General features: G+C 42.7%; 5 protein-coding genes across 7 annotated transcripts in view; all 5 read left to right on the forward strand.

Annotated features, from left to right (window-relative positions):
- The first annotated feature begins 543 nt into the window (after window positions 1–543).
- On the forward strand, window positions 544–5,897 carry bend7 (BEN domain containing 7). The gene is made up of 8 exons (XM_076272712.1): window positions 544–607; window positions 1,263–1,337; window positions 1,519–1,821; window positions 2,672–2,839; window positions 3,928–4,420; window positions 4,952–4,970; window positions 5,378–5,603; window positions 5,749–5,897. Exons 1-8 carry the CDS (start codon window positions 544–546, stop codon window positions 5,895–5,897), a joined length of 1,497 nt encoding a protein of 498 aa, XP_076128827.1.
- A 4,196-nt stretch (window positions 5,898–10,093) lies between these two features.
- On the forward strand, window positions 10,094–19,341 carry sephs1 (selenophosphate synthetase 1). Of its 2 annotated transcripts, none has more exons than XM_076262882.1 (9): window positions 10,094–10,169; window positions 11,636–11,885; window positions 11,994–12,097; window positions 12,452–12,559; window positions 13,036–13,190; window positions 13,751–13,841; window positions 17,111–17,210; window positions 17,448–17,660; window positions 17,870–19,341. In XM_076262882.1, exons 2-9 carry the CDS (start codon window positions 11,693–11,695, stop codon window positions 18,082–18,084), a joined length of 1,179 nt encoding a protein of 392 aa, XP_076118997.1. In that variant the 5' UTR covers window positions 10,094–10,169; window positions 11,636–11,692; the 3' UTR covers window positions 18,085–19,341. The 2 variants fall into 2 exon arrangements, with proteins under 2 accessions (XP_076118997.1, XP_076119007.1); XM_076262892.1 differs by having other exon boundaries at window positions 10,151–10,209.
- A 762-nt stretch (window positions 19,342–20,103) lies between these two features.
- trabd (TraB domain containing) lies at window positions 20,104–36,565 on the forward strand. 2 transcript variants are annotated; one of them, XM_076262905.1, is made up of 10 exons: window positions 20,104–20,161; window positions 21,143–21,211; window positions 21,985–22,045; window positions 26,508–26,674; window positions 26,944–27,084; window positions 27,910–28,020; window positions 29,461–29,600; window positions 32,707–32,879; window positions 33,072–33,168; window positions 33,432–36,565. In XM_076262905.1, exons 2-10 carry the CDS (start codon window positions 21,188–21,190, stop codon window positions 33,601–33,603), a joined length of 1,086 nt encoding a protein of 361 aa, XP_076119020.1. In that variant the 5' UTR covers window positions 20,104–20,161; window positions 21,143–21,187; the 3' UTR covers window positions 33,604–36,565. The 2 variants fall into 2 exon arrangements, with proteins under 2 accessions (XP_076119020.1, XP_076119030.1); XM_076262915.1 differs by lacking the exon at window positions 20,104–20,161 and adding an exon at window positions 20,181–20,834.
- A 514-nt stretch (window positions 36,566–37,079) lies between these two features.
- usp3 (ubiquitin specific peptidase 3) lies at window positions 37,080–58,653 on the forward strand. Its single transcript, XM_076262928.1, has 15 exons — window positions 37,080–37,675; window positions 38,977–39,037; window positions 39,576–39,713; window positions 40,237–40,320; window positions 41,138–41,210; window positions 43,213–43,295; window positions 45,252–45,365; window positions 46,478–46,591; window positions 52,606–52,746; window positions 54,718–54,824; window positions 55,369–55,449; window positions 55,744–55,862; window positions 56,318–56,431; window positions 56,568–56,635; window positions 57,579–58,653. Exons 1-15 carry the CDS (start codon window positions 37,585–37,587, stop codon window positions 57,910–57,912), a joined length of 1,722 nt encoding a protein of 573 aa, XP_076119043.1. The 5' UTR covers window positions 37,080–37,584; the 3' UTR covers window positions 57,913–58,653.
- Window positions 58,654–62,543: 3,890 nt separating this feature from the next.
- Window positions 62,544–63,882, forward strand: part of fbxl22 (F-box and leucine-rich repeat protein 22) — a 10,484-nt gene continuing 9,145 nt past the window's right edge. The window contains exon 1 of the mRNA XM_076300084.1: window positions 62,544–63,402. Coding sequence (XP_076156199.1) covers window positions 63,068–63,402 — 335 coding nt within the window. The 5' untranslated portion in view covers window positions 62,544–63,067. The remainder of the gene's footprint in view (window positions 63,403–63,882) is intronic.

Here is a 63,882-nt window from a genome sequence, read left to right on the forward strand (position 1 = left end):
ATAGCTGAAAAAGATGACACATAATTACATTTCAAAGCAGTTTATTCCCAAAATTGGATGTGGGCTTAATCTCAGTTCAGCAACATAACATAGGCTACTCATCGAAATCGTACTAAGTCTGAAAGTGAGTCTGACAACGCAAAAAACTTTCTTATGTTAACTGCAGTCCGTTCGACTCAGCCCTAATCTGGATGCTCATATTTGTGCCCAAAATATTAAGCTACCATCAGGTGGCGCAAAGGAATAGATGTGACGAATTTTTAACTATTAAATCGTTTATTTATTTACATCACAAACGAGCATCTCCCCAAAGGACACAGTCTGACAGCAACAAGCATTATATCTGGTAAGAGTGAGTTTAAAAGTCCGACGTGTGCGAGTAAGCAAGAGTTGTCCGAGGGAAATCGAATAACGTAAATAACGTAATGAAGCAGACTTTTGGTTGATTAAAGAGACGGACCCTCGTCCTGCTGAGGATTCGGAAACGTTGCGAGATCTTGGCATCCTCTGACACACCTTTTACGACGTTAATTTGGGAGAAGGATGGAGTTTGCTGAGAGAAGAAGGAGCAGAAAATCTCAGAGCTTTAAGCTCATAAATGATCAAGGTAAGTGAAAGCAGACGACACGCGTCTGCTCTAAAATATTGCACGGACGACGTTGTCAGAAAGCAGACGTTGCCGTCTGTAGACAATAGGGCAGCGAGGAATACGTCAGTCTTCAGGAATGCACCTGTTAGGCTATGTCTGGATAATTTGTATATGTATCCAAGCAGCATAAAACAAGCACAAATGGAAAACGTCGATTGTCCATGACTGAGAAATGTTTTCTGTCTTCTATGTGTTATTATTTGGCATATTAATGAACCTGATTGAGTCTGACCTCTATTTAACTGCCCATTCATTATTTAATAAAATGCACTGACATAATACGTGAGTTGCATGTTTAGCCACCCCACCCCCTGGTAAATTGTTATGCTCTAGGAATAACATTGATTGTAGTCTGGGTATACTTGTTCCTCCTGGTACCTACAGGTGGTAAGGGGGAGGGGGTGTTGAGCACGTCATGATGCACCCCCCCCCCCCCTTCTTTTCTTGTCCAGGATGCTATCTGCTAATGCATAATATGACTCCAGTATAGTTAACAAATAAATTAGTCTGGCAGCATTGTAGTCTATGTGTCAGTTTGATGAGAAAAATGGTAATGATTCAAAGTTCTGATTTTACACTTGGTTAATTAAGCAACCCAAATTTGACTCCACAGAATTTAAATCTGAGTGCTTTGACAGTGCAGTTAATTGTGCTGTCAATGGGGAATCAAAAGAATGTGTGACTGAAGGTAAGACAAACATGTCTTTAAAAGACTAACCCAGTAAATACATTTGAATTTCAGAGATTCTCATTGTCTTAGTATTTGTTGTTCTTTTGGTCACCTTGTCATGCTGCATGTCTGATAACCACACACGTTTGTACGACATTATAATTGTCAGTTATCTGTCACTCTCTTTGTATCTTGTCAGCTTGGTACGAGGATGAAGGAATGGAGATTAAAAGGCAGATTACTGGTATGATGCATGCGCTAAATGACAAAACAGGCCGGGTCTATCAGCGTGTGGGGAGAGAGGGGGAAAACCTTAAACAGGAGCCCCAAGATGAGCTTCTAAGCTGGGCCTCGCCGACTGGTCTAGACCCTGAGGAACCCCAGCACAGTGCCTGGACTTGCAGTCCCCAGCCAAACAACCACCTCACCTCTGGGCAATATGGCACCCGGTCCAAAACCCAGAAGATGCTCAACCTGACCAAAGATCTAAGTAACAGCAATGGTAGGATTGTGGTTTGTCTTGTGAAGAGAATAGCTGTATTGAGTATGGAGATGTGAGACACAGTGCTCGCCTTGGTTATTAATGTCAAAGAGAAATAGCAATATTGTGATTATAAGCCAAATCTTTTATAGTGATACTGCCGCATTTGTATGAGGTGTTGCTAAGTAACCAGGATCTGCTGCAAGAGCACTGTGTTGATTAGGGGTGTGTGTGTGTGTGTATGTATGTGTGTGTGTGTGTGTGTGTGGGGATGTATGGGTGCTTCTTTCGATCACATTTATTAGAAACAGAGCTCCTTAATCTAGACTAGACTTTAGTAATGAGATAGAGGAGGCAACACAATCTCTTTAATACGACCTCAGATGCTGAGTGAGTGGGGATGGGGGGGGGGGATGGGGGGGTCAGAGAAAGGCTAATGTCTAGCTTGGTTGTGAATAGGAGAATGTCTAGACAGTTCCTGACAGACAAAGTCTCACACTCAGAAGTGTCTGGAGGCTGTGTCACCAGACGGCTTGCGCACTCTTGTTCACTCACACACACACACACACACACACACACACACACACACACACACACACAGACTAAGAGTTGTCTTCTCTGCCAACATTTTGAACAAATGGATACAGAGTGGACACAGTGCACACGCTGTCCCTGTTCTTCTAACACACACACACACACACACACACACACACACACACACACACACGCACACACACACACACACACACACACACGCACACGCACACACACACACACACGCACACACAGAGGAGGAGGTGGAGGAGAAGGGCAGACGTTATTGCCTTCAATTATAATTTAAATCATGGTATGGCATATCACTATGTGAAATAATATGTGGTCATACTGTATGTCTCACCTGGTGCAGACATGGCACTCCCTCAAACTTCAGTGGCCAGCACAGAGAAGCCCAGCTGCTGTATGTGTAACTGCAAGAACACTTTACAGGCCATCCTGCTGGAACTCCGCTCCATGAGGAAACTGATGCAGACACAAAAAGGTCACTCCAAATTTCACACACACACACTTATACACACATGCACAAGCACATATTTCCATTCCATTCCATTCCACTCACACACTGTATACTCAATTATTTTCTTCTGGACACATGGTACATAAAAACCCTGTTAACACATTGTTTTAAAATGCATCTTCGGCGATCTAATCAAAAGTAAATCTATGGTGTCTATCTAAGTGTCTATCATGGTCAAAGTGTCTGTCGAGGTGTCCAGCTGACCTTGTGCTCTTTTTATGTGTATGTTGAGGATTTTATGCCTTGACAATGAAGAGTGACAGGAAGTGAGTTAGTGAGAGTGATAGGGTGGGGTTGGGAAGTGCTCCTGAACCAGGGTCCCCGTGGGCACCCATAACTGATCATGGTATGGATGCCAGGGATGCACCAGGATGCAGTCTACCTCTGACGCATTTTAAAGGGACACCAGGCAACGTTTTTGTGTTAATTAATCATCTTCGTAAGTTGGTATATGGTTAAATGACATTACAGGGCGAATGAAGACTCTCTCGCCCGCCCCTACTCCTTGTAGGAAGAATATCCCACTTGCAAGTTCGGTGTATCCTACCCGCCGACCTTCAGTCACACAAAGTCTCAGACATCGCGAGAAGCAGGTTTAGTTTACATCCTGCATCCCCAGCACAGATGCAAGCTAACGCTAGCAATTGTTGCAAACGTGTGTATAATGGCATAGCCGGCGAAGAAGCAGCGAAAACCCTTGACTGAAGATGCAAAGAAAAGGAAAAGAGCTTTAGACCGAGCGAGGGCTCGCACACGTATCAACACGTAGGGGGAGCTTCGTAGAGAAAAACCATCAGGCTTGCCTGGTATCCCTTTAAAAGCATGTCTAAACAGGGTTAAAGACAGGTCAAGTGATAAGATAACAAAGGCCCTCTTTATATCAGTATAATATTGTAAATATATACACCTATAACCACTGAGTCTGTGAAGTCTATTCCAGATAACTGATTGACTGAGGTATACGCTGAGTCATATTGACTATCTGAGAGTCGCTCTCACTGAGCCTTTAACATTACATGATTGACAACTACAGGACTCCCCCTGTCCCACAGGAACTCAGGAGAAGCAGGTTGCCCTGAGCAACTCTTGCTCTGCCCGCTGCCCTGTCACCAGGAAGAGAGCGCGCAAGAGGAGGCCTGTGCACAGGGTGGCACCGCTAAACAAACCCTCCAGCGGGGCTGCACCATCATCACAACCCCTTACAAACCCTCTGCCAGACTCGTCCGAACAAAGAGAGAGGACTGTGTTGGACCCGATGGCTCCAACTACGTCTAGCCCTGCCCCCTCTTTTGTGACCACTCCTGCTTCCCTCTACAGTCCAATCACAGGACCAAACTCAGCTGAGGTACAGCAGGCATGCCAGGCAACACAAATGCATGCCTTGAGATATCTTTATTACGATAATCTTAATCATTGTAAGTATGCATGTATTTTATTGTGGGACATAATCAGTATTATCACCTTTCCTTATCTTGCGAAGGATCTCTGGAATGGATCAAGCTGGCTCCATTTTAAATCTGTGGATACTGTCTGGAGATGGAGACTGTAACATTGCATTACTTGATCATTTATTTATATTAACTAGTGCAGTGAAAACACCTTTTTCCTGTAGAAAACCTGTAGCCCAATTACATGCCTGCAGGTAGGCATTCCTTTAAAAATAGGATGATAGGAAAAAACATCATTCCAGCTAAGCATTCAGCAATGCTTATAATAAACATGCTGTAGCTTAAGCGTAATGTAAGCGTCGTTGCACTGGACATTTTTTACAGACCAAAATGACATATAGGCCTAACAGTAACAACTGTTTTGCCTTAAGGCTATGTTTAGCCTAAGAACTTCATGATGGAGAAGACAAACACCCTTTTGTGGAGTGATTCATCATATGACATTTGCAATTGTGACTTTCCAAAAACAGTCTCTGGCATAAGTTACGTCACACTCTGCGCCTGTAGCTGAAGTGGGCAAAGCAACCTATCTCTAAATACTTACCATGAGTTTGCCATTCTGAAACTGTCCCTAAATTTGGGACCTAGCTGTTGAAAGTGTCGCTTGTTTCGACTCGGGACCACGCAGTTGTCAAGACACCTGCCAGGTTTGAAATCAGTTGGAGAGATCTGAGATCAGAGAGATGTGCAAATAACAGACAAACAAGCACACACAGACACACACAAAGGCAGCAATTAATTTGTCTCAATGGTTAATCACATTCAATCACAGTCACATCTATGATTTCATATTTACAGTATGTCATCCTCAGTGTTTGACAAACAGTGAAGCTCAACTAACAGGAGTGCTGTACTTCTCATGCTCACCAATCAGAAGGAACCCAACTAAAAACAAATTTGGAATAATTAACTGAAGCTTGACTTTCAAAAATTATATTGCAATATCAGAAAAATTGCACTTTTCCCCAAATCGTGCAGGCCTATCCCTTTACCCATATGTTAATTTCTCTCTCATTGTATACTGTAAATATCCATGTCTGTATGTCTCATCCAGCCCGAGGTCCAGCTGGCAGAGGACTATGATGTCTTCATTCCCAAGTCCCAGCTGGACTCCATCCTGGTCAACTACACTCGCTCCGGGAGCCTGCTCTTTAGGAAACTGGTGTGTGCCTTCTTCGATGACACCACGCTGGCCAACTCCTTACCCAATGGGAAGAGAAAGAGGGGCCTGAATGACCACAGAAAGGGACTGGACCAGAACATAGTGGGTGCCATCAAAGGTGGGCATTTGATGGGTACAAGACAGTGTCAAGATAACTTTATTATAGTGTTAAGATAACTTGTACAATATTCACAAGTGTGTGTGTGTGACTGAGTGAGTGTGTGTGTGTGTGTTTGTGTGTGTGTGTGTGTGCATGTTTACAGTTTTTACAGAGAAGTACTGCACAGCAAACAGAATTGAGAAGCTTCCAGGGGCCAGGGACTGGGTCCAGATCTTGCAGGACCAGATCAAACTGGCTCGCAGGAGATTAAAACGAGGTGTGTGCATATTATGTCTGTTGTGTTTATGCTAATAAACAGTAAGTGCATTTTTACTTAAATGGGCACATTTTCTAAGATGTAAGAGTTGTCAAAATACCAGGAAAATAATAAGTAAACAACTTACACACAACTTACAACTTAACACAACTGACTGGCTGTAGTCCTTTCCAGGATCATTTAGCTAACTGAACTGAAAACTACAGCCCCATTGGTGCGCATGACCCCCCTGGTTTTATGCTGTATTAAAAGATTTGTACTCTTCTGTTTAAATTCAGCAGAGACAGTTGCAGATGGTGATGAGACTCGCCTCAGGCAACCTTCTCACACCACAGGTGAACATATACACACATATACACTCATCCATAATAATGAAGAATAATCAACACTAAAAAACCTAAAGCTTTTCTAGATGATTAATCAGAAGGATATCATATAGGCCACCAATACTCCCTTGCATTTTAAGGAATTCCTTCAACACATACAGTGCCCTCCACATTTATTGGCACCCCTGGTACACCTGATTAAAAAGAGGTATAAATGATCTTTTGGCACAAACAATTAGGAAAAATCCAACCTTAAGGGGAAGCAAATATATTCTGAGAAACATACCTCATAAAGAAATAGTGCCATAATTATTGACACCCCATACTTTGTTAAGCCTCCATCATAAAACAGCTTGTAATCTTCTCCTATGACATCACATCCATAACGTTTCCTTGGTCCTTTGCATTCCCCTCTTTGACTGTTTTTCTATGGAGTTTACACCAGGGGACTGAGATGACGATGGCAGAAGCTCGCTTTTGTGTTCAGTAAACCATTTTCGTTTTAATCTGGACATGTGTTTTGGTTCATTGAATGATCCTATCATGACCCACTTTTAGTGTCTTGGCAGAGATTCACAGATTTTCTTTGAAAATGTTCAGGTTTTTCTTGGATTTCATAATACCAAGAAAAACCCAGGGCCTTTGGAATCAAAACAGCCCCACAATATCACAGGCCCTCCACTGTAATTATCATTAGGCATGGGGTTCTTTTCAGTATAGTCAATCTTCTATGTACACCAAACACAGAGTGTTTCTTCCCAAAGAGTGCAATAGACTTCAATTCAAGACCACTTGAAGATCACGATTCAAGTCACTGTGGCATTCAGTAACCCCAAGATAATACTTTGTTCTGTAACTCTCCAACAGTGATTCTTATGGAATTCATTGTCTCTATCTTCATCCTCCTCACTGTGTGTGGGGGTCCAAACAAGTTTGTTGCATTTTCAGTTGATTGGAACCTTTTAATTATTGTTTTAACTGTTAATATGTGCATTTTTTTTTTACCGAGCATCTACTTTTTATAGACTCACAAAGGTCAACACACTTTTTTTTATTTGCGTTTAGCATATTCTCTTGTCTTTCCCATGATTAAATATTTTATTTTCATACCTTAGTGGAAAAAGGCATGGATTACTGCTGAAAGTTCACAGACAATATGATTAACTTCTAGGGGTGTTAATTGTGGCATGTGTTTTTTTGTTAAATCTTCTTCATATATTCCTTTTTCTCAGAAAAATATGTTTCCCTCCAAGGTTTAATTTTTCTCGTTGTTTTCAAGTGATATTACCATAAAGTAAAGTTTTTAGTCAAATTTACCAGGTGTGCCAATATATGGGGAGGCCACTGTATTAGTTTCATTTTTGTATGAAATATAGAGAACAAAAACACAGGGACAATAAACACAATCCATTTTGGAATCTAGCTAATTTAATAATGTATCCTTTTTGTCAATAGAACCTCTTGAGGTCTCTACTCAACTGAAAAATGACGATCATGGACAGACAGGTAAGTGAGGCCATCCACATACAAACCACAAACATACCTGTATACTGTACCACTCTTGCATAACAAAGTGACAGTTTTCTAATCTGGTTTTAGGTGGTGACTGTGTAAAGTCAGACAGTGTCTTTACTATGGAAATGGTTTCCTGAATGTTCAGACTGAAATCACAAGTTCAGTCAAATGAGTTGGCCTGTGCAAAGGATATCAAGGGAGTCCTGCAGAAGGTCTTGCATCTGTTTATGGAATTGCACCAAGATCATGGTCTGTGGTCCTCTCACTCTTCTCTGATACACATTATGGGTGCATGAACGCAAAAATATTTTTTTGGTAGCTTTAAACTAACTTTGACAAGTTTTTGGACTTGGCCTATGTCCAATGTCTTGTAATTCGATCTATAGAAACCAAAGAGACCACATGAAGTACACAGACCAGCGTGGCCATTAAATGACTATTCCAGACACTGATGTTAGTTTTCTCAGTCATTCCCATACAAAATACCTAATCTGATATAAACAGACTGTAATACATTTATAAATTAAATGTATTAATAAATTATGAATGCCATCTAATCTAATCTAATCTGTCATTCTTTATACTACCTCTGTGTATCTGGTTGGAGTATAAAACAGCCTAACATGTTATTTTTTTAAACTCAGAAACTGTATTGTGACAAAATTGTAAACCTTGAGTGAAAAAAATCTTCTGTGGTGTGATGTTACTGAGCCTGTAAGATATTTAAGTATCAATGAACAAACAGCTAAAATAATATTGCAGATTCCTGTGGCCCATTTTGAGAACATTCTCTCTCAGAGACTGGCATCAACATGTTGACCCACTCAAGCTGATATTTTATGTCTTGATGTTGTCATCACAATGAGATTGATTTTTGTGAGAGGCACAGTGGTGTCAATGTGACTGTTTATTAAAGGTCCAGTCCTTGATACTGGGGAAAGGTTGTTGATATTTGAGCACAACAGCCAATCAAATGCACCCTTCTTTCCCCTGACTCAATGTTAAAGCGTGTCCCTTGTACTTGATTGGTTGTCATTGGTCTATGGCTCAGTCAGAGACACTTTCCTATTTACAGAGGGCTGTGTACATGAGGGGTTTTTTGTGGACATACTGAACCAACATCTATGAATGAACAATTTAGTAGAACACAGTGTACTGAATTATAATTTAAGACTGAGGCTTTATATGAATGAATAAATTAATTAATTAATTTAACTAATGAAATAATATGCACAAAATACACCTTTTGTGGTTTTACTTTGTATTTCCCATCTTTCTGAGCTCTTACATCATGTAAGACTTTTAATGATTTAAAGATTTGTACAGTATTTGTCCTGAAAAAATATTTTGCACTTCAATGATCTTAATGCCCTAGACTGGAGCCTAGGTTAAATATGTGTTAGACTGAGACATGCTAGATGGGGAGTTTTGAATTCCATCATAGGAAGGGAGCACAAAAATCAGTTTGTGTAATTGAAGTTTACGCAATGCTTATTTTGCCTATTTGGAAACAGCACAACAGCGCTTTTGAAGTTATATGTGAGCACTGAGCCCACTGTCTGACTGAGTTAATGTTGTGGTCTGTCACTAATGTTTTGTGAAGTGTAGCATATTTTGTAAACTAACCACTTTGTGCTACTATTTTCTCTGCCACGTGTCTGCCTGATGTTTAGCGCCTTACCTGGCTTTTATCCCTCTTTCCCAAGCCACCTCATGCCTTTGGGATTGTTGTAGCCTATTCCTGTGAAAAAAATATGTTAACATTTAGTTAAGAGTAAAATAAAATAATTTGACTGTCTGTGTTCAGGTGTTTGTTTCTTATGTAAGATTTACATATTAATATAGCCTACAAAAACATTGTTTTGGATTTTATCTGACAAGATTCATGAAAGCATGCCGACGGTATATCTAGCAGAAATAATAGAGAGAAATAGGAGAAACAGGCAGGGTAGACTATGTCTACAGTGTAGTCTACACTGACAAAAATGTAAAATTATTTGTGTGCATGTGTAGGCCTACTGTAAAACTGAAATGAGCCTTTCTGGGCAAAGGGTAATTTTAAAAGTAAACCCAGTGCAAAGTGAGCGTCTACAGTGGTAAATTAAAGGCGCCACCTATTGTTGACTTTTCTTGCCATTTCGCCATACTTTTCTGCCGTGATTTAAAGGGGAGGAAAAGGCGCCAGATCGCCATTGAAGGACCCATTGCGAGCTTATCCTTTTCTGTACTTTTTTCAGTCAGAAGCTGTAATTTTCCTCAACCACGTCTGGAAACTATGAAAAACATCTGTTATCCTTCGAATGATCTATAAATGATGGTATTAAATAATGTTTTTGTGTCGTAGAATGCTAGTTACTGTGTATTTAATTTCTATTCAGGCAGTTTTTAGGGTCGCCCTTTTAAGTCGCAGTGCACTCTGGGACTGTCCCTGCTCTTGTATCGGGAGGCGCTGCTGAAACGAAACCGGTAAGGAGAAACCGAGGAGCGCAATTAAAGGGGAAATGTGGTATGAATATAACTGTGCCTTATTCGTAAAATCACGAAGAGAGCTCATCAACATATTTCTTTTGCAGCATCACTACCAAATCGCTTTGCAAAATGCGTGATTTATGAGTTATTTACTGTTTGGAAGTGTGTAGAGGCATGTCTCGCATGGCGCGGGTCTTCAAAGGGTTAATTTTTTCCGCCGCCGACATTTTTATAAACAGCTCACCTAGTGTGTTTGATCTATTAAATACTGTTTTTACTCTGCTTTGAGTTTTGCATATCAAGTTTCCGCACATGTTAGAAAATATGCATTCGGGAGTGGCATTAAAAAATACAATTCAAACCTCACTGAAGTACGAAAACGTGCTACTTCAGCCAACTGTTCGCTAGCTCCCTCTTTTGTACTGGCAGTTATCGTTAGCTAGCCTGCAGCTGCAAAATGCGTCTATGATGGCCAATGATGTCAATAAACAGAACTCTATCAGAGGTTAACAGCATGCATAGACTTTAGAGGTTAACAGGATGTTTACACTTACTGGGGATCCTTAGAGGTTCACAGGATGTACACAACCTGCCGATTGTTTTAGTGATGTTTTGCTATAACATCGTTGTAGTAAACTTTACACTTATTCAGTTAATCTGTTCAGCGCACAGAAAAGTTCTGCTTGAGACCGATATGGCTGTGCTGCAGAACTTTTAAAAGTATAGCAACTCCACTAACTGTTAAGTGTTTCGATAAGAAAGTATTTAAAAAGTAATCCAATGCAAACTAACAACGACCAGTAAGAGGTCCATTTGCGGACATCATTTAGCAATTCGCACGGACCTATGACATGTGAAAGTAAAATTTATGTTCTTCACCAGGAGCAAAAATGAACGTGTTTGGCCTTTTCTGTTAATGCAGTTTACATTAATGCACCTGTTTTTGGTATGCGTACCATACATTTTGTTAAATCACTTTTTATCTCAAGACTAATTTGATTATTTATTGATCAATTATTTATTAAAAAATAAAAGATTAAGGGAACACTTAGGTTTTCCACAATTGTTAAAACACACTGTTTTGAAACCTTCCACCCTTTTTCTCCATTCTCAAACTACATTCACAGAATGTCTGACAGTTCTTGCAAATAAAACACTCACCTCAAAAGTTTTACTTGTGCTCAGAACCAAACAGTGTCAGAGAACCGATCCAGTGTATGATTGAAGTGTTCCCTTATTTTTTTTGAGCAGTATGAACTGGTTCATATATATATATATATATATATATATATATATATATATATTAATCAGTTGTTGATGTTCATATTTTATATATATCAGTATATATCAGTTGTTGATGTGGGAGGTCTTCTGTATGATGAATGTCATGAATGAATTGAATGTCAAGGTCAATGATGGTCTAAGAATCTAATAGGGATGGTTTCTCTTTCTCTCCTGGGCAGGACCTAGTAGACTGAAGTGGCCCATCTCTCGTGCTGGCTCCTGTTAATATCCCTAATATGTCTGCCCGGGAGTCATTCAACCCCGAGAGCTATGAACTGGACAAGAACTTCCGCCTAACGCGATTCACAGAACTCAAAGGCACTGGCTGCAAAGTTCCACAGGATGTGCTGCAGAAACTTCTAGAATCCTTACAAGAAAACCATTACCAGGAAGATGAACAATTCCTTGGTGCAGTCATGCCCAGACTGGGTAGGTATTTTCTATTCGCTTGTCGTTCACGGTTTCATCTCTTCTCTGTGATTTCTGTTACATTGAAGTACAATTTTTAACCAGTTTGTGTCTCTGTTTGTCTCAAAGGCATTGGCATGGATACCTGTGTAATTCCTCTCCGACATGGTGGCCTTTCACTAGTCCAGACAACAGATTACATCTACCCCATTGTAGATGACCCCTACATGATGGTAGGCCTTTGTGTGTATTTGTGTTACAAAGTCTGTGCATAGAAAAAGTTACATGCTGGGTCCTAATTGATGATGGGCAAGGTGCAAAGTTGTAAGTCTAACTAAAACTAATTTAATTAGCTGTATTTTATGCACGAGAACTTTGCTGGCTGACAGCCTTTGCAATTTAGCTCGCTAAATAAATTAGGACCAGAGGTCTTTTTAGCTAGTCATTGTATTTCCGAATAGATGTTATGTTTAAACAGTTATGTTTATTTTGCCCTGACTCAGTGTGATTGTGTCAATCTTTGAATCTCTCTTCTCTACATTTATGTTTTTTTTTTTTTTTTCTTTCCATTGTCATCTGGATCACAGGGGAGAATCGCATGTGCCAATGTTTTAAGTGATTTGTATGCTATGGGCGTGACAGAATGTGACAATATGCTGATGCTTCTGGGGATCAGCAACAAGCTATCAGACAAGGTGAGGCTTGTTCTGTTACTCTTTGCCCTATCTTACTTCCCCTTTTCTTGCTATTTCATGTCTCTGTCTTGTCTCCGTGATTCATTCTCAGTAGACGTGTTGAGTTTCACCCTTCCTTATTGTGTCGAGTTGTGACTCGGTGCTGAGCAGATAAAGCCAGCAGGCTCACCATCGTGTGAGTCCAGACCTTATTCACAGTCTCTCTTAATACTCACCACACGGTAGGAATGCAGGAATGGGTTGAGTTTTGCTTGTTTGCTTTAGAGAGAGAAAGGCATGGGACTGTCTATAAGGGGATGGATGTGGGCAAAATGAGGCAGTAAGAGTACCTCCCTGTATTTGTGTCTGCCAGGTGCTGTCGTTCTATAAGTATCAGTTCAAACACTAATGGCACTCTGGTTGTGGTACATGTAGTACATGGAGTATAATGCAAGTGCTGTATGAAGTGATAAAGTGTGGTGTATCTGTGTATGCAGGAGCGAGATAAGGTGATGCCGCTGATCATCCAGGGCTTTAAGGACGCATCGGAAGAGGCAGGCACCTCGGTGACAGGTGGGCAGACGGTCCTCAACCCCTGGATCGTCCTGGGCGGTGTTGCCACCACTGTGTGCCAGCCTAATGAGTTCATCATGTGAGGACACACCTGTTTGCATTTCGATATATGTCCCTCTATCAGACACATGCACAATACACACGCACATGCTAGATCTCTTTTCCACACACCTCGCTCACCTTCTATTGAATATATTTTCTGTCTCTTGTACTGTGTCTCCTTGGTTTTTGGTGACAATGCACAATATAGCAGTATTTAAATATCTGTTTTAATTTAGATAATATTTTCCTAGTGCTCTTGTGTATGGAGTTGTGGTAGTGCCAGAGGTGTTGGGTTAGGGTTCCGACATGAGTGCGGCACAGTCCACTTTCAACGTTCAATCACATTAGATTCTATTGTTTCCAGTACAACCCTGCACACCAACGAACTTTGTTGCTGCGTCGATTGCGATTCAGTTCTATCTTTGCTCAATAAAATCCATTCTTTATCAAATACTTGTCAGTTAAAAATGTTGGCCCTTATGTGCATGGCAAGTGACAGTGCACTCATGTCGGTGCCTCTATCTTCGGACCGCGTTAGGATGTGTCAGAATTTGTATGTCCTCCATGCGTCCTTACGCCATGTCTTGTGCATACCAGGCCAGATAATGCAGTGCCTGGAGATGTGTTGGTTCTCACCAAGCCTTTGGGGACCCAGGTCGCGGTTGCTGTTCACCAGTGGCTGGATATTGTAAGTCTGCAATTTCATGAATTTATCTTTATTGTCTCTTGACCAAAACTTTAGAACAGTTATCTCCCATAAACCAGAGACTATCTGGATATTGAACCATCTTTTTTTTCTAGGATTTATAGTGGATTAGAGAAAACCATATGAGCGATCTGGTCTTATTAGAGTATTTACCAGATACTTGTTTTTTGTTTCATTGTTTCACTCTGCCTCTGTCTATAGATCAGTGTATATGCCCCATTTTTTACCCAAGATGTAAAACCCTGTTTCCAAAGAAGTGGGGAGGCTGTGTAAAACAGTAAAAACAGAATGCTTATGAGTTGCAAAACCCTGTATTTATTTTAAAATAGTGCATTGCCATTGTTTTCCGAAAATATTCAAGGTCTTTACTGAAATGATGTTGTCTGGATGACTGCATGTATGTTACTAAAAAGCTATATCATTCAGCATCAATTATGCCTTTCCAGATGTGTAATCTGCCCATGCCATAGGCATTAATACAACCCTTTACCATCATAGATGCTGGCTATTGAGAACGGGGAGTTTTTAGATTTTGGAACATGTGGCCATTTTGGTTGGTACGCGGATTGGTTACCATGGTTACTTTCACAGAGTTACATAGGGAGACAGAGCTGACAGCGGTTTGGGATTTGTTTTATATGTGACCTGAGCTGTCTTGTGAAAAAAAATGGAAAAGGGGATAGCGAAAGAATAGGCATAGCATAGGCAGGGTGATGGGCAGTGTTGCCACAGTTACCTTGAAAAAGTAATCTGATTACTGATTACTCCTGTAAAAAGTAACTTAGTTACTTTACTGATTACTTGATTTTAAAAGTAACTAAGTTAGATCACAAGTTACTTTATTAGTTACTTTCAGCAGCTGCCGACAACACCCCCAACGCCTCAACATAAAAATAATCGGTTTTGCCAATACTCACTATACTGGAAGTGCATTATAACAGCAATGTATAGCAGACATCCCAACCTAACCTACTTAGATACTGAAATTCAGATGTTTGTTCAATAATGTCTAAGTACACCAAATAAGGAAGGCCTATTGATAGAAATTGTTATAGTAAAATATGTAGATTTTTTGTAGATTTTTTTTTCATGTAGCCTTGGCAGCTAGCCATCTTGTATAGGCCTGAGTAATATGCAAATGAAATTACACTTGTTAAACTCACCTCAACAAGTCTTTTGCAATCATTTAACCCGCCGTGAGCAATGCTAAAGTCGCTGTTACAAACAGTGCAGTGTGCAAGATTATCATTATGTTTTAATCTTTTGAGACAATTGGGTACACTTTTGTGTAGTCTGATGTGAAATGGGTGTTAAATCTTCCTTTTTGAGGGGCACTGACGCTGCCATGAGCTCCTGTTCCTAGATACACTGACTGAACTGATTAATTATGTTTGGGAGAAAAGAGATATAAGCACACTTACACTGAAAACTGATTGGTTGATTTAGCAAAACAGACCAGGATGCTCTCTGTCTTGGATGCGCTTCAGGCACAAACGCACCACTCCTCTCTCTCTCCCTCTCCGTTGTGTGCGCGTTAAGCTCATATGCACACGCGATTTGAAGATTTGAAGTCCGGTCTGGCTTGCGTGTTCTTGTTCGCTCTAGGTTCCGGGAGATTTTATGTAATTTGCGGGCGCCCAAAACTTCGTGAGACTTGGGATGTTTAGCTAGACAGCACTTTGTCGCCAGCACAGAATGTACAATGTACCTTAATGTTGTCGTTTAGCTGACACAAACTCAAAGTAATGACTGATGAAATGTGCATCTCTCTCACTCCCTCCATTGTTGTTTACATTTGTGTCGCTGCGTGGTTTTACACGTGAATTGTCCTCATGCTGAAAACGTGAGCATAGCCTACATGACATTAATCCCCAAGACAAGAAGAATGCAAAGAATATATCTTTTTATTAAGGAAAATGACAAAAATAGTAACTCACAGTAACTTAGATAAGTAACTTTAATCTGATTACTGGTTTGTAAATAGTAGCGCGTTAGATTACTCGTTACTGAAAAAAGTGGTCAAAATAGACTACTAAAATAGACTTACTAAGTAACGCGTTACTGGCATCACTGGATGGGAGCACAAATTGAGAGTTTCTAGTGCGCAAGTCAGGTGTGGTCAGTCTACTGTCGTTAATGGTGAGAATGCACTGTGAAAGGTTGCCCAATGTGATGCTAAAAATGTAGCCTGCCAAAAAATGGCAAGGTTGAAGACAAAGGGATGTTGAAATTTAGTAGCCTATGTAAGGCATGTCAGTTTGGCCCTTTATTTGCGGTTTCTGTAATGTACATTACCGGTCAAAAGTTTTTGGGGTCACTTCGAAATTTCCATTCCACTCCATTATCTCTGCTGTTGTAAAAAGAAATGTCTGATCTTTAATGCAATATCTACATTGCCCATTATTAGCAACCATTCATCCAATGTTCTAAAAGGCACATTCTGTTTATTAATCTGATATAATTTTAAAAGGATAACTGAGAAAACATTGGAGAAACCTTTTGTAATTATGTAAGCACATAATGTAATCTGCCCTGATTAAAAAAACAATGCATCTGATCTCAGCTGGTATTCTGTCTATAATGGAGTGGAATGTTAATTTCTAACTGAGCCCAAACTTTTGACCGGTAGTGTATTTATCAACAAGCTACAGTTCATACATTCACAGCGTCTCCGTGAGCCTCCTCTGACCTCCTAAGCGGGTCATCCTGCGGTTGGAAACGCAAGAAAAACTTTTACTTGTCTTTCCAGATCTACTGCAGTTCGTAATGCAGCAGTGTCATCCTGGCATAGCAATGTTGTTTTAACTTGTTTACTGGTTCAGATTGTGACTTGACCACCTGCCATGGCAGAAGGCTTTAAAACGAGGAGACTTGGCAAGACGTGACGTCAACTTCCCATTCTCAATTGAACTGTGCACTAATAACAAGTTGGATAGTACTTCTCCTCTTCAGCCATCTGAGGCCCCAAAGATCACAGCCATCTAGTATTGTTTTCCCCTTGTTTACGATTTCTCGGTATTCTCTGAATATTTTAATGATGTTATGATGAAATCCCACATTGATGACCATTATTCTTATTTTGCCTTATTTGCCCATACAGGTTTTCACAGAGTGATAATTGTGTCTTGAATGTAGAGGCTTTGAAAGAGCCAGTAGCTTTTCGAGGTGATGACTGTAGTGTCATTCAGCTTGTAGATTCAGCACTACACTGCAGCGACTAACATCAATTTGCTTCAATTGTTCTCTTTTAGCCAGAGAAGTGGAATAAGATCAAGCTTGTGGTAACGCAGGAGGACGTAGAGCTGGCCTACCAAGAGGCCATGGTCAATATGGCCAGACTCAACAGAACAGGTCTGCATTACTCACACACAATGAAATGTACACACACACACACACACAGACACACACACAGACACAAAACAACGTATCTAATGCTAGGGCTGGTGTTTATCTTTGCACACAGTTAAGTGATGTTTGTGAGTGAGAGTTTGTTTGTGTGTGACTGTTGAGTGGACGATTAGGAAGTTGCTGTCACTACACTTTCAAGGCACTGAAGATGAGCGTTGTTGTTTCTGTTTTTCCATGCAGCGGCAGGACTGATGCACACGTTTAATGCCCACGCTGCCACTGACATCACTGGCTTTGGCATCCTGGGCCACGCGCAGACTCTGGCACGGCAGCAGCGGAGCGAAGTGTCGTTCGTCATCCACAACCTACCTGTGCTTGCCAAGATGGCCGCCGTCAGCAAAGCCTGTGGAAACATGTTCGGACTCATGCACGGCACCTGTCCGGAGACCTCAGGTTAGCCACCATGGCAGAAAAGCAAAACAAGCAGTTGCCATATATACCACAGTGCTTCTCAACTGGTATAAATAGTCCTATAGATGCATGTGTTAGCTATTTAACATTTGTGCATTGATTCTCGCAGTCTTATATCTTTGTTTTCTCTGTGCTCTTTCCTCCTCTTTTCCCCTCCTCTCTGTTATCCTTCTGTTAATCTCGTCTGGTAGGAGGCCTCTTAATCTGCCTCCCGCGTGAACAAGCAGCTCGCTTCTGTGCCGAGATCAAGTCCCCAAAATATGGCGAGGGCCACCAGGCCTGGATCATCGGCATCGTGGAGAAGGGCAACCGCACGGCGCGCATCATCGACAAGCCACGGATCATCGAGGTGGCTCCCCAGGCGGCTACCCAGAACGTCAACACTACACCCGGCACAACGTCCTAATGTCCGCCCCTTTTCCCAGCCCTGCCCCAAGCCAAGCCAAAAACCTCACTACTGGTCTCAGCACAGGATTCCACATGGCATCACGTTCTAGAACCATTCTAAAGGGTGTGTATATATGGAGTTGTGTACACACAAGAAATGCAGAGAAACATTTCCTTGGTTTATATATATATATATATATATATAAATAGGAAAGAAAACCTCATCTGCTTAGGTACCAGGGCCTTAAGGGTAGACTGTACATGGACTTGTCAAGAAAAAGTAAAAAAAAAAAAAGAGAGAAGTATAATTCATTTAAAGAAAAGAAGAAAAACATCGGAAACAAAACTTCATTGCCTTTTTGTGTGTTTGTGTTGTTTTCTGTTACCTAACTGTCTGGCAGCTTAGGAGTTGAGCAAGCTTGTTTAATAGGTGATGCTGTTGATTCATCTTGAATCTGTAGAATACCTCTGATTTGTTGCCCCTGAGTCTCTGATTCAGAGGTGCTTTCACTAGCAACACGCTCTGCTAATCCAGACATAGGCAGGTAGACTTTACGTTTGTCCACTTCACTGAGTGTAATGCCTAGTTCTTTTTAGTATAAGCTCTATCGAGGCCTTTGGAAAGTTCAGAGAATGTAAAAGGATGGAAGTCATGTCGCTGATGTACAGGAGGATGAGCCAGGACGTGATCTTGAAGTGTTTTGCTTTCGTTATATTTTTTCAACTGTATGATATATTTTTTTTTGTACCCACCGCTTCCCTTCCATTGCTATTTGATTACATAAAAATGATTTCTCTCTCTCTCTCTGCCACCCCCATCTGTCTGCTGGAAGAACGAGACTGAATGAAGCAAAACCTACTGTATACCTCACTCTGCTCAAGCTCGACCCTCAGCCATCGAAAATAACTGTAGAAAGCCCTGCGCTCTCAGTAACCGCTGCATTGAGGGGCACGCCCACGGTTAAGCATCATTTTACAGCGAATGTAACTTCCGGTGAGATGCAGTTTCTCTCGCTTTGTATAAATACAAAGGTTGTCTTTTCAAAGTAATCGGCGATTATGTTCTGTGTTTGTCAGTTGTTGGTTTTATAATGTACAGTTATCTCTCCTGTTTGTCCCTCCCTCTCTGTCTGCTTTCCCTGTCTCTCCCTATCTATCTATCTATCTTTCATCTCCCTTTCAGCCTGTTAATGGCGCTATAAAAAATGCTTTCTATTAAACAAAATCAGACCCCCTCATCCCCTACCCATCAATAAAACAAATCTTTTTTAAAACATTTTGCGCATTGTAGCTGCTATTATCCATTTTTATTGTGGTGTTGTTATTTTATAGTGTCTGTATTGCAATGGGTAAATGAGTCAGTGTGTTGTTACATGTAACAAAAGAAAACAAACTCAATCAGCTTGGCCCATGCCACATGGATGGATGTGCATTGTGCCTGCATTATGTTTTGTTATTGGAAATCCTATTAATTTAACAGGGTTATTACCCCAGGGCAGACATTGGGAGAACACCAAAGATCTGTACCTTCCATTATCATCCATTAACTGTTTTAGAACCTTAGAATAAACCAAAGCAACCCCCTGTTAGCTATGTGCGCTTATCGCCTGTCAGTAGTGTGTCATTGGTCAGTGCAAATTGTCAAGGGGTGCTTGCATTATTCATGTTTTGTGTCTTTAAAATCTAATGGAGGATAATACTGTTTAAATCTGTGACTGAATACACTAAAATTAGCATGTGAAGCTCAGTGGCGGGATACATTTTTGTATACTTATGTTGTATGCATGACACATTTGTCTCTGACAGAAAAAAAACAAAACGTTTTTTCAGCAGAGGGCAGCATACTTTACATTCTTAAATAGTGCAACATTTAGCACAACCATGTCATAAAATATAACTCTTGTATCTGTAAGTTTCAGGTGATCTTGTGTATTGTTACTGGTTATGTTCTCTGTGGAGAGCTTTTACTAGCAGGTTTACAGCACACGTCATCCTTTTACTGCTTTTGAAACTACAGGTACCGCCATGCACTAGAGTAGCGCAACCGTAGTGACTGGAACAGGACATGTTGAAACAAGCTGCTTAGATTAGCTGTCGTAAGTTTGCTTTTCAATTGTATATTTTCTCTTTGACAGTCTGATACATGACGTGAGCTGCAGTGACAATTGCAAGTAATTCGGAAATGGTATAGCAATGATATTGCTTCCCTTGTAATACGTAGATAAGACAACTTCTGCTCAACTTGACAGCAGTTGTTTGCCAGCTGGTTGTCGGCTAATGTCAGCTAACAGCTAATTGTTAGAGTAATGTTTTTCTAAAGTTTAATGTGTTCTTGCGGGGAACGTTTGTTTTTTAGGTAGGAGAGATTTTATGGTGTTTCAAGTTGGTAGTTACGGTCGTCTGTTCGCCTTGGCTTTCAGTGGATTGTTAGCAAAGTAGCATTAAGGTGAGCAATCTTGGTTAGCCTGCGTGCGCTTGCGTGGTGGCCTGGATGCTTGTTAGCAACTTATCATAGCTACGTGAAGAAAAATCTACCTACAGCAGATTGCACTTTCAGTCTGTTTGTTAAGGTGACGGTGAACATATTAATAACGACTAAGACAAGATGTCTTTGTAAACTTGTTTTGTACATACAAAGTCGTTTTGACAGACCAGACGTTTTGACATCCGGATTTGTCAGACTTCTTTAAGAAACGTGGTCCAATCATTTCACATTCAGCTAAGTCATCCATCGAGTTCACGATATAGCTAAGGTTATGCTGTTTGACCGTAAGTAATATGCAATTTATTTGTAATTACCTGGACAGTTACATCTTTAAAAGTCTTCAAAATGTTTTGTGGTGCCTTTGTTGCCTCTTCTGCTTCTTCTGCTAGCATACACAGACAGCAACAGTGAGAAAAAGATTTGGTATCAGTGATAAACAGATTTGGCATTGTTAACTTTGTCAGCAACGCTAGTAGCAGTATGGGAACAAGTAGTATCGATATTATGGCAAAATATTTGTATTGCAAAAGTGCATTTAGAAATAATCTACCTCGTTGTATAATTTGGCGTCTGTCTTGTTCTGGATGACCAGTATCACAATTTAAGATCAAGACGAGCCCCTGAGGTTGGACGGACCATGGACCAGAGTAATACCTCCGAGGTAAATTGCCTATGAGGGATCAATGTTAATGGGATGAACTGAGATGTATATGTTTTTCTATCAGTGAAACCCGAGATGGACTATACTATATATATACTATACTATAGAAAGTATACTATACTATACTATACTATAAAGTATATACTATACTTTCTTAGAGCTATTTTCATTGTGAAGTTCTAACAAATGTATGTTTTCCCAAATGAATGCATTGATTTCTGCCAATCTATACAAAATGTATAGTATCCATGTTAAAATATCCTTTAAATGACCTCCTAGGCAGGGGTGTAGTGGTAAAATAAGGTGGGTTTTTAAAAAGGCATTCAGAACATGTTTGATGATGGTGGAGGTTATTGTTATAATGAAGGTTGTTGTTATAATAATGTTTATAACAATACCAGTGGTATTAAATGGTTCCTAGAGTGTTGATGAGTGTACATATTGTGAATGTTGATAATACTGTTTGAATTTTGAATGTTAAAAGTTGCAATTGGTGAATAAACTCTTTTGAGAGGTGGATACATTCTAATAAGAGGTGGATTAACTCTATTTCTGAAATCTCAGAGGTGGATAAACTGTGTGTACTTGCGTTTAGCCTCCACTACATCCCTGCTCCTAGGTTAATGGTTAATGTGAGGGCTGACATCTGAGTTTATTACAGTATGTTAGACAGGGAGGTTAGTCAGCACCTGAAATACCTGGAAGACACCTGCTTTTTTTAGGACATCTCGCTCTCAAAATCTCCTGATGCTCTCATCTTTGTCCTCCTATAGGATGATTCCATGGGTCCTTCAGAGGATGAATCCAGCCAGTCGAGGTTTCCCCTAGAACTCTGTGAGTATTGTTTTTTTATGTCCTGAGTGACATTTTTTTTTTAAGTGTGAAAACAGCTAGCCTGGATCCGCCCGTCTACATACTTCTGCTCAATTTCATTTTGCTTCAGTAGTTGACTGGCACAGATGTGCTTTCAACGGATTTCTCGTGTAGAAAACCAACCGAGAGCCACCGACAAACTAGCGAACAGAGGGCGTGGCTGAGAGCGATTACGTTTTAGGCTTTTACTAGGCGGCAGAGCCTTACGTTCCAGCACATAACATACGTCATTACCAAATGTTAGTGATTGGTTTAAAGGAATTCCAATGATTTTTAACATCAAACTAGTGTCGACCCACCAGGAAGAAGACGTTTCCCAATGACGCCTAGCCAGACTATTGCAGGAAGAGAAGCAAAGTCAGAGTTTAGTTTACGAGGCTAGAAAACAACAGCCATAAGCTCGGAATTTAGTGTAAGCTTCTTAATTTGCAGGTTGTGTAAAACGTTTGTTGATTAGGATATTCTCAAGAGTGGAACTGATATGTGAGACTTGTGCAGACCAATAAAATGTAGGAGGCCCTTATATCCTGACCTGAAACAGTATGAAAAATCAATGTTTGTGTCTTAAAGTATTCAGCTTTGTTGTCTGAATTTCTGAGATGTTGCATAAGTAAGGGACAATGGACGATTCTGTGTCCAATTATGAGAAAAATTATGCCCGTTCGAGGTGGTAATGCGGCCCCGATGCACAGCGGAGAAGTTTCAATCAGACCACTGAATATTAGCACTGTCTAAATTAAAGACTGGTTCTGATCTGACAATTACACCGCTGTGATTTGTGACTATATTTATCCCCTGTCGGTTGCTCTCCAAGTCACTTTGTCAAGATGTGACAAATGCTATGACATCTCTACTATAGCTGATGGCTCTGGGAGTGTGGAGGTTTGTTTTAGTGATTTTACTCTCCCTGTTTGTTAACCCGACCACAGAGTGCAACAAGGCCCAGGTCAGCAGAAACAGACCTCCATCTGGCTGCCTGCCTGCCTCTCCCTCTCTCTCTCTCTCTCTGACTCCATGGGAGGTGCTGGATTTTGAGCGTGGTATGGATGTTTGTGAAAGCTTAGTGAAAAATGCGAGACCCCCCTACCCTGTCCACAACTCCTACACACACATGCATGTACATGAATGTACATGTAAATCAGGTTTCTAGGCCAAGTATACTTGCATATACAAGGAATTTATCCCATCCGTGAATTAGTGAGCACACAGTGAACACACAGTGAGGTGAAGCACATACTAACCCGGAGCAGTGAGCTGCCTTGATACAGCGGCGCTTGGGGAGCAGTGAGGTGCCTTGCTCAAGGGCACTTTAGCCGTTCCCACTGGCGGGGATCGAACCGGCAACCCTCCGATTCCAAGCCCGAAGCCCTGACCAGTAGGCCATGACTGCCCCCACATGCAAGCACACATGGTTGGGGACATAGCCCACTCAGACTCTGATTTGATTGGCCAGTGATATGGGTGGGTGAATCCAAGGCTTCCAAAGCAGTGTTTCCCACAGAATTGAATTCCATTTGTGGTGGTTGGTTTGTAGAATTAACTTGAATACAACAGTTTTTAACAAATTAGCACAGCGTGGTTATGATGCTAACCAGATTTAAGCACAATTTAGTACAACCTGGAAAATCATTGTGTGGTGGTCAATGTTGATATTGTGGTTGGCCGCCACAAATAAGTCCATGTATGGGAAACACTGCAAAGACAGTTTTTATAAACCTCTTACTTCATCATTGTTTCCTTTCTCTCTGAGTCTATTGTTTTTGTATGTAATGCAGGGGTCTCAAACCCAAATTGCCTATGGGCCACTTGCCAGATAGTCTTTTTTATAATGCGACCAGTTATCTCAAAACAATCTTTAAAGCCCCCGATAAATATAGCTTGTTGTGCATTGTAATTTGACATTAGCCTATGTCTGCAATTTTATCTAGTGAATGAATATAAGGAACCCATGCTAGAGCACACTTTCCACCTACATTTCTGCCATTGTACTCTACTATCTCTGAATTATTTTGGTCGGCTGGCATACAGCAGCATTAACTGATGCATTTGGCTCTGGTCTATGCAATATGGCATAAAAAAAACAAAACGCAAAATGATGTGTGGGTCAAATATCATTCAAACTGTCTTGCGGGCCAAATTTGTATATAAACTGTGTGTGTGTACTGTATACTGTATATACTCTTTTGATCCCGTGAGGGAAATTTGGTCTCTGCATTTATCCCAATCCGTGAATTAGTGAAACACACTCAGCACTAGGGTTGGGTATCGTTTCAATTTGAACGATTCCGATTCCAATTCCGATTTCTTATTTCGATTCCGGTTCCTAACGATTCTCGATTCCGATTTTTTTTAAAGGCAGGGTCAAAAAAAGTTTAGGATATTTTAAATGAGCTAGCTAACCAACGGTCTTTCTCAGGGTATCTGCACATTTTCCAAGTGCAAATTTAAAGACTTTTAAAGACCTTTTCAAGACATCTAAATGAAAATTAAGACTATACCACGGCAAAAAGATATATAAGACTGTTTAATGCAATAGTTTTTTTTCCCTACTAATTTTAACCCCCACCCCATTTTGGATGTCTACAGAAGTTACCAAAAATATTTTGGCGAAAGAAAATAATTGTGTGTGAATTACCTTCACAGCTATAAATGCCCAATTTTAGGGTCTGGACTGCTTGCTTTTGAAGCTGGCTGTACTGTACATATTTGGTTTTGCTTACTGCTGAGGCTGTTCTTCACCTGTGTCTGTAGTAGCCTAGGGCTACTTGCCAAAGACATGTGCACTGGACTGGATTCCCTTAAATATTTTTTTCAAAGTTAACTAAGCTATTTACATATTTTAATAAGCCTACTTTATATAATTTACTATGTGCATCTATTGTCCATATGCAGCACAGCAAATTAAAGTTAATCCACTACTTTACATTTTGCATACCAGTTGTATCTAAACCAACCAAAGCTTGACTGAAACATTGTAAAACCATTGACTTGTTTTAAATTAATTAAGAGACAGGTCCTCTTCGCATGATCCTGCTGAAAACTGCTGGTTTCATCTCAAGCACGCACGTTATGAACGCACGTATTTTTATGTAGCAGTCGCCGACATTCAAAGCATATGCGGTTATATTTCACAACTTTTGCTAAGTAGGCCTAGCCTACTGGGAAACGCTGGCAAGCAAGCTGCTGGCAGATATTACAGGTAGGCTATTATAACTTAAGACAGATATTTTCTTCCCTAGGCTAGGCCAGCAACACACGCTGGAAAGATGCAAACAGATCAACTTAACATACCGGTATACAGTATTTCCTCCTGATTGCGAAGAACTGCACATAATTTCACCAGCAGTCTTCGCGTCCATAGTTTGTGAAACGATGCTGCGTCCGAGCAAAGACTTTAGATGCCAAGCGCAACTCCAAAAAGGAGAACAAATAAACGTCCGGCTTGAGGCTGCGCCGGACGCCGGACAGGGCTTTTAAAATCCATATGTCCGGCCTAAATTCGAACATATGGCCAACCTATCGCTAACTGGCTTACCAACTCTTTCTCCCGCTCATTCTACCGTAGGCTCCCTCATTCCACGTAGGCTACCCTGTCTATCTCTCAGGCCTCAGCTACACCACGAAAACGCCAGGCATATTATTTTGTACATAGGCCTACTGTATTATTACCGTTTTCACACCTTTAACCAAACCCGTGAAAAACATCTTCACTCTGCAACCACTACACTTCCTCCCGTAGCCTAATAGCCTATCACGTATACAATTGCGTTTTAAATACACGAAACTGGATGGAGACATCACTCGCTCTCTTGCACTCGCTGGCGGTCCCATACGCACATTTAATACCTCTCTTTCGAAAATTCAGTTGTAGCCTATTTAAGACTTTTTAAGGATCCTCGGGAACCCTGCTTTCTGAATGAAATAGTCTGACCTTCTCCATGAATTTTAATTCTATTAACTATGCGCTTCTTCGTTGGTGTTCAGACGTTTCTTCTTCCTGTCGGCAGACTGGGAATCGAAAGTAGGAATCGAAATTTAAACTTTTGAACGATTCCGGGAAAATCGCAAAGATAGTCCCGGTTCCAACCAATACTCGATATTCGATACCCAAGCCTACTCAGCACACAGTGAGGTGAAGCACACACTAATCCCGGCACAGTGAGCTGCAGCGGCGCTCGGGGAGCAGTGAGGGGTTGGGTGCCTTGCTCAAGGGCACTTCAGCCGTGCCTACTGGTCGGGGTTCGAACCGGCAACCCTCCGGTCACAAGTCCGAAGCGCTAACCAGTAGGCCACGGCTGCCCCCATTGTGTGGGATGAACCATTCAATAGCTGACAGTATAGTAGCAAAAGTAAATGCATCTCTCTCACTCTCTCACTCTCTCTCTCTCTCTCTCTCTCTCTCTCTCTCTCTCTCTCCCCCTAGCGGACTCGGAGGCAGTAGAGGTGCTGTGGCAGGTTCGGGCCCAGCGGCGCCAGGCCAACCCAGTTCTTCCCGACACAGTGTCCCGTCTGACCACGCCTGAGGGCAGCATTGTCTACCTGGTGGGCACAGCCCACTTCAGCGACAGCAGCAAGAATGATGTTGCAACGGTAATAAAAGTTAATATTATGCACACAGACTTCATGGTAATGACCCCCCCCCCCCCTTCTCTCATTCATACTCTCCCTTGTTTTTCAAGAATATTTACTTTTCATGTCCACACTCCTATTTGACCTCTCCTCCCTTTCCTCCTGCTTCTGTCATTCTTACATTACCTCATTCTCCAAACATTTGTAATCCTATTTGACCTCACCTCCTTCTGCCTGCTCCTGCCTCATCGTGCTCCTCTCACCCTCACCCCTCTGTGTGTGTGCTGCAGACGATCCGCGCGGTGCAGCCGGACGTGGTGGTGGTGGAACTGTGTCAGTACCGCGTGTCCATGCTGAAGATGGACGAAAAGACACTGCTGAAGGAGGCCAAGGACATTAACCTGGAGAAGGTGCAGCAGGCCATTAAACAGGTGAGGTGCCCACCTGTATGCACAGGTATAAAACACATGAGACATACAGGTAAGGTAAGACAGCCAGCCTTGATTGCATGCCCTGCCCTGTGTGCTGTAAGTATGGGCAAGACTTAAAGTGTAATTCTGGAGTAATTTGAACCCAGGTTCTTTTTCACCATGACAACGAGTCGAACACCCCCTCAAGAGCTAGATTACGTTGATCAAAGGTTTGACCAGCTTTAGCGCTTACCCTGGATTGAATTTACTCTGGAATTACACGTTAAGATGGAGAAGACTGACTGTTCTGAGAAGAGTCTGAATTATTTATGACATTAAATAAGGGACAAAGGCCAGCCACAAACAAGTCAGCAGTCCAGGAAGGTCTGGGGATCAGAGGTCAGACCTTGAGCATATTAGCAGACAGGAGAAATGTACAACATGCAGCATACTGAAAGTGATAACTGCAGCGAGCTTACTAAATATCAACACGCTTCTGGCCCATGTTGAATGTAAGGGATAATGTATTGTCTGCCGGAAGTTATCGGAAACCCCGACGCGCAGTGGAGGGGTTTTGCTTTGACCTGAAGGGACTTATTTGACAGCGGTCATTATATACTTTGCAGCTGTAATTATATAGATTTAACAGACCTCCAAACGTTGGGAAGGTGGAACTTTCTGCAACACTCTGAAGAGCCGTGTAATAAGAATGAATTAATCAATGAAAGGATGGATGGATGAAGGTGAAGGAATAATTGCGTGGCATCTCACGTGATTTACTTTTGTTTATGTTTCTTCTCTCCCTGTGTCTCTCTGTGTCTCCTCCTTGCACCTGTCTCTGGTCAGAATGGGGTGATGTCTGGCTTGATGCAGATCTTGCTGCTGAAAGTGTCTGCTCACATTACTGAGCAACTGGGGATGGCACCCGGAGGAGAGTTCAGAGAGGCTTTCAAAGAGGTACACACAACTGCACACACACACACAGTCTGACTCACTCACTCACTCACTCACTCACTCACTCACTCACTCACCACTCACTCACTCACTCACTCACTCTCACACACACTCTCGTGTAAATATAGCACACACAGTAAATATAGAAACACACAATTTCCGATACCCACACAAACTCGTCCCCTACTAAGGCACCAAGCACATCCCTGAAGGCAAATTAAATCATGTTCTTTCTCAGCTGTCTGAAATGAGACAGAGCCCCCTGCTGAGAGGACTGCATGTTGTTACCTCTATTTTCTGGGATGGGTTGCAAAAATACAGCTGTTATCTTCCATGGGGTGGGGGGTCACTGTTTACTCACTAGAACCAGTGTTCAGTGTGTCAGTATTTTGTCTTTGATACTATTTCTAGTAACTTTGGGTGGACATCAACAAAGGTTTTTTTTTATTGTTAGATTTGGACAAATAGGTCAAAATGTACCCCTAACATCTGGTGATAGTCTGATGGTGTATTTGAAATATATGCAGGGCTTAAAGTATTCCTGTACCGTGCCGGATCTCCGGCGTGTCACGGCTGTGAGGAAAATTTCCTCAGGAGAAAAAGTTGGGAAATCATTTTAGATGAGGGTCATCATTTTTTGTGGTTCGAGATACCGCTCTGAGTTCACCTACCAATAGCAGCTCCTGCTGTCAACCTAATCAAACACGTTTAGCCAATCAAAAGCAGAGTAGGGCAGAACTTGGCTGCATGTTCTTGTAGGAAAAGAAGACATCCAGCAGACAACTGAACACACCACTGTTGCGGTGAGCACGAGAGTAAACTACTATGCCCAGCGGAGCATACAGTGCTTCTGTCACTCTCCTGATTATCATTGATGGTGTTGTGAAATTACGGAGAGTTAGAAAATGAAAACAAAGAAATATCGATCAAGATATACATGATTGGCTACTAGTTAATGTGGTGTTATCAAAGGCGGAGGGGCACAACATAGACTATCCAGTGCAGGGTGCTTGCATTAAGAAAAGTTCTCAAAGTAATGGCTGAAAGCTGTAAGCAATATACCCTAACCATACAGAGTAGCGCAATGAAACTTTGAAATTGCATTTGTAGTTAGAATGAACTGTTTTATATTTGTGAAGCAGTCATCAGATGATGTTTTCACTGGAAACATACTGTGGAAAGGGCTTTCATTGAAAGCATCGACTGCTTTATAATGCACAATAGTGTAATATTTTTTCAACAGTGATTAACAGCTCTGGGCCTTTAGATTCCAGTCTACATTTCCTATGGGAGGGAGGGAGGGCGGGGGGGGGGGGGGGGGGGGGGCTTGTGGGCACTAAGCACAACCCCCGCCACCCCACCCCAACACATCCCCAGCTGAAAAATGTTCAGGATAAGCTGTGTGTGTTTACATTAAATTCCACCCTCAAATCTGTTCCACAGGCAGGAAAAGTGCCCTTCTGCAAGTTCCACTTGGGGGACCGGCCCATTCCTGTCACTTTCAAGCGTGCTATCGCTGCCCTTAGTATGTGGCAGAAAGCCAGGCTGGCTTGGGGTCTCTGCTTTCTGTCTGACCCTATAAGGTAAACACACACACCAGCATTTTCTGCTACAAAAAATTGGTGCCTGTCTACATGATCAAGTATTAGGCTATCTGTTTATATTGCCCTTAAAACAACAATATGACAAAGCACATATTTACAAAATGATTAGGCCATTTTTCAAATAGGCTCAAATAAATGTTATCAGACTCGCATGCATAACGAGAAAATAAATCTAGCATTGGGCTTGAATAGGCTACTGAACGCCTGATGTTTCGCAAGCCTATGTGGTAACACATAAATCCCCTTTAGCTTTAGACCAAGGGCTATATTTTGGACACCAGTGCATGGCGTAAAACTCGTTTTTCACCCGCGCAAAGTTTAATTTGGTATTTTGCACGCCCAGGGGTGTGGCAATTAACAACCTAGGGAGGCCTGGCACATTGTCTAAAAATCGCTATCGTACACCACCTAAACCTGGTCAGAAGTCAATGGCGAGTTGTTCATATGCTATTTTAAGAGCGCATGTCAACAGTCATATTGGCAGGTGCTCGCACCATCCTTCTAGCATTCATGAACGCACACCAGCGCACGTCCATGCAAAGCATTACAAATTGCACGATTACAATGGGAAACATAATTAGAATAAAGATATTACGAAATACTGTACATCTCATGATGAGTAGTTATTCACCATCATTTGCAAATTGGTAATGACGGTTAAAAGTGATTAGGGGAGAGGCGAGAGACACATATGGAGCACAGCTGAAGACGCACTGTCACGAGATATAAGCAACTCCTCTGCAGGATAAATGTTGTTTTATTCAGTCATTTGAGCAATAGGGTAAGGCTGGAAAAAGCAACACTATGTTTTCGGTGGTAACCCATTGTCAGTCAATAGTGAAAGTAACTGCATATAACTGTCTTGTCGTTGACTGACTCCTTGGTGAAGTTAGTTTCACTTTGCCAATGAGTTCAAATAATAGACGAGTGCAAATGCGTGAAGGCTATGCTAGGTTTTAGTAAAGCATGGTTTAAGAATGACTATTCCATACGGTCTCGCAAGCAGCCTCCTTCAAATGCGCCGTTGAATGCCAAAATACCGATGCATTTATTTGACATATCGCGCGTTGCGCCGTTAAAGGGAATGACAGATGTCATTCTCATTGGTTTAAAATGATGTTACGCCCCAAACACACCCATATGACTGATTAAAAAACCTAGGAACACCTTGTTGCGCCATGCGCTCCACGTTTGATAACGAAACCCCTCCCAATGTGAACTGGACATCCTACTAAATTTGAATACACTTTTGACGAGTGACGATGCACTTTAGAATGTCATGATAGGGCCCCAAGACCTACATATTGCCTGATAAAATGAATCAGAATAAAACCTTAGCAAACAAATACATGCAACTGGGCCTATCTGGTTCATAATAGTTTAGTTAGGCTACATTGTGCTGCTGCTGGCTTGAAATCAAACAGCCTAATTTACGTTTTGTCAGCCATTATAATGAAATGGAACAACGAAATAACCATAAGGCTGGCTAAGGTCATTTTACTTTTCTACTGTTTCGCAGCAGTGAAATGAGCAGCTGCCTAATTAAAGTCAAAGTGTCTCCACAACTTGCAAAGCGCACATTGTGTCTTTGCTGTGCTGTTTAGATGCAGCCAACCTTCTGCTCTAACTGCTCAAGGGGAGCCAAGATTCTCAACTTCGTTAACTCTTTAGTAAATCGACAGCCAGAGGAATTTGCTTTGCAGTCGGACCTGAACGCCCAACTTTTCGCTTTCTTTTCTGCAGCAGTGGTCTTTGTGACTTCAGACTGTATCCCAGACTCAGACTCTTCAGACCCATCGTAGGCTAGTTGTCGTTAGACTTGCTTGGTTTCAGAAAAAAGTTTTGAAGGCTTGTCCATCTGGCCATGTCTCCCTCACTTGTTAGACTATAGCCAAATATTAGAGCGAATTCAGCTGGTTTGTTCTTAACGTTAGTGAGCGCGCTTAAATACCAAGTTAGACTTTTTAATTTCCCGTGTAGGCAAGCCTATTACTTTCAAACAAAAATGTATATTCATTCAAAATAGAAGGCTAGTGTAGAACGTTTGTGTAAGAAAAACACAAGGTGTTCATAGGAAAAAAGGGAAGTTTCTTTGGTTAATGCAACTTCAATCTTTATTCCAATAAAAAGCAATCACAGGAGTACATGTGACGTACTTCTGGGCACCGATCTTGTACAGCGTGAACCTTGATGAAACAACCAGGATGAGCAGGGGCGTAGCACAAGATCTTGGGCCCTATGCTATGCATAGGCAGTCCTGATGGGCCCCCATAATAAATATAATAAAATATATTCCAGACTTTTCAAGGGCCCTCCCTCCCCTTGGGGCCTTAGTAATCAGTACTGGTTTTACCCCCAGTCCGACACCCCTGTTGATGAATCTTGAAGAGTGAGCCTAGAGCTTCCCAATCCTTGGCGTATATTCTGTTTCAAAGTCCATCCTACCCCCTAAAGGTTCTGTATGATAATTAGATAACACCTTGACTGGGATGGTTATCAGAGGCCTTCCCCCATACCGATTTTAGTGTTTCTCACCTCAATTTCTTCCTGGCCCCAGGTTGTGTGAATGCCAGAGCAGGAACAATAAGAACACACCATTTGGATTGTGCATTTCATTGGGCAGGATGAAATCGTAGTTTGTTTTAGCACATATTTCCTAAAGTGTTCGGATGGAATTATGAGAGATTTAAACTTGTCAGACTATAACATTTTCCCGGTCAAAGTCCGGTAATTACCTGACAACGGAAACCCTGGCACGCACGTCCACATGCATATTGTATTATTATGAAGGGGAATTGGACCCACTTTAGTCATTGAAATCTTAAATTATATGCACAGACGGTAAATATACATACTTGCAAATAGAAAGAGGCACTCAAAATCATACAAATGTTTGTTAAATAATACAGTATTAGTTTACTGTTTATTTTATCCTCTTGTCTTTTAACTTCTCTCACTTGTCTTAGCTCACTATGTGTTCCTTTTACCAACTTACCAATTGTTGTTATTGTATGTCTAAAAAAGGCAACTTAGACTGGTGTGTGTGTGTGTGTGTGTGTGTGTGTGTGTGTGTGTACCTTTGTAGTAAAGAGGATGTTGAAAAGTGCAAGCAGAAAGACTTGCTGGAACAGACCATGTCCGAGATGATTGGCGAGTTCCCGGCTCTGCACCGCACCATTGTAGCTGAGCGGGACATCTACCTCACACACACGCTCCGCCAGGCAGCTCGCTGTGTGGAGGCGCCCCCTAACAATCAGAGTGAGTACAACGGGCGAGCCCAGACAGCCTAATATATAAGGGGCTAGATATGACATAAGATTTACTATGTATTAAAATGTGTGATGGAGAATGTGTGCAGACTAGTTATGAGGTCTGAAGTGGGTGTATATTCTCAGTTTCTCTGATGCATGTGCTGTTTTAAAGTGTGTGTGTGTATGTGTGTGTTTGCAGAAGTGCCTGCAGTGGTGGTTGGTGTAGTGGGCATTGGCCATGTGCCCGGCATTGAGAAAAACTGGGACAAAGAGCTCAACATACAAGAAATCATGAGGTAGGTGTGTGTGTATGTGTGTGAGCATTGTTAGTGAATTGGACGTTAAGAGAACGGTGTTACTCTACATATGTGGTGTATTGACATACCAGAGGAGTATAATGAAGAGCCATTTGGCTTGGTTTTGCTAGGCATAGACCTCTCTTTAGGAAGTTTACACCACCTCCTGAGTTAACATGTGTGGGTTAGTAAGCAAATACTCGGTGCACCCCACTGATTTCAGACAGCGTCATTCTCATCAGTCCTCTTTGTGTCTTTCTCAGTGTCGCCCCTCCATCTCGCTTTGGTTGGGTGTTCCGCACCGTGCTGAAGGGAGCGGTGATCGGCATGCTGGGATACGCCTGCTACCGGGCGGGAGGGGGCGTAGGCCGAGCCCTTCTTTCCTTGCCCGCTGTCCAATCGCTGCTTGAGAACATCCGGCCTCCAGCGGCCTGACCCCAACCCCACCCTCAATCTGAAACTTCCTCCCACCCAACCAGGACAGGACGTTACCACGCACACCGTTAGCCTTACAGATTGGGACTGCGCTGGGGGGGGGGGCACAACCGCCCTGGACACCGGTGGGCCCAGGGCCCCCCCAGCCTCTTCCAGTCTTCTGTCTGTACACAGATGCAGGCGTGTACTGCCAAAGAACTTGGACAGTACTATTCTATTTTTTTCTTTAGTTCTTTGCTGTCGCTTTCGCCCAAAACAAGTGGAGTCAATCTATTGATGCTTTTTTTTATTATTATTGAAAATACATCAAGATGCATCTGATGGGTAGCACAAAGACCTTACAGTATACCTTACTTTCAAACTGGAAAGCATTAGTTTAGCTGGACTGATATGTCAGTCTTTTTATGTCAGCCATGTCGTGGGTTCAGCAGTTTCCCTCTCATCCACTGCTCCTTGACCACTGCTGTTCATCCTGTAACCTGTAGAATTTTGCCAAAATGATAGTATTTACCAAATTGGTAGTTATATCCACCCCATTGCTAATATGAAAATTGATTGCTGCCCTCATATGGTTATGTGCAGGCCATGTTTCATGAAGATGACCAAAGTCCTTTTGTTTGTCCTTTGTTTTTTTCCTGATGTGAATACATTTTTATGATTTTTATTTTCATTGCAAGTGGGAAGGCTATGGGTGAAAGGTGAATGCTTTTCTTCATCTGATGAGAATTCTACTGTCTAATGGTGGGAAACCATTTTCTGTACAGTGTTCCCCCAGAAGAATTTGGAAAATGTAAAGTTGTTTCTAAAGGAAGAACAACATGGTTAGGGACTTGCAACACTTTCTGTAGATCGTAGAGTTAACAGATAAGTGCCTCCTGTTAATTGTATGCATCCCTTTTGAAAGCATATAACTGAGTTGTAGTACTGTTGGATGACAAGGTGGGGTTCTGGCTGAACTGCACACGGTCTCATTTTTTATTTTTTTTGTGGACCCCATTGTTTGTCATGGTTGTGACATGCCTCAGACACCTGTGAGGCATCAAGCTGCTTGGTCCTTATGGCCTGGCGCAGGTTTCAGTATCATTTTAGATGCGGTTATGCACAGAGATTGAAATATCTTACAGCTGTTGTTTCAGAAGGACCTAAGTGAGTTGTGCATGCTACAATCTGCCCATGGCTACTCCATGTGCTTTGCAGTCAGGACTGAATAACTACATGCAGAAAAAAACAGTTCATAAATAGTTGCTTCTGGACCATTTGTGGTAAAATGTCACTATTCATGCTTCATTGCTCAAGGCTGTTTATTACTGTGGTTGATGAACAGGGCAGTGGTGACCAGAAGTAGTCGACTTTGTAATGGAGCCATGCAGTAGCAGGACCAGGTCTCCTACAAGTGAGGGGTTCAGTCAGGGAAATATGGATCAGTAAAGAGACGGACAAACAGATGGACAAATTATGTATACACACACTGTCCATCCCCAGTTCCACCCCCATGGAAACACTTGCTTATACTTGCAGTATTTCCCACCTGCAGGAGTGGATGATATCTTAAGCAACTTCACCCCCCCCCCCCCCCCCAAAGCAAGCTAGGCATTCGGTTGATGAAAGACAGCTTTGAGTTTGGTGCTTTGAACTTGTGTGTGAAAGAAATTAATGCCAATTCAAAATACATCCAGCCAGTGGTCACACTTGTATGGCTATATTCATGTATAGGTTATGAAAAAAAGCCTTTGTGCCAGTACAATAGAGTTTAGTGACTAGATTAGGAGATTGGAGCCACAATGCCATAAAATACATTAAGTCAGTTTATTTGGAATTTTGGACAAATGAGATTATTTAAAATGCATGACGTGTCTTGACAGATGAAATGAGTATGATGCTTTGTGTTGCAATATGACCTGTTGTGGGTTATTGTGGTCGGACGGGAAATGGTCCAAGACAACATTGAAACGAATCCTGTACGGATTTAACACCTATCTAGGGAGGATGGCTACTCTTCTCACTCAGCGATCCTGTAATGGCCACAGACTTGGATTTGGGGCTATGGTGACTGGGAAAAAGCCTTATTCAACATACATTGCTGCCTTTTTAAACCTATAGATTGCCTCTGTATTCGTCATGGCTTGTTTATCTCGTGTGTGTGTGTGTGTGTGTGTGTGTGTGTGTGTGTGTGTGTGTGTGTGTGTGTGTGTGTGTGTGTGTGTGTCTGCAACACTGGGGTGAATCAGTGGGACGTGATTCCTGTGAATTACTTGATCTCACACTTGGGATGGAGTGAAATGTCCTTTTTCTTCTAATGAATGAACGTTTTTGAAGGGATTGTGTTTTTAAAGCATTTAAGAGTTAAGAGTTGTTACTTGCCGATTGAAACACTCTTTGTTAGAAACTGTATTGTGAGAGCTCACTGACTGCCAGCAACTATCCTGACTTGTCAGAGATCTTAATTTAACCCTTTTTGGGGTGAAAAAGCACTTTTCATTCCACAATGTTTGCTGAACTCCCTCAATGGACAAAGAACTATGCATATTGAGCCATGGTTTCTAAGAATGCATGACAGATTCTGCATTGAACACTCTGTATCCCGTCAAGAAAAGTGACCAGCTGTTGATTTTTGCATGTCAGTTATGGAGCAGAAGGACTAAACTCCATACAAGTCTTGACATTTTGGAGGACAAACCCATTTTTATATGCCAAGGGCTCATTATTGATGAAGCTGTTGGTTGCGCTCACATTGATTTCTTTTCCAATGTTATATAATACATTTGGAAAACCCTTATAGCTTAACATCTTGAATGGATGAGGGGTGGTGGTAGTCTATTTATTAACGTAGAACCAACTCCATAAAAATAATCTGTTTCTGTCCTTTTGGATTTGTTATCCCAAACATGCCAAATTTGAATTGTATCTTAATAAAATCTGTATTGAACTCTACAGGTTTTATATTAAAACATATTATGTTTGACTTAGTGTGTTTTACAGTTTACATACGGTTCAAGCACATACAGGCATTGAGGGAAACAAAAAAGTGGATAAGTTGGCAAAAGAAGTCCTAAAGGCAGATCATAGCTGCTACATCTACATCAGATTAGAATGAAAAGTAATCATTAAAGATACTACTAACAAATGTGGCAGGAGAAATGGGTTCAGGAGGAGAAAGGAAGACACTTAAACAACATCAAAAAGGAAGTAATAGTTAAAGAAAAAAACTTCTCAAGGTTGAGAATAGGACATGCAAGTTTAAATAGCGGCTTACACATAACAGGGAAACATAAGACTGGGACATGTTTACATTGTGAAGAAGTAGAACATGTAAGACATGTAGGCTTACTTCTGACATGTAGAGAGTAGGCTACTCTGAAAAAAGTGAGGGTAGCAAAGAATGAAATTAATTTAAGTAACTCACTAAGTCTGTCTGGAACGCAACCCATAATTGACATGGATTATGATATTTCTGAAATCGGGAAAGTAGGAGATCATACCTCAGTCCAGAAGATGGCGGTAAAGCACTTCGTTTGCAAACTACCAGTAAAATTCACAGAAGAAGAAGATTTCCGAAACGCCACAGTCTCCGAAGGGCTCGGCCTGAATTTCATGAAAGACGTGGCTCTTTTCTCAATGCAGCTGATATCGTCAGGGTCCTATTAGAATTAGAACGACCTCAAAAATCCACCAAAGTGAATCTGACCACCGGTTTACAGGCCTTGTGAATGCAGACGCTAGCTGGATGCTAGCTAGTCCTTCAGCGACAGCTTCAGCTGAGAGTGGTATCGATAACTAGTGCTAGCTAACTTAGCTCTCTGTCGTAGGCTAGCCTGGATAGTTAGCTTAGCACATTTGGCTAGATTTCTGCAGGCGAGGCAGCCTTAGGAGAAGTACGTAGTTAAAAAAATATCTGAACCGTTACATTAGTTTCATGTGATCTGCTGAATGACAGGATAAACCCGGTGAAACCGACGTGAGAATACAACGCCCGTGAAGTCCATGGAGTGCCCTCATTTGAACTCCAATGTGTGCGTTGTAGTGGACCCTTCAAAGTTCCCAAATGGTTCACCCTCGTCGTGGTGTTGTGGCGGTAAGTGAGTCATCACCAGACAGCTAGACATGTGCACTCTTCTCTCATTTCAGCATCACTGATGGCTACAATGTCCTCGTATAATGTTAGACTATATACTGCAAGGTTAAGCCACGTTGGTCTAGTCTAAGTCCAGCTCCGAGGTAGCTAACATAACATCTGATTCTAAATACCGGACGTGTAAAGTAAAAGTTGTAGAACAGATATTTTCTATCTACTTGCTGGCGAGGTCGTCAGCTAGAAGTGTCAGATGCAGAACTGGTTTGGATTCATTCATGGTGATCTGAGTTGACAGGACATACAGTGCTAACTTTATCGTTTATCTGTAAGGGAATATGTGCATCACAAGGGTAGAGTTCAGTTCACCAACTCACGGGGTAACGGCTTGCTTGTCCACATTGTTAGGGGGATTGGAAATTCTACAGAGGGGTTGGAAATTAACTTTTTAAAATGTGAATATCTACCAGACAAATGACAGACAAATGACCAAATTCACCAGCCACTCAGTAGTAAATCATAATGTTTTGCCATTCTTAATTTCACTGCACGTTCTCTATCTTGGAAGCCGACAACTAGCACCAGCCACCAGCCAAATGTTGGTAAAATAGTGACTGATAGATTTCAGACACAACCAGAACTTGCTGGTCAGGAAAACATAATAATATGAAGCTGTAAAGAATGAGAGTGCCATTTATTATTCAGCAAAACTCCTGGACCTGACATTATAAATTTATGATACAGTGGACTTGGTTATAAAGATTTTTCTTTTCTTTTTATCTTATGTAAATGACTTGTCATGCTGCAATCCTAGCTTGTCAGGTAGGTTCCCAGAGGCATGAACAGACCCCCACTATTGACTTTTTCCACAATTGCTCGGTCATGCACTCATGCACAGGGCAGCATTCATGGGGATCGACTGTTCCTTAGCAACAGCTCATTCAGATGCTTGTTGTGTGCTGTGGGAGAAGGTGATCAAGGCAATTAACCCAGAGCTTGTTCTCTCTCTCTCTCTCTCTCTCTCTCTGTCTGTCTGTCTGTCTGTCTGTCTGTCTGTCTCTCGCCATCTCACTTTTTCTCTCCCTCCTACTCACTTACTCACATTTATGCAGTGAAAAGCAACGCATAGAGATGTGAGATTCATGTCCGATCAGTCAGGCTCAGAAATACTGAGCTGAAACGATACACTACAGAAGCTGTGGCTTTTATGCAGCCTTTTATTTGTCATAGGTTAATCATACAATAAATACTGGAAGTATTTATGTGTGTGTCTGTGTGTGTTCTTTCATCCTTCTCTGCTTTAGATTGCCGGTCAAATAAGAGCCCATGGGTGTGTCTGACCTGTTTAAATGTTCACTGTGGAAGGTGAGTGCTTATTGACAGATGTTGCTCAAACATTGGCCCAATACATGCTACAACATACACTGCTAATAATTTACCATCAGTCAAGAGCAATTATATCAGGTCAGCAGGGGATTTGTGAATTCTACCCTTTTAATTATTGACAGGTGGCGGCAGCTATTCAGATCCATTATGATTCAATTGTTTTTTTTCCATCTGGGTGCTGTTGGTGTAGAGTAGAGTACATAAACATTCTGTTATTGGACTACAGGGTCTATTATCATGAAAAAATAACAAATGCTGTTGGTCCTGATTCCTCAGTGATGCAACCAATCAGTCCAGACACCTGGTCATCAGTCATGTGTTCTAGTCAGCACATATGCATGCCTATGCCAAAGGAAGAAGGCACATCTGAATGAAGATGTTGATGTATTTTTTTTTTCTGTTGAGACTCCAAAGAACAAACTATAGGTTGATTGAATGTGTAAAACAGATAATTTGACGCACTTGAGCCTGTCGTGACGTTAGAGGATTGTGGGTAATTATTCTGTTACTCACTCAGGTATGTGAATGGCCATGCTAAGAAGCACTATGAGGAGACTCAGGGTCCTGCTGCCAGCCAAAAGAAGTGTGACAAGCCGGACAGGGAGAAGACTCAGCACTGTGTGTGTATGGACTGCTGCAGCTACAGCACTTTCTGGTGTGTGATACTTTGTTTATGTGTGTGTGTGTGTGTGTGTATGGACTGCTGCAACCAGAAGACTTTCTGGTGTGTGATACTTTGTTTCAATGGTATTGTGTGTGTGTGTGTGTGTGTGTCAGTGTGTGTGTCTGTATGTATGACTGCAGCTACAGCACTTTCTGGTGTGTGTGTGTGTGTGTGTTTCTGTGTCCACACATTCTTATGTGTCAAGATTTGTGAATGTTCCTTTCATGTCTTTTGCCGACATATTTTCCACTCACAAGTCTGCTGAACTGAGCTTTTGACCTTAGTAACCATTGTTTTATTTGGCAAATAGAACATTTTGGGAAATACTGTTGAAAACACTTTAGACTGTTTTCATTACTATCTCCAACTGGTGTCAGATGGCAATTGTATTTCAGCAGTCATAGGGCCCCCACATAGTTTCTCTCTAGCCTTGTTACACACTTGTGAAGGCCTTAATCTAGGCTTTGCTTGGGCATGTGGTCACGTTCAGTTTTGTGCGTGTGTGTGTCTGCAGTTATCGCTGTGACGAGTTTGTGGTGAACGACACCAAGCTGGGACATCTGCAGAAGGTGAGAGAGCATCTTCAGAGTCTGGAGAAGTGAGTATGAGACACACACACACACACACACACACACACACACACACACACACACACAGACCCCAAAAGTTTGCTTTTACTTTGCAACTTAAAAGGTGTGGTGTTTTTCCTTTAATGGGTGGATTTTTCTATTCTCATATTTAAAGTGACACACAGTAGTGCACAGTGGCATCTGAGCTGCAGCACTTTAACGAATATGTTGTAGTTTCTGGTTTTGGTGAAGCAGCTGTCCTCACCAAATATGGAGATGGTAAATGCTGTGTGTGTGTCTATATATGTATGACTGTATCTGTGTTCCATCCCATTGTGTTTGTGACATCAAAGCTGTTGTCGTGCTAAATTGCGTGTGTGTGCATGTGTTTGTGGTAAGTGTTCTCAGATTGGAGGTTAAAACTGTTTGAAGAGCTCTTCAAACCCAGTCTTTTAATTTTTTCAATGGCCTTTTAAACATCATGCTCTTAGAAATGTTTTTTATTATCAATACTTGTTTTTACTCTCATAAAAGAGAGACAACATTGATTACTGCGAGTGCTTATAGTGCACTTTTTATAGACAATAGTAGTGCATTTCTTATAGGCAATATTTTTGAATTTATGAAACCAAAGAATGATTTGGGAGTGAAATGATTGGAAATATGACTTCTTGGTGTGTGTGTGTGAGAGAGAGAGAGAGTGAGTGCGTAAGTGAGTGAGTGTGTCTGACTATCTTCAGTGAAATGCAATATTGCCTGGGTGGCTTTAGACTAGAGGACAATCCGCTGATGACATCTCTTCAGAGAAACACAAAAGCACACTGACGTGTCTTGTGTGTGTTGCAGCGTGACCCTGAGTGACAGGAAAAGGAAACTTCTAGAAAACTCCCCTCTCGACAGCAAGCTGTTCAAAGATGAGGTGAGTGGCAGGTGGCGTATGATAAAGACAACATTTTGTGTCAAGAAGGAGACTTCACAGCAGCTAGCCCATATATTCTACACTGGTGCACTCCTTTTCTGTCTCTGATATGTTTTTTTTTTTTATTAGCAATGTTCCAACATTTAAATAAATGTGTTTAACTAAATAATTATAAACTTAGTTATATAAACACATTCTATCACAGACGAACACACAGACTGAGTACAAATGCACAAATGATCTCACATACACACTCATACAGAGGGAGAGAAAGCGGGCTAGCAAGAGAGAGAAAGAGAGTACAAATACACTCTATACACATACAAAGATCTACACACACACACACACACACAGACACACAGAGTACAAATACACTCTATACACATACAGAGATCTACACACACACACACACACACACACACACACAGAGTACAAATACACTACACACATACAGTGATCTACACACAAACATACAAATACACACAGAGTACAAATACACTCTACACACATACAGTTATCTACACACACACACATACAAATACACACACAGTGCAAATACACATCACACACATTCTGTACAAATTCTCACACACACACACACACTGAGCTGCCCACGTCAGTATTGCGTGCTGTAGATCAGTGGGTGCCTCTGTGGGCTCAGATTGGTCTTATCTGCACGTGCAGATGCAGCTCTTTGGAATCTCCTCAGTTGTGTACACAGTACATATATATATATATATACACACACACACACACATAGACACACCAGGCCTGTCATGGCCAAGTGAAATAGCTAGAGAGAGTGCATTAGTATGATGTAATTGTAGTGACGACAGGTTAAGGCCGGCTGCAGACTGCCAGCGTGTCTGTTGTGTGTCTGTTGTGTGTCAGTTGTGTGTCAGTTGCGTGGCGGTTGTGTGGTGTTTTCTATCTCTATTCACACCAGAAACGTGTCTGACGTGGCGCTGCTGCTGCCTGCCTTGTCTGTACACATGCATGTTTCCCTGTGATAAAATGCATGCTCTTCAACTTTATTTTGTCCATTTTTTTGTTTGTACATTTGTTTGCACATATAATTACCCATTCAATATATATTTTTTTATATTTCAATTTTACATCATTTTAAACATAAATATACTGATTTGATTAGAGCAAAAACAACGTCTGCAGTATTGACGGGAAAATAATCTACAGAATATTTAGTTCTGTATTGACAGGTGCAATAGTTGAAATCGATCGATTTATTATTATTTTTTAAAATTACATTTATATGCATTTATGTCAAAACCTAGAGACTTTCAAACATCAAAATGTCATTTATGACATATATTTGCCTCAACATGACAAACATAGTCTATGTTTGTAGTCTATTTTGCCTGGAACCATTTCCAACACGCTTGCATGGCACATGAAATATTGGCGTCAGTCCTATTTCTAGCATGCACGTGTTTTCAGCGTGGCTCGAGCCGCGCCTGAGACGTGCGTGTCATGCAGGCAGTGTGCAACCTCTAACCTGTAAACATTCCAGCTGAAATGAAAACGTACACGCCACGCAGCTGACACGCTCACGCTACGCCAACAGTCTGCATCCGGCCTAATTGTGCAGACAGGGCGCACAGAAGAATGCCACTGAAGGGTGCCGCTGCCAAGAGGGTTTTTGGAAGCCGCAGAGCTCTGAAGCCGATGAGGGAGAGAGGGAAAGAATGGGAGAAGGAGAGAGATAAAAAAAATAAGAAAGAGAGAGAAACTACACAAAGATGACAGAAGCTTTGAGGCTGAGTCTTGTGGCGAGGTTCAAAAATATGGAAGGAATTTGTAGGTGTGATTGATGTCGGAGTTTTAGGCAGTGGAAAATAAACTTTGGTTCTTTTTGGGAGCTGTATCCACTCTGTTTAAGCCCAGAATTCAAGTCTATGTCCTTAAAACACAGTGTTGTGAATGTGAGTGAATTCATTGGTTTAATTGTGTGTGTGTGTGTGTTTGTTATTTTTTTTATTCTCAGAGTGGTATTCTATCCCTGGGTGCCACTGGCCTTCGTAACCTAGGGAACACCTGCTTCATGAATGCCATCCTCCAGTCTCTCAGGTAAGGCTTCGGTCACTGCTGGTGCCCACCTGCAACACAAGGGCAGCGACTTGGGTTTGGTTTACTCCCTGAAACCGGTTAGCGACAGACATTTTTATTTTCATGCACAGTTTTCATTTGATTCAATATTGATGTCGTGCAGATATCGTATTCCTCCTCTGGTACACACACCTAAACCCAGCTTCACTCCCAATCAACACCAGCTGATCAGGTGGAGTGGTGTGTGTGTGGTCTGAGTGACTCCTGCTCACCCTCACACTCCATCAGCAGCAACACAATCAGCTTGCACTTCCGTACCCCCACGTGCCATCTGTAGGTGGTCTGGTGTAATTTTGATGTGTTTGACACACACACACACACACACACACTTCAACTTCAACTTCAACACATGCTTCAACTCACTCAGCCCCATCCTCTCCCCTCACACCCTGGTGTGTGTGTGTGTGTGTGTGTGTGTGTGTGTGTGTGTGTGTGTGTGTGTGTGTGTGTGTGTGTGTGTGTGTGTGTGTGTGTGTGTGTGTGTGTGTGTGTGTGTGTGTGTGTGTGTGTGTGTGTGTGTGTGTGTGTGTGTGTGTGTGTGTGTGTGTGTGTGTGTGTGCGTGCGCGTGCGTGTGCCTTTCTCCAGCACACACATCCTTCATCCCCATTAACCCCACCAGCTCTGTCTTACAACCTGCACAGGTGGTGCGTCTGTGTGTGTGTGTTCATTTCTCCAGCACACACACCATTCCCCCTCTGTCCTCAGCAGCACCCCCACCTCCACCCCAGCCCTTTCCCCAGGACTGTGCTGGCCTGTGTGGGCTACAGGCTGGCCCTGCGCGCCCTGGCTGGGTCTGGTGGAGCAGTGAGCCAGTGCCAATGTGGTCTGGGGGGCGGCCAGACGATTAGTCTGGAGGAGGGGAGGGCGGGTTTGGCCGGATCAGTGGCTGCATGGCTGACTGACTGGCTGGCAGGCTCTAAAGCCACGGGCAGAGCCTGTCAAAGCAGCCTGCTAACCACCAAAAGCCAGGCTCAGAGACAGGAACACGCCAGCTTAGGACACACACACACACACACACACACACGCATATATACATACATACATACATATATATACATACACACACACACATTCGCTCACTCACTCTCGCGCACATACAGACACAAACAGACACACTCACAATCCCTCACACATGCACACATAGAGCGAGAGAGAGACAGAGACAGACCGACAGAGACGTAATGTGTATATAGCCTATATATGCAAATCTATCTGTATATTTATATAAACACACACACACACACACGAGTGTACATGAGTTGGAGTGTGCTCATCCATGACTTTTTTAACAGCCTGAGTTTAGATTTGACTCTCCTCCTTTTACACTGCTTGTAAAAGGATGTCATGCTTGTTTGGGGAAGATTGACCACAGAATGCGAGTCGTTTCCCAGCTGTCTTCCTAATCTGGCTTTAATTGGCTAGTTGCACTGCCGGCTGCTATGGCATCTAGTAAATACACTATGAAACTCATAAACAATGAGTTGTTCTTTCTGCTTTCCTTTGAGGTATGTTTGAGAGTCTTTGCTACTCATTTTTTGTTGAATTACATAAGTGTTCTCTCTCTGCCTCCACTTCTCCCTCCCACCCTCTCTATCTCCATCTCTTTCTTTCGCTCAATGGTTATTTTTCTCCCTTCCTCTCTCCCTCCCCCTACCTCCATCTCTTTCTCTCTCTCTCTCTCCCTGTCTTCCTCCCCCTACATTGCTCTTTGTTTCTCTCTCTCTTTTTCTCTCTTCCTCCCCTTCTCCATTTCTCTGTCTGCCTCTCCCTCTCTCCCTCTCTCTCTCCCTCCCCCTCTCTCTCTCTCTCTCTCTCTCTCTCTCTCTCTCCCCCTCTTTCTCTCTCTCTCTCTCCCTCTCCCTCTCCCTCTCCCTCTCCCTCTCCCTCTCTGCCTGCCTGCCTGTCCCTCCTTGCAGTAACATTGAGCAGTTCAGCTGCTATTTCAAGGAGCTGCCTGCGGTGGCGCTGCGGAGTGGAAAGACTGCGGGACGGAGGATGTACCACACGCGCAGCCAGGGGGACAGCAGTGTGTAAGGTCCTCTCCAGCTGCGGGCCAATCCGGGAGGGCAGGGGAGGTGGCACCAGTGGGCAGCAGCTTAGATCTGAACCAGACTGGAGCATACTGTTTACATTTACATGTAGTCATTTAGCAGTGTGGAAGATCCCCTTCCGCTTTGGAAGTGTAGATAGGAACAGGGTAGAGCCTCTAATTCACATTGGCATGTATTCATTTTGAAGTGTTTATGAAGTCCTCCACAGCTTTGAAAGAGGCAGGGGGTTTCAAGGTTTTTTTTTTTTTTTTTGTATAAAACACATCAGAGCTCTCAAATAATACTTGAAAGAGTATGTGTTTATAGTGGGAAGCAGAAACGTGACGGGCTAGTGTGCGCATGTGCCCATCGCTGTAACCATCAGAAACCTCAACGTGCCTGTGCTCCGTAGCGTTCAGTGCTCTCTGCTGTTCGTGGCGCTTGAGTTGAGCTGGTGTGATGATGGCCCCCTGATAGACAGGAGGGAGAGTCGGTAGCGCTGGCATGCAGGGCCGTAATGACATAATGACTTCCTCTCACGCTCTGATCCTGGCATGCCTGAGAGACAGCAGACGGGGGCTGGAACAGGTGGCAGTGATTTACGTTGCAGTTGATTAGACAAGATGACAGAGAAGCTGCATGCCTGTGTGTGTGTGTGTGTGTGTGTGTACGTGGGTGTCTGACTACATGTCTGCGTATGTGGCCATTTTGCCTGTTTACTCAGTAGCACATGGTGGATATAGCCTATCTCTCATTTTTCTGCGTGTGTTGCAAAGAGACAGACAGCAGTGTAGACAGATGGTCTGTTCTAGCACTCAGTAGGTAAGGTAGTCAGAAAATAGTTCTTGTGTGTGTAAAACAAAAAAAAACAATTGATTTGACTGATGTGTGTTTATGTTTTTGTTGTCTGTTTGCGTGGTTGTTTGGATTCGGTGTGTATGTGGCTCTGTGTCTGCGGGGTTTGTGCTTGTGTCTACTGTCTCTGACTGTTTATGTTGTCTGCGTTTTGTGTATGTGTGTGTGTCTGTCTGCGTGTTGTCACCGTGTGTGTGTGTGTGTGTGTGTGTGTCTGTGTGTGTGTGCGTGCGCGCACGCGTGTGTGTGTTATGTAGCTCACTGGTGGAGGAGTTCAGGAAGACGCTGTGTTCCCTGTGGCAGGGCAGTCAGACAGCCTTCAGTCCAGATGCTCTGTTCTACGTCATCTGGAAGATCATGCCAAGCTTCAGGTAATCCGCTACTGTTCAGCGTGTGTTCAAGAGTCAGGATGCAGGGCCTCCATACTGTACCAGTGCTATGGGAAAAGCTTGTACTGCATTCTCATTGATTTTCTACAAGGCCCTAGATTTGGAAAAAGTGCAAAAAGAGTGACGTTAACGGCTCCTACACACAGTTGCGTGCGTTGCAGTGCTGGAGACGCATCCCATTCACTTTACATGGGCTCACGTCATCCGTTGCCAAACTGAATTGTGGGTCCGTTGCGTAGCGTTTTTCCTGTCGCTCGTGTTGAGAAGTTCAGCTGTTGCTGCATCGACAGACGGCACCGGCCAATCAAGCCAATCGACGGACGGCACCAACCAATCAAATTACGGTTATACTTCAAGTCATTTGCATAGCTACCGTCGGGAACACCCACTGGCATGCGTTGACGGAAAGCAACTGTGTGTAGAAGCCGTAAGGGTTAGCCTCGGAATACCCATTCGAACCTTTGGCAAATTTGGGGTTTGCTCTGCAGCTCTGTCTGGCCAAGAGGCCATTAAAGCCCATTTCCAATGTCCCTAAAACCCGGGCACACAAATACAATTGCTTATGTGGTATGGATGTGTATTTTTTTAAAACCTTCATTTACAGGATTGCTGCACATCTGAAATGATTTGGTAAGAGTTTCATGCACCAATTTAAGTTTAATTTCACTGCTAGTTACTAAGGGTGTCACGATTTCGATTTTATTTCGAAATCGATCGAAATTACATCTCAATCTCGAACTTCGAACTTAAAAGTAGAATCGACGATGCAGCCACACCCCCAATGTCACGTCCAGCATGTATGCCAAGACGCACAAACACACATGCACGTGCTGAACTGCAGCGTCAACACTCCGATCGCTGCAGCCAGTTAAAATATAGGCCTACACATCAACCTACCGAAATCAAAGCCCCTCTTGCTACTTTGAAATCACCGGTGTGGAAGTATTCGTTCATTCACGTCAATTAAAACTAATTTAGCCCACTCAACTTAGCCAGTGAAAAGATGGTCTAATTACAGTCCAAAGTTACTTTAAGGCTTAAAATGCACATTTATAAGTACATATTCCATGAACACTAACCTTGGGTCTTTTCGGAGTGTGCTGAAACAATCAAATTAACATTCTGTGTTGTTTCATTTCAATATGTTCACGTCTCTGTTTTAGCCTAATGTTAGTTCTGTTTACATTACAACCTCGCGGTTGGAACGGTTTCAAAGCGGTTTCAAAATAAAAGCCCCTTGAAAAAGAAAAGGAAAAGACCAAAAAGAGTAAATAACATATAAGGAATGCATTAATAGTAATATTTGAAAAAGATCGAAAATCGAATCAAATCGTGACTTTAAAATCGAAAATTACATCGAATCGAGGATTTGGAGAATCGTGACACCCCTACTAGTTACGCCCCTGCTGGAAGTCATAAGTCAACAAACCTTTTCCATACCCACTCTCAATCTCAATTGAGAAGGGTCTGGTGTCACCGAGGATAGTTAAGGGTGGTATGAACTTGTTTTTGTACGCTTTTTTGTACGTATCAATCGTTATTTTTTCTTGAAGATTTTTAGGATTAAACAAGGGGAGATTTGCGTTTTTCGGTCATTTTCATAGGATGTATGATAGACTTTCAAGTGCCTACTAGGTATGTGAAAGTAGCTCAGTGAATGGGCATTTATTGTACAAAGCGGCAATGTTGTATCATAGATAAATAAATTGATTTCATTGAAATCATTGTTTTTTGCCAAGAATTAAATCCCATAGGTATACAATGTAAACAAGTAATTGTATTTATGTATGAATGAAACATGGTACATCATTGGCACTTGATACATGAAATGACTATAAACTGAGCTATTCCCACGTTGATTTTTGTGTTCCTAGTTAGGGATGTCCCGATCCGATATTTGGATCGGATCGGCCGCCGATATTAGCAAAAAATGCATATCAATATGGGATCGGCCTGCACGGGAAAATCCCGATCCGGACTCCCGATCCAGTTTGTTTTCAAAACTCCGGTCCGTGTTTTCCAGCGCACCGATGTAGGTAATCCATTCCAGTTTTTTTCAGCACAAATCCGGTCCGGTTTTTCAGCACACCTAGCGACCTGTCCAGCATCCCACTTGTCTGTGCATGTCCCACTAAGAATTTAAAGTTATCGAGCAAACATTTCATGTCACAGTTGAATTAATATAGCCTAATGTTAACCGCGACCGCGAGTGTCCGTGAGACCCTCTTAACATTATTAAGGCTCTTATGCATGTTGCTGCTGACAGCTTTGCCTGTCTAACGAATGTTATCTCCGCAATTTAAGATTGTTTGTGTAATGTATAGGCACAGCACACACTTTAATTTCCCTATTTTTACAATCGGCTAGCCTAACAAACGCATTTCATTTAAAAAAGCAACCTGGTCAATCGCTAACAACTAAGTGCACCTAGGCCTACAACTCTACACATCCAAAAGGGTAGAAGCTTCCAGTAGGCTATCATAACTTTTTTTACTGTTTAGTCTGTGCATCGGCGCAGCCTACGACGATGTGAACTAGATGTACCGCAGAGCGGTACAAAATATGACCACCGCCCAGTCCAGCACATGTTTTTCACAAAAATAAGTCACGCTGAAAGGCATATATGATTCTAACTGTCTCACTGAATTGCATTATGCACACTCAATTCTCACTGGTAACTGCTAGACAACAAGTACCAAAACATGATTAGTTCATAGATTTCACATGTAATATACATTTTATACAACCCCACCCCCATCTTGCCTGTTCATAATTCTGAGAAATTCTTGAATTGTGTGCATGTGTGCGTGTACATGTTTATGTTTATGTGTGTGTGGGTGGGTGTGTGAGCGTGCATGTGTGTGTTTGCCTGTTTATGTGCCTGTGTGTGTGCATGTGCATGCATGCGTATATATGTCTACTGTGTGAGTATGCGTCATACGTAGGATTACTGTGAATGTATGTGTGCGTATGTATCTGTTTATGCACATGTGTGCATATGGAATGGGTTTACATGACCCCTAGAGGCAAACATACGCAAAAAATTGGTCATCCTAGGCCCTACGGTTCTCAAGATATTCACAGAAAACTGTGTCTGCCCTACCCTCCTTTCGGGGGGTCCAGTCCAGCGGGGGGGCTACAGATCAAAACGAAAAGCGATAGTTCCATGCTATCCATGTGGGGTTACATGCCCACCAAGTTTCGTGTACCCTGGTCTTTCAGTGTCCCGGGAATCCTTGTTGGTGTACGGTCACTAAATGTACACATAAATTATTTTATTGTAAGGCCCCCCCATGAACGAAAGTCCACGAAACTTGGCATGCATTCGGAGGGTGTCATAATGGTCCTACACTTTCAATTTCGTGCAGTTTTGACCATGTCAACCATGTCAGAGATATTGTGATGAAAACACCTAATGTTTTGCTTTTTAATTTTTAACTAGGTGGCGCTATACATGAAATAAGTGGTAATGGGATAGGTTGACATGCCCCCTTAAGACCAACATACAAAAAAAAGGTGGACCTCCTAGGCCCTACGGTTCTCGAGATATTCACAGAAAACTGTCTCCGGCCACCTACAGGCCAGTTGGTGTATAGTAACATAAATTAATTTATTGTGTGGCCCACCATGAACGGAATTCCACGAAACTTAGCGTGCATTCAGAGGGTGTCATAATGATCCTACACTTCCAATTTCGTGCAGTTTTGACTATGTTAGGTCACAGATACCTGCGATTACAACACCTCATTTTTACTTTTTTGTGTTTAACTAGGTGGCGCTATACATGAAATGAGTGGTTATGGAATGGGTTGACATGGCCCTTTGAGATAAACGTACAAAAAAAAAATGGTCCTCCTAAACCCTACGGTTCTCGAGATATTCACAGAAAACTGTGTCTGCCCTACCCTCCTTTCGGGGGTCCAGTCCAGCGGGGGGGCTACAGGCTACAGCTCAAAACGAAAACAGGAGGTTCCATGCTATCCATGTGGGGTTACATGCCCACCCAGTTTCGTGTACCCCGGTCTTACAGTGTCCCGGGAATCCTTGACGGACATTTGGACATGCGAAAAAGAAAAGAAAAAAAGAAAGAAAACAAAAAACTAAACCTCAGATCTTCGCTGCGCGGCGGTCATAATTAGTGACAGCTGTTGTCGCGGTAAACTTAAGCTCCTGTCTCTAAATAGTGTAGATAGGCCTACTTGCTATGTTGCTTGATTTTCTGTAATAAATGCAGCCTGTAGCCTAGGTTACTTCAGCAAACCCAGACCAGTTGAGGCATCAGTTTCGCTTTTAAAACGCAACAGTGAGAGGCTTTTTAGCGCAGACTCACTTCTCATTGATGAGCACAGGAGCAGGCTGACACCTGAGCATGTTGAAATGATCACCTTTGTGAAGAAGAATCTCCCCATCATGCTCAGACTGCAGCCAGGGCAAACAGTAGAAATTGAAGAGAGTATGAGATGGAGCAGTAAAGTGTGGAGGAGATAGCAATACTGTAGAAGGGCGTGACAGTTATTTGGGTTGTTATAGCCAATTCAGTGTGTGTGTGTGGTAATTTGACTATTTTTTACTCAGGTTTTGTGTGTGTTGCTTTTTTATATAATTTTATATTGTTTACAAAATTGTTTACACTGATGGCTTTTTTAAGCCTTGGTTTACACTCTTGAGCAGAGCACTGATGCCAATTCTGCTTGTGTGGTTAATTGACTATTCATTTTCTACCCAGCTTTTCTGTGTGTTTTGCTTTTTTTATACAGTTTACAATATTGTTTGCACTGATGGCTTTTTAAGCCTTGGTTTACACTCTTGTTGTTCAAGAGCAGAGCACTGATGCCAATTCAGTTTGTGTGGTTAATTGACTATTATTTTGTGTTTATTTAACCCTGTTAAGAATAAAAAAATAAAAGAATAAAATAACAGCTCAGCATCTCAAAATAACCTAATTAAGTTGGCTAGTTATTCTTAAGAGTAAAAACCTTTTCAACATGAGTATAACAACAAAATAAGTAAATATCTTTAGTCTTTAATACATGCTTGGATCGGCCGGTATCGGTATCGGCCGATGCTAAAAGCTACAATATCGGTATCGGATCGGAAGTGCAAAAAGCTGGATCGGGACATCCCTATTCCTAGTTGCTACGCCACATACCATTTAAGTCCCATGAACATTACCAAAAAATGCAATCACACTATGTTTCATCCTTAATATCTTCATGTGCATTTGTTGCAGAGACCTCAAATATTGGCTCAACATTAATACATTTGCAGACAGTATTTGCAGACAAAATAATGATTAGTGCCATGTGGATACAAAAAAATAGTTTACAAGACCCTCAACATCAACAGTTTTGCATTTTTTCCATATCTAGGTCCTTATGTAAAACTAATGGGCATGCAGTACAAACTTTTAACAGTCCAAACATACCGAGAACATGTCGGTCTTCCACCCTACAAAGTATGGGCAGGCAAGGAATAATACTTTTCAAGATATTAATGCCCAAACATGGCCTCCAATATGAGACATTTCTGATATTGTAAAACTCATACAAAATCAAGGGTGAAGAAATGTATGAAAACATTGGAATTTAACAAAAATATTTTACAGGTATTCATTTTGGGACCTAAATATTAAGTAGACAAACTTTGAGCAAAATCTGAGACGGTGCAGGAACCATTTTCCTGGAATTTGTCTGATATGACACAGAATGACCCACATGCTTATTGCCATCATAGTAACCAACTGCAAGTGCAACTAAAAATGTAATAAGTTGTACGCATTAGTTGTGACCATGGAAATTATTTGTACCAATTTTTTTGAATAAAATATTTTCCTGTGTTCCCTGTGTGTGTCTGACCCTGTGTGTGTTTGGTTTTCTCTCTCTCTCTCTCTCTCTCTCTCTCTCTATCTCTCTATCTCTCTCTCTCTTCTATTCTCTTCTCTTCTCTTCTCTCTCTCTCTTCTCTCTCTCTGTGTGTGTGTGTGTGTGTGTGTGTAGGGGCTACCAGCAGCAGGATGCTCATGAGTTCATGCGGTACCTGCTGGATCACCTTCACAGAGAGCTTCAGGGCAGCCGCAATGGGGCTCACCGCTCACCTGTGTCTGCAGACTCTATCAAGGCAGGGGACAAGTGCTGGGTGTAAGATACATGCACACGCGCACGCACATACACACACACACACACACACACACACACTCATCTTTATACACACACACACACACACACACACAAGTGTTGCTCCCCGTGTCTGCAGATGGCATCAACAGGCAGAGGATAAGTGCAGGACACACACACACACACACACACACACGTGGTACCAACATTGAGTAGAGAATAAGCAAGGGCAGGTACAAGTCAGAATTCCTACTTGTAAATTCAGGGTACACCCATTTCAAGTTGGAAATATCCAATTGCCTACTGTAGGCATTACATTAGAGCAGGGGCACACACCCACAGACTGTAGTGGAGTTAACTTGTTTGTGAAGTACTGCTTGTAAGAGAACACACACACACAGAGAGAGCAGACAGGCCACATCAGAACAAACTTTGACGGGAAATTGTGCAAGTTACCAACTCCCACAGACACACGGCATTCACTGATTTTCACACACCCACGCAGAAAGCTTATACGCATTGGCCCACCTCGCGCGCACACATACATTCTCACCTACCTGCTCTCACACTCCAGGTTGGCCCAGTACACACACACACACACTCACACACACACACACACACACACACAACGCAAGCAAATCACGCAGCTGACACTGACTAGCTGAGACCGGCTTCAGGGGTCAAAAGAACAAGCTTATGTACACACACTTAGTCATGGGCGCACACACTCGCTGTCTCTTAGGTATTCATGAAAACTGTGCTGGGCCTAGTCACGCACGCTCTGACCTGCCCATAGATGACTGATGTGAGTGCTACATTGGCAATATTTTCTGTTCTATTTGTTTTTGACATGGACACCATGTACTATACAAGACAGTGTGCCTTTGTGGACATACCGTCAAAAGTTACGGTTATGGTTGTACACACACACACACACAGTTCAAAGTATATGGAGGAAATGTGTGTGTGTGTGTGTGTGTGTGTGTGTGTTAAGAGAGAGTGTGTTATACACACACACACACCCACCCACCCCTCACATTCCCTCAAGTCAGTGCATGCGTGCGTGCGTGCGTGCGTGTGCGTGCATGTATGCCCGTGTGTGCATTATGAGTGCTATAATTTGTCTATCTGGGCTTGGTGTGAGTGTGTCTGTATATAAGTGACTGTGCCAGAGTAGTAGACTGTGAAAGCATGTGTGTTTGTGCCTGTGGCTCTCAAAAGTCTGAATGTGTAACCCACACATCACAGCCACAAACACATACACTGCTGCCTCAGATGCTGATGGCGACGTCCATCCTGTTGTGATAACGATAGCCCCATTTTGACCTCCCCAGTCGCGACACTGCTGTCCAGTGTCCCCTAAGTCTGTTTGGCGGGTGCTATTGAAAAGGCGTCTCCCTGTTGAGTCGTGCTCAGTAGGTCGTGATGACCGATAAGGCAGGCTAAGCCTCTCTGAATGAGGGTGTGTGTGTGTGTGTGTGTGTGTGTGTGTGTGTGTGTGTGTGTGTGTGTGTGTGTGTGTGTGTGTGTGTGTGTGTGTGTGTGTGTGTGTGTGTGTGTGTGTGTGTGTGTGTGTGTGTGTGTGTGTGTGTGTATATGTGTGTGTTTAAGATGGACAGATAGGATGGATCTGGCTGCATGCACAACACACACCATAACAAGATGTGTGGGTCCTCCTGTGCATATGACGCCAGTTTGTTCAGCTCACAGATGACCACAAATCAAAACACAATCCTGTCAGACCAGCATACATACAAACACACACACACACATATACACATACAATATACACATACAGACACACTGCTTCATATGAGGTGATATGCTGCTTATTATTGTGGCGCACTCGGTTGCTACTGTGGTGTGTGTTTGTGTATGTGAATGTGTGTGTGAGCTTAATCTGTCGTTTCCTCTGTTGAACTTATGTGTATGATTTCTGATGAGTGTTGCTGATATTTCTCTCTCTCTCTCTCTCTCTCTCTCTCTCTCCCTCAGAAATGGGACCTCCACAGTGGTCACCTCCATATTTGGTGGCATACTGCAGAGTGAAGTCAACTGCCTGATCTGTGGGACCGAGTCCCGGAAGCTAGACCCGTTCCTAGGTTAGAACACACAGAACGTCTGGGCAGATTGTTCCCTATGACATCCCAAAGCAGGGCTGGGCTTCTGAGAGCCGGTTCTCATCAGAAATGTGTCTATCTTCATTTCTGTGTGTGTGACCGGAAGCAGAGATAACAGTGTTTTTGTAACAGTGCTGTTTTGTTTTGTTGCTCTCTGCTGTTTTCTCGCATCAGTTTTTATACATTCTCTATTGCCTTTTGGCTGCTGTAAATATGTGCATGGTCTTGAGAATGATGTATGGGGTATGCCATGACAGTCAGTCCAGTTGGTCAAAACTGAACCTTTGTTGTCATATTATATATTCTGAATCTGCTGTTAATTTTTAGATTTTTGAAATTGGTGATTTTGTTAAATATCTTAAAGCCTGTGTGACCCTTACGGTATGTTTTGCCAAACTATTGCTCCTCCATTCCAGTGTGACCTCTGCATGTTTATTTTAGTCAGTCTTCTCCAACTGTGCCTCTTGCAGCGAATCTGATTTTGTGAATGGCTGTTTGACCTTTGACCTCCGTTTGGCCTCCTCAGACATGTCCCTGGACATTCCAAGCCAATTCCGCATTAAGAGGTCCAAAGACCAAGAACCTGGGCCTACTTGCACGCTACGAGGTGAGCGCTCACTGACCCATAATATAGCCATTAAACACTAGGCTTTCTGCTGAGACACTGAGGGGACGGATGCCTATAGAAACCAATTGCTGCAAGTGTAGTGGTGTACCAAGGTGGTGTCCAAAGTGAGGCTGTGTTTGGGCTCCTGGGCCTTGTGGATTTGCACTGAACCGTCATTAAAATGTACCAGAAACTGTGGCCAGACCACTGTACAGAGAAACTAGTTTTGGCTGAGTGTTTTTTTTCCACATCTTAAATGTTATGCATTGTGTGTGTGTGTGTGTGTGTCGGCAGACTGCCTGCGTAGTTTTACAGAGCTGGAGGAGTTGGATGAGACAGAGCTGTACATGTGTCATAAATGTAAAAAGAGGCAGAAATCCACCAAGAAATTCTGGGTCCAGAAGCTGCCTAAGGTAAATCTCCTCAGCCTTGTATTGTTTTATGCTGTGCTAGTATTATGTAGTCTTCATTTTCTTGTGGACGTCTTCAAAAGAGTGAAAAGAAAACCGGAAACTAGACCCCTGTTTCCTAGCTACTGAGTAGCATCTTGTGTTGCATAGCAACCATTTATTGTCGCACCAAATCCTTTTAATGGAACAGAACATGAGAACATGAAGTACATTCTGAAATATGGTAGCACTTGAGAGATCCTAAATAACAATTTCAGTCCAGTGTTGATTCAGATCAGTGGGACCTTTTGTAACATGCAGAAATTCAGAAGAAATGTTTATTTTTCCCAAATAATCCCATTTTGAAGTAACTAGACATCTTTGTGTGTTTTGGTGTTTAAGTGTGTGTTGTGAAAACCACACACACACACTCATATAGATGTTTGATTAAAATGCAGCATGCTTGTTTCTTTCATCAGGTGCTGTGTTTGCACCTGAAGCGGTTCCACTGGACGGCCTACCTCAGGAATAAAGTTGACACCTACGTGGAGTTTCCCATGCGAGGCCTGGACATGAGGGGCTACCTGCTAGATGTAAAAATATTTAAGCAACCAAGCAAATAAATATTATAATAATATTGCCGTATTGTAATCATCAAAATCATCAATCAAAAATTATGCTTAAAAATGACGACCAGTTAAAAAAAATAGGTGTGTGTGTGTTTGACAGCCGGACAGTGCGTTGCGACAGAACTGCCTATATGACTTGGCCGCTGTTGTGGTGCATCATGGTTCTGGGTAAGTGCCTCTCACCCTCACAAAACCTGTTTTCAGAGTCATTCACTGTGATTTATTACAACTAATGAGCTGTAGAGCTTCACTCAAGTGAAAATGTTTAACAATTTACATTTAAAGATGGTTTACATAACAAAGTTAAGTACATAATCAGCTGTCAGTTATTATTTGTGTGTGTGTATATATATATATATATATATATACTGGTCAAAAAAAATAAGGGAACACTTACAGTTTTCCACAATTGTTAAAACAAACCTTTTGAAACATTCCACCCTTTTCTCCATTCTCAAACTACTTTCACAGAATGTATGACAGTTCTTGCAAAATAAAACACTCGCCTCAAAAGTTTTACTTGTGCTCAGAGCCAAACAGTGTCAGAGTACCGATCCAGTGTGTGATTGAATCGTTCCCTTAATTTTTTTGAGCAGTATATATGCACTATACTTATATAGATAGATAGATAGATAGATAGATACTTTATTGATCCCCAAGGGGAAATTCAAGATATGTATATATATGCACTATACACTATATTTAGTGTTTTCCAAACATCTGTTTGCCTTGGGCTGAAGTTAAATGTGTTAATCGTGGAAACATAAATGAAGAGTGAGAATTGAGAGAACTGAGTGACATACTCAGATTGTCCAGTAGGGGGAGATGTTGTCCAGTGAGTCTCATCCACTCTGGGGAAATACTAGCTGGTGTTGAGCAGTTCTCTCTTCTGCCTTTGTCTGTGTGTGTGTGTGTGTGTGTGTGTGTGTGTGTGTGTGTGTGTGTGTGTGTGTGTGTGTGTGTGTGTGTGTGTGTGTGTGTGTGTGTGTGTGTGTGTGTGTGTGTGTGTGTGTGTGTGTGTGTGTGTGTGTGTGTGTGTGTGTGTGTGTGTGTGTGTGTGTGTGTGTGTGTGTGTGTGTGTGTGTGTGTGTGTGTGGGGTGTGGTTTGTAGGGTTGGCTCAGGCCACTACACAGCCTATGGCAGTCACGAGGGCCGCTGGTACCACTTCAACGACAGCACGGTCACTCTGACGGACGAGGCTGCCGTGCGGAAGGCCAAAGCCTACATCCTGTTCTACGTGGCACAGACTGAGATGGGCACGGGCACTGAAATGGGCGCTGCCCAGCCCACTGGACAGACTGGCACGGGGTCAGAAACGGGCATAGGGTTAGAGGCTGCAGTGGACACAGGCTCTGACTCAGGCCTTGGGGGAAGTAGTGGACCAGAGGAGAGTTCAGGGAGTGACCCCACACTTCAGGTTTCTGTTGGGCGTCCTTCCGATTGACCTCGGACGACCTTCAGCTGCCACCCCTGTGTCACCTCACATACTCACAGACACACCTTTCTGTTGTAGGAATCACTCTCATTCACACACACACAACTTTTGTTCAAGACCTCCTAATCATGTGAAAGAAAAACTCTATTATGTTTTGTTTTTTATTTTGTTTTTGTTTTGTTTTTGTCTTAACCTCCACATTGCTGCTTTTAAAAGTACTCTTTTTTTTGTCCATGAAAAGGAAAAGAATCAGAGGAGAAACAGCCTGTTTTATGCCTCTTGTGCTTCCTGGTGTTGCAAACCTCCACCGCGAGGCTCGAGTTTCGTTTTCAAAATTCCAAAGGCATTCAGATTCCAGATTCAGATTGTGTGTCATGAAGTGTTTTAGCCCGTTCTGACAGTTTGTTCGTTTTATATTAAAAGACCTTCAAGCACCACAACAGGTAGATGAAGTCTGTGTCCTCAGATGTTAGATGTGTAAACAGGCAGACCAATAAAAAAAAAATCTGAAATATATTTACTAGGGCACCTGCTGCTGTTTTTGTCAGCAGAAGTTGTCATATTTAGCTAGTTAAGAGATTTCTTTCTTCTTTTTTGTAGATCTTAAATTGCTTACTGTTGATTTGTTGTTGTTTTTATATGATAACCTCAGCCTTTCCAGCACCGCTGGGTAGATGTGATCATCCAACCACCAGGAGTCTTATCTGCTCATCCCTGCACTTACTGGTGAATTAAAGAGATGAAGACAGATTTGTGTGTGTGTGTGTGTGCGTGTGTGCGTGCGTGCTTGCGTGCGTGGGTGTTGTATCCCAAAAGAGGGGCACCACCATCTGTGAATCTTTGATCAGAATCCCACAACTGCAAACACGCACGCATTTTCAGCTCTGCAGTCTACTTGGAAAATATTTGGCTTTCTGTTCAAAAATGTTCCCTTCGCAGTGCCTGCTCCATGGACTCCCACAGAGAGGGGACTGGGCCAGTTTGCCATCCAGTTTGATGGAGCGATCAGAGCTGGATCTCATTTTGGTTTCAACACAAACGTCACACTTTAATCAAAGATGCTTTTAAAAATATCTGTTGAAATGTCAGTGAGGTGTGTGTGTATCTTTTTCAGAGGCCTCCAGCAGTATCTAACAACCTCTCTTTGGTCAGTGGTAATTGGTGATTTTACAACGTGGTGTAGTCACTCCTTTGAATTTGTGGTCTTTCCATAATTACAGTTTAGAAGTAGTTGGCTGACGAATTCTTTTTTTTTTATGAGAGAACGCTTGATTGGTGTTTGGAGACTATTATATTTCGGCTCTTGATGCATAGAAACCAAGCGTAGCCATTTTAGTCATCTGTCGTCCAGTTTGTGAACAAGGAAACTGTAGCCGACTCAGCCGTACATTATTAAGCCAAGAAACAGACGTTTGGTGGAGGGCCTCACTAATTCATGATGGAGATTAAGTCACTTTGTAGCTCTGTTTACTCTCTACAGTGAGCACTGGTGCCAGTATGATGGTATGCCTTCTAAATAAGGTGCAACAACTGAATCGATTAGCTATCAAGTATTACATTAATTGACACATCTATATTCTGATAAGAGTTATCATTTGAGTAATAATTTTAAAAAAGGGAAACAATAAATTTAATATAGGTCTAGCTCATTGGAAACCGAATGCCATGTACATGAAGATCTGGCCAGATTGTGTCATTGATTGCAATGTTGTATAGGAATATAATAATCAGAACAATTAGAAGCCTGCTGGGATTTTTGGCAATACTATACAAAAGGACAGTAATATAACTTTATGATACACAATTAAGCAATGTGTAATTACTTTGATACTTTGCTCTCATGTAGGCCTACCCCTAAGCTACTATGTAGCCTACGGTACTGTAATTGATTAAATGAATACACTCCAAGAAGGGCAGTGTAGCCTGATACATAGAATGCCTTAATGCTTTAAAAAATCTGTCCGTGAACTGACAAAACGTGCTTAACTATCTATTAACACACTCACAGAGCTATCTTTCAGCTGAGGTTACTGCTGCTGCTAACTTGTGTGTCGAATTCAATGTGGCTTTTCTATTTCTCGGCTAAGTCTAAAACTAGATGGTGCACGTGTGCAGAGAGAGGACAGATAGACACCCTGTTGACACCTGCGTCCACAGAGGAATGTTCCCTTCCTCAATGTGTTCACAGAACCGGGACACTTACACTGACCGAGAGTCACCAGTGGAGCGCACAGGTATGGTCTCCTGCTACAAAGGCCCGTGCTCTTTCTCATGTGCTTTTCTTTTCTTGGGGACTCATAAAAATGAGAGGAATTGTTTACTTAGGGCACATCCTGTTCCTGTGAAATGGCTGGATCCCTGAGACTGAGCAGCACCCAAGTCCCAATACATTTTGTCATCAACAAATGTGCGTTGGAAGTTTCCACACACTGTGTCATAGTTTGTCGCGTTTCTAAGTACTGCCCAGATGTACTGCCAAGATAAATAGCCCTAAACACGCATGTCAGGTAAAGCCTTTGAATGAGTCTAAATTACTTCTGAGAATTTGTGTGTGTGTGTATGTGTCCTCTGTCCAACCCATGTTGAATTCTCACGTGGAGCGCTTTCTTTTCAAGCTGAAGGAACAAGTGTCTCAGCAGGTTCTGTTTTATTTCTTCCTATCATTTTCCATGCTACTCATGACGAGAGAAACCAGAACGTGCGGCTTTGATGATGTAAGCCACTCTTAGAGCTCACTGTGGAGTACTTCAAAACCTTTCAGTGGGCTTTTGTTTTGTTTATGCCAGCCCCCTGTAACCTCCTCCCCAACAGACACACATGCACACACACGTACACACGCACACACGCATGCATGTATTCACTCAACACTTGCTCTCTCTTTCTCTCTGCTCCCTCCCGCTATCAAAGCCTCCGCCCACACACACACAGTCAAGCTCTCGGGGGCAGAGCAAACACAGGAGCTGGTCTGGTGACACGTGCCACAGAGACAGCCTCTGTGACGGGTGGGGAACAGACACTCCAGTGTGTGAGGGAGAGAGAGAGACTGTGTGTGTGTGTGTGTGTGTGTGTGGGGGGGGGGTCGGAGCAGCTGCGCTCTCAGCCTTGGCTCTCACAGGTGTCTCTAAGACAGGCACAGGGGCTGTCCTCATTAAGACACATGCAGTCTTTCTCTCTCCCTCTCTCACACACACTCTCTCATGCCCTCTCTTTCTCTCTTTCTCTCTCCCTGTCACGCTCTTTCTCTCTCGCTCTCCTGCATTCCCTCCCACCTCTCCTGCTCTCTCTCTCTCTCTCTCTCTCTCTCTCTCTCTCTCTCTCTCTCTCTCTGCTTTCACCCAGAGGATTCCTCTCTTCCCAACCTCTTTCCAAATCTTTCACTCCTCTGCCTCGCTCACTGTATCTCACCAAAATAAGTCACACACACACACACACACACACACACACACCCCGTGCCTAAGGTCAGGACACAGCTGCTGATAAGCTCACGTTGGCCTGTGTCAGTGAATATCGCTGCCCTGCCTCATGGCGTCATGATTCAAGCTCGTGATGACTCACTCAGTAGGAGCAGCAGCCACGCCTCCCCCAGGGAAACACTTTCCTGTGCGTGTGTGTGTGTGTGTGTGTGTGAGAGAGAGAAAGTACACATACACCAGAACACTATACCCTACATACACATTTCTGTGTCTGAGTGTATTTGTGTGTGTCTGTGTCTGTGTGTGTTTCCTCAGTACTCACTGTCACAACTTCCTGTGCTGATGTCCTGTACATGAGCAAATGAACACAGTGAGTCGTGGGTCACGGTGTTCTTTTTAAATGGGGATGGGTTACGGGAGGAGTTGTGTAACAGACTTGAGAAAGTAGAACGTGTCTATTGTTTCATTTTGTTCAAACCTTCTCGCTTGTGTTCCTTTTTTTGTGTTATAATACAGCCAGCCACTGAAAGAGCATTCTTATTCTCTATTGATTTCTTTTCCTTTTATCGATTTCCGAGCTGACTTGTGCAGCAAATGGAATATGCTATGCCTTACGACTACTCAGGGACACAAAGGGAAGGAGCTTTACATTTACTTTAACCTTGCCTTTCTACAGTAAGCTGATAAGGCTGTACACACTCACAGGCTCTACACACACACACACACACGTGTGTGTGTGTGTGTGTGTGTGTGTGTGTGTGTGTGTGTGTGTGTGTGTGTGTGTGTGTGTGTGTGTGTGTGTGTGTGTGTGTGTGTGTGTGTGTGTGTGTGTGTAAGATAATGATAGTGTTATTCACACATAATATAAATGTCATGGTATACTTATAAACACACACTCATGTGCTGAGTAGTAAGGCTATTTCAGTGTGTATCCCCTGTGATGATAGAGGGCACACAGGCTATAACATCTGTCTGGGTCCTGTTCTATGTGCTGGGAGCAGAGAGACAGATGGGCTCGGAGCACAAGTGTGTGTGTGTGTGTGTATGCGTGTGTGTATGCATGCATGCCTGGCTCACACAAATTTCCATTTTTGTCTGCGCCTGCAGTTGTCTTCCCAAAATAACCTCCATTCCACACGGCCTTATATGTGCAGGGGGGTGCTGCTGTGCTGCTAGCTGGTCAGGGCAGAGGAGGGGTGTATGAGTGTGTGTGTGTGTGTGTGTGTGTGAGTGTATGTGTATGTGAACCCAGGGCCACACAGCACACACACGGCAGCTCACACCACACTGTTGTTGTGGTGAGTCACCCGATCAGGACTAACAGAGGCCCAGGACTGGTGCAGCGGATCCTCAGGACCCTCCAGACAGACCCTCCCAGCCTGACTGCTCCAGGTCCTCATTCCTGTGGCTCCTGCTGCTGATCTCTCTGCTCGTGTCCCCGGAGAACTCTCCTCCACCTACCAGCCTTGACCCACTGGCTCCTAGCTGCCCCTGCCCCTGCTGCTGTTGGAGAAGTCCTCTTCACCTCCTACCTCCTGCCAAGTAGCCTCTGTAGCCTTGAAGCCATCCCAGCCTGACTGCTCAGGGCCTGTGCTGCTGCTGTTGGAATCGTCCTCTCCACCCCTCTGGCTGGTAGCCTGCCTGGAAGCCTTCCCACCCTGACCGCCAGACTGCACAGGGCTTGCCTGCCTGCGGCTACTTCTGCCAGTGGCCACAGCCTCCCGTCTGTCCGACCGCCTGACCCCAGAACCATGCACCTGGCGGCGCTGAACACCGAGTGCCTGCTGCACCTCTTCTCCTTCCTGGACAAGGAGAGCCGGCGGAGCCTGTCTCTGAGCTGCCGGCGTCTGCGCGAGGTCTTCCTGGAGCCGGGCCTCTGGACGCTGCTGCGCTTCGGCTCGCCGGCAGAGCTGCGGAGGGACAACTTCGTGCTGGGCGCCGCGCTGCGCCACCTGGCCGTGTGCTGGCACTCCAGCCGTGTCAAGGTGTGCAACGTGGAGGAGTGGATGAAGAGCAGCTTCCAGAAGGATCTTTGCAGGGAGCACGAGGGACTGGTCAGCAGCTTCCTGGAGCGTGTCTGCCACATGTAAGTGATGAAAGTTGTTACTGATTATTAGTGTGTGTGTGTATGTATGTGTGTGTATATGTATGTGGTAGCAAGTGAGACAGACATAACAAGTGTAATTGTTTGTGTTATAGAGAGAAAGAGAGAGATGGAGGGACAGTGTGTGTGTGTGTGTGTGTGTGTATGTGTGTGTTTTCTGTGTGAATGTGTGTGTGTGTTTTCTGTGTGTGTGTGTGTGTGTGTGTGTGTGTGTTTTCTGTGTGTGTGTGTGTGTGTGTTTTCTGTGTGTGTGTGTGTGTGTGTGTGTGCGTGTGTGTGTGTGTGTGTGTGTGTGTGTGTGTTTTTGTGTGTGTGTGTGTGTGTGTGTGCGTGTGTCTGTGTGTGTGTGTGTGTGCGCGTGTTTTCACTGTGTGTGTGTGCGTGTTTTCACTGTGTGTGTGTGTGTGTGTGTGTGTGTTTGAGATCCAGCCCAATGGGTTTCGTCACGGCCTGTCACTGCAC

The sequence above is a fragment of the Alosa pseudoharengus genome, unplaced genomic scaffold (genome assembly GCF_046254945.1).
Source record: "Alosa pseudoharengus isolate Yale_2024_CS ecotype anadromous, Long Island Sound unplaced genomic scaffold, YU_APseudo_1.1 YU_APseudo_1.1_scf_10, whole genome shotgun sequence".
Lineage (NCBI taxonomy): Eukaryota > Metazoa > Chordata > Actinopteri > Clupeiformes > Clupeidae > Alosa > Alosa pseudoharengus.

What these genes read in the sequence shown, in the direction of transcription:
- bend7 (XM_076272712.1), top strand. Translation starts at nt 544, where the DNA reads ATGGAGTTTGCTGAGAGAAGAAGGAGCAGAAAATCTCAGAGCTTTAAG. An exon ending in AGATCTAAGTAACAGCAATG is followed by an intron (nt 1,822 to 2,671) that starts GTAGGATTGTGG and finishes ACTATGTGAAAT; the next exon opens with AATATGTGGTCATACTGTAT. An exon ending in ACTGATGCAGACACAAAAAG is followed by an intron (nt 2,840 to 3,927) that starts GTCACTCCAAAT and finishes CCTGTCCCACAG; the next exon opens with GAACTCAGGAGAAGCAGGTT.
- sephs1 (XM_076262882.1), top strand. Translation starts at nt 11,693, where the DNA reads ATGTCTGCCCGGGAGTCATTCAACCCCGAGAGCTATGAACTGGACAAG. An exon ending in TTCACCAGTGGCTGGATATT is followed by an intron (nt 13,842 to 17,110) that starts GTAAGTCTGCAA and finishes GTTCTCTTTTAG; the next exon opens with CCAGAGAAGTGGAATAAGAT. An exon ending in CACCTGTCCGGAGACCTCAG is followed by an intron (nt 17,661 to 17,869) that starts GTTAGCCACCAT and finishes CTCGTCTGGTAG; the next exon opens with GAGGCCTCTTAATCTGCCTC.
- trabd (XM_076262905.1), top strand. Translation starts at nt 21,188, where the DNA reads ATGGACCAGAGTAATACCTCCGAG. An exon ending in GAGGTTTCCCCTAGAACTCT is followed by an intron (nt 22,046 to 26,507) that starts GTGAGTATTGTT and finishes CTCTCCCCCTAG; the next exon opens with CGGACTCGGAGGCAGTAGAG. An exon ending in TTTCTGTCTGACCCTATAAG is followed by an intron (nt 29,601 to 32,706) that starts GTAAACACACAC and finishes GTACCTTTGTAG; the next exon opens with TAAAGAGGATGTTGAAAAGT.
- usp3 (XM_076262928.1), top strand. Translation starts at nt 37,585, where the DNA reads ATGGAGTGCCCTCATTTGAACTCCAATGTGTGCGTTGTAGTGGACCCT. An exon ending in CTCGTCGTGGTGTTGTGGCG is followed by an intron (nt 37,676 to 38,976) that starts GTAAGTGAGTCA and finishes TCTCTGCTTTAG; the next exon opens with ATTGCCGGTCAAATAAGAGC. An exon ending in GGGTCCAGAAGCTGCCTAAG is followed by an intron (nt 55,863 to 56,317) that starts GTAAATCTCCTC and finishes TTCTTTCATCAG; the next exon opens with GTGCTGTGTTTGCACCTGAA.